Genomic DNA, 72,089 nt, shown 5'->3' on the forward strand with positions numbered 1-72,089 from the left:
CACGCTCATGGCACACTGCATCAAGACCTCGCCCCTAGTACCACGGTTCTTCTGGGTACTTCTCTTGTCAAGCTCACCGCCTCTAACGGACAAGCTTATGTCTTTCGTGCGTTAATTGATTCAGGAAGCATGCTAAATTTTATTAGCGAGAAAGCCTCCCAACTGTTGGGTACACAGCGCCGTCCGGCCACTATTAATGTCGCCGGCCTTTCTCAAACCTCTGCTCACACACGCGGATTTTTAACTCTGGGCGTGGAAACTCTTGCTGGCCACCCAGTTGCCGCCCCGCACTCGTTCCACATATTGCCACAAATCACTGTAGACCTCCCACGAGTGCAAATATCTCAGGAGGTCATGAATAAGGTTAAAAATATTATACTGGCTGATCCAACCTTCCACCTCCCTGGTGGCATTGACGTGCTTATTGGTGGAGCGCTATTTCCACATATTCTTACTCACGAGACCTACTCTCTTGGTCTCAATTTACCTCACGCCCTGGGCACCTGTTTTGGTTTCGGCTGATGGGGACGGCTCCCTGCACACCACTGACGCAGTCTGTCTCTACTATGGCTGTCTCTCTTCTCTCGACTGCTGAGGTGGACCTCCACGCCTCTCTGCAGCGTTTCTGGACACAAGAGGAACTGCCTGCTCCCAGTAAAAGGTCTGCAGAGGAAACTCAGTGCGATGAATATTTTTCTACCACGCACTCCAGGGACCGTGAGGGTCGATATATGGTCCGCCTCCCTTTCAAGAACACCAGTACTCATCTGGAAAGTTCCAAAGTTCATGCTGAAAGTAGACTCTATTCACTCGAGCGCAAGCTCCACGCTCCCACTAATGTGGAGTATTATAATTTATATTCTGATTTTATACATGAATATCTCTCTCTAGGCCATATGCAGGGCTGCCCTACTCCTGACTTAAGCACTCCCCACTACTTTCTGCCACACCACGGTGTTTTTAAGGCACAAAGTAGCACCACCAAACTACGCGTCGTTTTTGACGCCAGTGCCAAAACCAGTTCCGGACTCTCTCTCAACGACACTCTGTTGACTGGACCTAAACTGCAAAATAATATTTGTGACATTCTTCTGCGCTTCCGCCTTCAGAACGTAGTGTTCTCATGTGACATCAGACAGATGTACCGCCAAATTAAGGTGCATCCTGACGATCAACATTTCCAACTGATCTTATGGCGTGATCACCCCACCGACTTGATGTCCACGTTCAAGCTCACGACAGTTACCTACGGCCTGAACTGTTCACCCTACTTGGCCATCAAAACGCTACATCGATTGGCAGATGACGAAGGTCACCGCTACCCCCATGCTGCTGAGATTCTCAAGCACCAGAGCTACGTCGACGACCTGATCTGCGGAGCTGAGACTGAAGAACTCGCCGCTGAACTTCAAGATCAACTCATCAAACTCCTTCGGCTCGGTGGCTTTGAGCTCCGGAAGTGGGTCTCGAACTCTCCGAGACTTCTGCAACACCTTCCTGAAGATCATCGGGAAATCCCAGTTTTTCTGCAAACCTCTCAGGAGCCTCATTTCTCTATTTTGGGGCCTAAAATGGACCCCTCTGACTGACACTTTTACGTTTAATTTTAATTTTTCTTGTGAAAACCCCACTAAGCGTAAAGTGTTAAGTCTCATTTCTCAAGTCTATGACCCCTGTGGTTTTTTGGCGCCTTGTATAATGCTCGCAAAAAATATCATGCAACTCGTATGGATTTCTGGCATAGATTGGGATGATCCGCTTCCTCCAGAAATATACCAAAAATGGCACGCCTTTTTATTTGAACTTAAGCACGTTGCCACTATTACAATTCCTCGTGCTATCCCCTACTCTGCTGCTACTCACTGGGACTTGCACGGTTTCTCTGACACCTCAGAACTAGGCTATGCTGCTGTAGTCTACATCCGCTCTACCTCCAATGACACGGTGCACGTAAGCCAAGTTATGGCTAAAACTCGCGTCGCTCCTCTCAAAAGAGTGACGCTGCCCCGACTGGAGCTATGCGCAGCTCATCTCCTGGCCCAACTTGTGAAATATTGTGTTACTCAATTAGCTCCAACCCGCAAGTTTGGTTCTATTGTTTGCTGGTGCGACTCTACTGTGACCCTCGCGTGGATCAAAACACCTTCTTATCGCCTCAAAACCTATGTGGCTAATCGTGTGGCGCAAACTCAAGAGCTTGTGTCTGTGGAGTGCTGGCGCTACATACCCAGTGCTTCCAATCCTGCTGACTGCGCCTCACGTGGGATCCTTCCCTCTCAATTGGTGGATCATCCCCTTTGGTGGCATGGACCCGACTGGTTACGTCTCCCCTCCTCGGCCTGGCCAGATACTGATTCCAGCCTGGACTCGGTCTCTCTGGAGGAGCTAGGGGAGCTGAAGCATTCCACTCCTGTCATTGCCTTGGCCACAGCACCGCCTACGTGGGACCTCCTCATCCAGTACTCTTCCTGGAGGAAATTGTTGCACGTGATGGCCTACGTCTTGCGTTTTATCCACAACTGTCGTTCACCAAACCGCCACTTCGGACCTCTCTCCAAGACAGAACGGGACTCCGCCCAGCTGCGAATTTTCAAGACCGTGCAAGAGGAAGCTTTCACTGAAGATCTGGCTCTACTGCGGGACCGAAAGACGTGTTCTACCAGACTTCAACGCCTCGCCCCATTCCAGGGTCCGGATGGACTTCACCGCGTCGGCGGCAGACTGCGCTACGCTGACCTCCCGCCGAACATGTCTCACCCGTGCATCCTGCCCAAGAAGCACCCTGTCGTAGACCTCCTCATTGACCATGTCCATGTCAAATATCTCCAGACTCTTCAGCAGCGCCTCAAGTGGAGCACTCCTTCCCGCAACCTCCAACCTGGAGACCTCGTCCTGGTGCATCAGGATACTCCCGCTCTCTCTTGGCCCCTTGCACGGGTCACTGATGTCACTCCAGGACAAGATGGTACAGTTCGAGTGGTACATCTAAAGACCTCAAGTGGAACTCTCACTCGTCCAGCAGTGAAGGTGTTTCTCTTACCTCACCTCTACAATTAATTAACTGTCTCTCTACCACCGCCTATGTTGCTCTTTCTCTCATTGAATCCCAAGGTGATTCAAGGCGGCCGGTATGTTAAGTATTTATTGCATTAAATAACTTGTTTTTTATTGCCTAATATGAAAAGGCTACTTTTATTGAATAATAATTATGTATATATTTTTTGTGCAACTTATACTCTATATTTGCCTTTATTTATTAAACTGTATATACTGCATTAATTCTATATCTCGTTCTGCGGCCTAGTGCCTACAATACCATTCCTTACTGGATTAAAATATTCACGTACAGTGACAGACCAATGAACCATTGTTTCACGAATCAGCTGTTTACTGTACACTCACCAACCAATCACAACGGTTGACTTATCAATTGCCTACCTTGCAAGCGACGGCACGCTTGCTCGTTATACTCTCGGTCCCGCCTGGGGCACTTATGTACTCTCTAGCCACTGCTGACCATACTTACTCTCTCCCCCATGTGTTACTCTCTCACTTAAAATATTAGTTTATTTCTATTTGTTGTACATTTACATTTACATTAAAGTCAGTGCTCTGGATTGGCAATCTCTACCAGAACGTCTCTGCTCCCGGACACCCGCGTCTACCGTGCTCTACAGGACTGGCCACAGTGTTATGAACTATTCGTTTGCGGTCGTATTGTGCGTGAGTGAATCCGTGAAGGACATCTTCCGTCTTCACGCCTGCCTACAAGACTGCTGCAGCCTATTTCCACACTTACTGATCACAACCTGGCCCTCAACAACAGCAGACTACGGTTAGGTACCTCTCATGAAAACAAAGGTAACTGTTTAATTTCTAAACTTTATTTGAATATGCACTGTTCATAAACTCATTATGTGTAACCTGGTGAACTCTTGTTAAAATCAGTGTGTTCGGCGTCTTCACTGCCTAGTGTGAAGTGGTCCTTCTTAATCGAGCCTCTAAAATATTATTTCACGGTTCTCATAACCAAAATTCATTCTTTTCACTTAGCTTAACGCACTTAAATACGTGTTTCATTTATTTATTGAATCAGCGTCAATCGCCCATTTACAGAGCCATTAAGTGGTGACATAAAATCTCTTAAACAAATTTTCAACGTTTATATAACTATCATTTATGTTGCAGACAGTAAGTTTTATATCTAACCTGAAAAATATAATCTGAAAAAAATTTTCCCAATACTTTAACCCTTTTAATACAGTCCCATTTGAGCTATACCAAGGTTTGTAAGATATGTGATTATATAATGGATATCGTCTCTGGGTTTCTGAAATGTAATAAACGTCATAATATATTGGAATTAAAGTGAGGCTATATTTTTATGTGAAGTTATAAATTATAATATTCCAGTAACACACCATCTGATGTATCTATGTTTTATCTATAAAACTACTTTATACATAACATTTTCATTAAATGACAATTTAAAATAGTTAATAGAACTAAATAAAGGGAGTAGTAAATGTATTATTAAATTGAAATATGCTTTTTGGTGTCTAATGGTGACTGTTATTTTGATGAACTACGTATAAACCTTTATCAATCACTTAAATCACTCAACAATTAAAACTAGTAATTATATATTTGGATATAATACAGTAGAAAATGTAATATTTTAATTCTCTTGGGATGTGAAAGCAACAACTTACCATGTTAAATTTTAGAGGAATGTATTATCATTTTATATAGAACAAAAACAAAAAGGTTATTTATTATATTTCATACTAATATTAATAATTTCCCTCATATAAATTAATATGTGCATACTGTAGGCATGGAGGCTACAATGTTTGTTTGAAAGACTGGGAATCCTCTAATTCAGATATCTTATTTTATTGTATTTTTTATTACGGCAAAGAAATTATTTCACTCAAATTACTAAATACTTGATCCAATTCATAACAAAAGAAAACTAAGAGAAAATGCAAGAGAAAAATGAATTCAAACTTTGAGAGAATGGGTGTTTCTATTTTCTCCAAATAACGCCTCACATTCTCATTTTAAAGTTCGATTGCCTGACCATATCACCGACACCATTTTGTAACTTTATAATTAAGTCAAAATAGTTAATACGGGAATATTTAATGTCCTGTACTATATATATAGTGCAACAGTACATTAAGCACTTTCTTATACTATTAGAGAATTATATTACCATCAAAATATGTCACTTTGGATATCTCTATTCCCACTGGAAACGTTCTGGTTGCATACAACGGCTAAAGAAAATTAGTTTAAACATATTATTAAGGAAAATAAACTGAAACTTCTGAAATTTCCATTAAGCAAACACTAACAATTATGAAAATTATCCAATATTAAAATGTAATTCATTTAAATGAGATCTTTACAAGAAGAATGTACTAAAACAAGACTAAGTAAAATATTCAGCATGGTAGCTTTAGGTTACTATAATGTAAAAGCCGCCTTGTGGAACTCTTATCATCACTATTATCAAAGTTATTGCAAAACAATCCTCATATTTATGTGTATTCCATTATATTTATTAGTGGAAAATTGTAGGAATTTTCAATGTGTATTTCTTATGCCTTTCCAGAACATATACTAAAGTTAAATAGCAATTTTTTAGTTTGTTATTACAATGTAGTAGTGCCCCACATAGCGTGTCCTGCAACAGGCTTCACTGAAGTGGCTTACACAATTTCAAATTTATAACACATTTCCCTTCAAGATTTCCTGCAGGTAACTAAATATATAGGCAAATATAAAAAAAAAGAAATTGGAAAACAAATTACGCTTACAAAAATTTTACGATTGGAAATACACCATCATCAATTCTTTGTTTGAAGGTTATTTTTGACGATGGAAGATTGTGAATGAAACTGGATTTTTCCGGACAATTTGCCTTCGTTCAGTGAAACAATAAATCAGTAACACTACGTTTCGAGATCTACAATCTCATCTATTCTTCAGGTAATAAATAACCTAATACATAATTACAAACAAAAAATACATACAAATCATACCAAAGCGTTGTGGCACGCCTAAGACAAGAATCACAACTACCATGTTCTTTGTCAACTTCACTAACTCTAAAAACATAAACTTAATAAAAAAACTATACATAAAACTAATCATTATATGAAATGATTCAGATTCATATTCAGATCAGAAACGTAGTGTTACTGATTTATTGTTTCACTGAACTATGGCAAATGTCCTGAAAAACCCTGTTTCCTTCATAATCCTTCCATCGTCAAAAATCACCTTCAAACAAAGAATTGATTCTCGATACGGACCCGGAACCAGTAAACAAATCAAAGACCTTGAGAACTTAAGTTAACTAAACACATTAATCATTTAACTTTTTTTGCATAAATGTAATGTTGAAAACCTTATGCCTATAGGGTTAACTCTAAAAACTCCTTTTCATAGTTGGAAAGCCAGTACAATTTTGTCTTCTGCTTCGTAATCTTTATTTAAAGACAGAATATTGCATATTATCATCGTGAGAGATGACTACTCCAAAATAGTATTTAGTGTAAAAAAACTTAATTAAAAACCCTGATCGGTACAGAATTCAACAACATTCTCGAAAGCATCCAAAATAGATGTAAAAAAGTTTCTGAAACAGACATGAAAAAGAAAATCTCCAAACTTGTACAAATTAGGCCCAAACAATGTGATTTGGCTAAAGATGGCAAGGTGGACACGGATGGAAATAATACAAATGTAATCAACCTCTTTAAAAAAAACCTCAATGAAGCGGAAATATCAGTTTTATCCAAGGGTTTAAACTTTTCTTTGCCACAAAGATCGGTAAAGGCACTGGATTTCGTAACTGAAATTGAGTCGGCTGTTTCACAGTTATCTGAGAAACAGGGTGACCGGTTTCGTTGTGTGGCCAGTCTTTTACTCAGGAAAATTCCTCCCACAGAACTTAATTTCACAATAGAGGAGAAAAAGGCCATGTAGATCCTTGGGAAAGACGACACTGTCAAAATCTTACCAGCCGATAAAGGCAACGCTACTGTTGTACTTGACTCAGTAACATATAAAGAAAAGATTGTGGATACTTTAAATACTGGCAAATATACAATTTTAAATAAAGGCCCGACTGATGCATTTGAACGCAAAGTAGCAAACACCCTATGAAGGATTTTTTTTTTCAGATAAATTTAGATCTAAATTAACTCCTCACCATTCGAAAATCCCCCATATGGCCTTCCCAAAATCCACAAACCTACCATCCCTCTCCGGCCCATCATTAGTTCTCGTGATTCACCTTGCAGGGAGTTGTCTAAAGTCCTCTCGGACATCTTAACGCCATTGGTGAAAAAACTTACACTATCAAAAATTCTAGGGATTTTGTAAAGAAATCAAAATTCCTAAACTTGACTGAAACTGACAAACTAGTAAGTTTTGACGTTGAAAGTCTATTTGCAAATGTACCATTTCCAGAAACACTTGGAATTATTAAATCATGTCTCAAAGAAGACCAAACATTAAAGGATAGAACTAAACTTCCCGTACCAGTAATTATAGAACTGTTAGAACTATGCACTCAATGTAATTAATTTGAGTTAGAGGGTAAAATGTACCGTCAAGATGAGGGGATGGCAATGGGTTGAAAACTGTCTCCTATTTTCGCCAATATCTTTATGGAGGAATTTGAGCGAAAAGCTTTGGCTTCAGCTTAGTTCAAACCAAAGATTTGGTGGAGGTATGTGAATAATACCTTTATTATTTTTTTCTCATGGAGATATTGAATTAAATAAGTTTTTGAATCATATTAACAGAATTCCTCCTTCCATCCGCCTCACAATGGGATTGGAAGTCCAAAACAAGCTTTTCCTTTTTGGATGTGTGTGTATTAAGAGATAGGGATGTTCTTAAGACAACTGTTTTTCGAAAGAAAACACACACAGGAAACTATTTAAATTATCAATCCAACCATCAAAAATCTGTCAAAGAAGGAGTAGCCTACTCGTTGTTTGATAGAGCAAAGAGCTTGTGCTCAGATAAAGATGGATTAAAAGAGGAATTTAAGAAAGTTGAATCGGATCTCAGAAGTAATGGATGACCTCAATTAGTAATAAATAAGTGCAAACGAACCAGAAGAATCATTCCTGAGTCAGAAAAACAGAATTGTGATAAATTTGCGTTTATGTCAATCCCTTATGTGCCGGGATTATCGGAGAAAATTAGAAGAGTAAATAGAAAGTACAACATGAGAACCGCGTTTAAAACACACAATACTCTTAGACAAAGTCTCGTAAAAAAAAATAAAAAAAATGGCACACAGGATTCCAAAAACTGTGTTTACAGTATAAAATGTAGTTGCAATAGGGAATACATAGGCGAGACAAAGACACCACTAAACGTAAGGATAAAACAGCACAAAGAAAACACAAGAAAGGGTTTCACAGGAAAGTAAAAAATTGCACACCATTGTTGGTCCGAAGACCATCCTATGAATTGGGATGAAGCCAACATAATACCGCATTTCGGAAACCACATTTCTTCAAAAGGAAATTAATTGAGGCAACATACATTAAACTGGCAGACCAACTAATCAGTCAACCATCAGTCGAGACTAGCCCGCTTTGGTTGCCAATTCTAAAAAATTAACTAAAAAGAAAACCAAAAGTATAAAACGGATCAGATACTCGTATTTGTAATAAACCAATGCGGAGTCTCAATATGGTTTGAAGAAGTTCATCTAGCTTGAACCAATAATAAAAAAGGGGCCCATTCCTGTCCCCCTTCTTTTTTCCGCCATCTTGTTTTTGTCTGCCGTGACGATTGCCATTGGCTAGTGCCCTCTGGTCAGTCGTCGGTTGTTGGTAAACGAATGCAGACGTTCTGTGACCTGTATTCTCTAGCTCAGTTTTAATGATTAGTGTTGTGTATAGTTTTTTAATAAGTGCATGTTTTATAATTACTGATGTTGACAAACAACATGGTGGTTGTGGTTCCTGACTTAGACGTGCCACAACGCTTTGGTATGATTTGTTTATATTAACCTAGAGTGTAATTATGTATTAGGTTAGTTATTACCTGAAGAAGAGATCATATTGCAGATCTCGAAACGTAGTGTTACTGATTTATTGTTTCACTGAACGATGGAAAATGTCTGGAAAAATCCTGTTTCCTTCACCATCATCAACACAGTTTCTATTGAAAAATAAGTGTTAGAACAAAATTGAAAATATTCACGTGAAATATTTTTAGGAATATATTGCCACATGATATATTACATTTGTTTAATTAATTTTTATTTTATAACCGTGTTCAAATATTAAGTCTTCAGGTTACCTGGAGAGAGTACTGCAACGTACACTGAAATAAAATCTTGTCACGGTCTTAGAAAACTGTCGTTCCATTGTATATTTTTTAAATTTTTACTCTAGAAATAAAATACAAATATTTTTGAATCTTATATGATTATATTCAGTCTGTTTAAAAATGTATTTAATTTGCTACTTTCTCGTCGCTTGCATGGCTAACTGTGAGAAAAATCCGACGGAATGACATGTAAAATTATCGAACTCAGTGTTTTTTTTTTATAGAAATGAATGGTTATGCAAACTTTTAAGTTTATAGATAGTTTTTATAAATATTTTTTTCATAATATCACGGAGAAATTAAATTTTACCAGCCTTGCTTAAGCTCAGTCAACAAATCCCACGTTCTCAATCACACAAAGCTACCACAAAACATACCAGAGCCAACTTAATTGAACTGTATCACATGAAAACTTAAACGATACACGTGACCAATCTGTAGGAAAACACTCAAGTGTAATCAGCTGTTTTCATTGAAGTTATATAAACAGATAACTGTAACACTCTGCGTCGAGCCGAGTCTCGTATGAATATTGCGCATTATTAGTTTTAATTTATAAGGTTAAATAATTATTAATTAAATTCTTAATATATTTATAGGTGTATTTAGTTATTTTAGTGTCTTATTTTATTACAATTTGAATATTTCATAGTCTGTTTCGCATTATTGTAATTATAAGTATTTGGCACAAGCATACAAAACAACTCATAAAAAAGTTCTTATTTTTTACAAGCTAAGTGCAATAAAATGAACCATACAAGAAATACACACAAACCATTTTACCTGCGAAGAAATAAGCCAATTTTTTTTATTTTTAAAAATTTTTTCAATAACATTACACCTAATCGCGACTACCAATAACATAATAAGTAATCACTGGTCGTTTACGTACATTATAGGGAACGAACGATGGGAAATGTCCTGAAATATCTTGTTCCCTTCACAATACTTCTATCGTCTAACAATACCTTCAAATCATTAATAGCTTTCGTAATCATTAAAAAAGTAAAAATTACAAATGGGATTCAGAAATATTTTCTGCATACTCGTATAGCTATATATTTGTTTGACTGTTCAAATGGATTCCACTTTACTAAGACTGAAGTTGACTTTCAATAGTCAATTAAATATTTACATATATACATCTACAGTTTCTTGAATCTCTGCTAAACTTTGGCCAAGTTATTGAGAAATACAAAAAGTACTGCTTATGAATATTTTACTCTGAGTAACAACGATTCCAAGTAAATCCGTCCATGTCCCAAACCACGCAATAAATCTTTGACGGCTGATAAGCAGCTTTTGCGTCGTGTTACTGTTATAAACATTAACAAAACTGCAGCATAAAGCTATAAATTCTTTAAAAAATTACAAGGTCATAATAATACTTCCTGCTGACAAGGGAGATGTGACTGTAATAATGAATATAAAGGATTATATTGCTGAAGACCTAAGGTCTACTACATATAAAATTCTAAATAGAGACCTTAATGAAGAATTGTGTTCAGAAATATCTAATTACATAGAGAAAAAGGCCTTACAAGAAAACTTAAGTGATCATTCCATCAATTCACTAATAAATAAATCTCCGAAAACACCAACATTCTACATATTGCCCAAAATCCACAAGAATATTTCAAATCCACCAGGAAGACCAATTTGTAGCTTCAATATCTTCTCAAACTGAGAGAATTTCTTCTTTTGTTGATGACATATTTAAAAGAATTTGTGACTAATCTTCCTTTTTTCGTGAAAAATACTAATGGTTTTTGCACCTTGTGAAAAATGTATCTCAACCTCTACCTGAAAATACTAAATTAGTAACAATCAATGTTCAATCATTGTACACAAACATTGAACACCAACAAGGAATTGATTCTGTCAGATACTACTTAAACAAACGTCCCAAAAATACACTTCCTCCGTCAGATTTTCTTTTAACATTAATAAATTCCTTTATAACTATGAATTGCTTTAGGTTTCAAAATAAGTTTTATCTACAGCAAAAAGGGACAGCCATGGGAACAAGAATGGCTCCTTCTTATGCTAATCTTGTGATGGGCAAGCTTTTTTAATTTTTTGCCTTATTCTGCCCGTCCTCATGGGCCACTGGCCTGTGCGAGGATCTTATCAAACAGAATAAGGGGGAGAGTCGATACAGTACAAGGTCGATGGTACTGATAAAAGTGCAACGGTCACAGACAGAATCCGAACCTGCGCTATCTCTAACTCAAACTCAAAGTCCAGCGTCTTAGACTACTCGGCCATCGGCACTCCCATGAGCTTGAGCTTGAACATGATTTTCTAGAAACACAAACATACAAACCCATATTTTGGAAACGTTAAATTGACGATATCAGGATCCTGACTGACGGACTGTATCCTGAAGACGGCTTAAGCCGAAATATAGAAACTTTTTAATTTAAACATTGAAGATTTTTTTATTGAAGATTTATATATGTACATATTTTTTTCACGATCGTAGCAACTAACAAAAACTATACTAGGAAATTTTAAACTTAATAATGGAAAAACTGTATCCGTCTTGACGGAGGTCGGCTTTTCATATGAGCGTGTATTTTTATCGTGGAAACACCTACCACGTTGTTCACAAAGAAACCATTCTTTGCAGGAGTAATTTTCTCTAACAAAGTACTTAATGTTGCATTCACAAAACATAAATGTTATATACGTTATAGTAAAACATTTAAATTGTATCTAATTCAAAAGTGTTGTGTATTGTTTAAGGAACTTTACAATACCATATTTAGAAAACAAATTTAATGAAAATCATACGTGTTTCCCAAACAATAAAACTGCACAGTGGGAGAATATTTCAATAAAATTTGTCGTAAATAAAAAGTAATATTTTTTTAATTTTTGAAGTTAACTTTATTAATTTTTATATTTGCGTGCTGAAAGCTGGTAAGCAGTATACCTATTAATTAATTCCTTACGACTACTCATTAGCAAGATGAAAACGAAGAATCAGATGTTTCAAAATACTCATTCCTAACTCAAGATCTAAAAATTTATACTATTAACTGAGATTTTGATAATTGTGCTGAACTCTTTCAAAAGTGGTATGCTATTCATAAACAGTCAGCAGGTAAAATATTTACTAGCACAACTAAAAATTAAGATATTGCTATAAAAACAAGAATCCGCAAAAAGATAGTTATTAAAAGGTATATGAAGGCTACAGCTCTTATCATGCCTAAGATGTCCTGTGGTCAGGTAGATAGACACACACATCATACAGAAATGTAATTTTAAATCCTCGTACAGACAAAACAATAAATTTTACTAACCTACTTAGTAATAGGCTTAAATGAAACTCAGCAAAACTCCATGACTAGACAAAACTACCACAGAATTAATTCTTTCCAATGCAGAAATTAAGGTTATCCAGAATATAAAGTCTGCAGATGATCTGTAAATAAATAAAATCCAGTTAAAATAACTAAAATAAAGTAGCTAATTATTTGGAACAGATTCCGGAAATATATTCTACACCAAGTAATTCAGTGTTGTTAAACTTTGTCATTAGGAAGATTATAGTGTGGTTAAGGGGCTTTCACTAGCCTCATTGAATCTTAATATCATTGTGTGTCAAACTTGAACCAGAGTGAGATTATCATTGCTTACTCTATTCGATATTATATTCAAAACACTGTATAAGATTTTGTTCTGTATGTCAACAAACGAAAGTGGAAAAGGCGATTCCACTGATAGAGCGTTGTTTTCGTAACAAAGGAGTCTGCATGTGAAAGGTGAAAAAGCAAGCGATGTATAACAAAAACAAAACACAAAAGGCATTTGAGGTAGACCATCTCGTACTCTTTACACCGCTTTCTTATAGTTATCTGGGCAACACAAAAAATAAATTATATAGATTGCAGTAATTTCAACACTTTTTATATGATGATAAAAAAATTATATGTTGATAAACGTGTTATTATATATTTGGAATTGCATCAAAAACGTTAATATGCATTGTTTGAACACTTTAAGACAATTTATTAAAAACCTTCTCAATTAATATACGAACTAATCTAAAACAATCGTGAATTATGAAAAGTTATCAATAGTTTTAATGAAGAAGAATAGCGCTATTCCTAATTTTTTTTTATGTAAACATTTTCATATAATTGTAATAACTAAATGTTTTCAGTTTATTATATTCCTTATTTTATTTTATTGAATAATGATGAAATTTTTTAATTAGGAAATAAATTTGTTTAAAATACTAAAAACGTAAATTTATATTATTATTCATACTGTTTATAAATATTATAATTTAGATATTAATGGTTGAATAAAAACCAAACTAAAAAGTGGTTTGGTACGGTATGAACGTGTTTTAATTGTATACACTTTATATGGTTTTAATGTGAATTGTAACTAAAGTAAATAAAAAAGTTACACTTACTGATTAAATAAAATACATTGGTAATTGAAATAGCTAAAGGCATGTATTATGCTCTTATTATTATTCAATCAGTCAAAGTGTAATTTCCTGCAAATTTCACTTTTTCCAATCTATGCCTAATGAAAATTATGATCAAATTTAAATCAAACATCAACAAATTAATTATTAAAAGGGATCTTTTTATATCAAGTAAATGAGATGAATTTAGGCACAGTGGTGAAAAACTAGATTGTTGTAAAACCGTATTTTTGTGCAGGAATAAACTCATTATTTCATTAACTGTATCGCACTAAAACCTTTAACTATAGGCTATTTGTAACGTTTTTCAGATACAAATTTAAAGTTATATTGACTTGAGGTTATATTTACTCTTTTATGGGCTGTTACAGCCTGTACGGTATTCAACCTATATTCAAGTATTTATATTTTTATAGTACCAGATTTATATTTATAGTGCCTATCGCCAAATAATGAAAGACGCGGCAGATTAAATGTTTTATCTCAAAAGTTGTAGTTCCACGAACACACTGAAACCACGGAAATTAAATCTTATACTGATACTGAGATACTCCACAGAGCTCTATTGAATGGTTGTATTAGGTTCATGGATTTGGAAGAGCATACAATGTTGTATAAAAGAGGCTTTCTTTCCTGGAGTATTTCAGTTAATAAACCTTCTACCATAACAATATGTAAATCCTATTACATCACATAATATTAGATTTTGTGTCTTTTTAAACAATTTATACATTACTGCATTAAACCATTATCTTTTCAGATAAGGAAGTGAAATATAAGGAAGTAAATATAGTTTGTACTGATTTCTTCACATGACATCACTAGGCTGTTACGGGTTAGCACATACTATACGTATTGACGTGTCCAAGACTAGGGTGTGCTACTTGTTAAGAAGTTTATATACTAGCTAGGTTAAATTTTAAATTACAATCCTGCTTCTATTGTTATAAATACTTGTAGGTGTTACCAAATTCGATCAATCGAGGGGCTGGGAAAATTACTTCTTTTTTTTCGTCCACTCGTTATATAAAAGAACGCCTTGCCTATTCTCTCCAAGTAATTCGTTATTATCATAAGATAAATAAGATTAAATTACAATCTGGCTCCTGTTATTATAAATACTTGATGAGTTGCTGTTACTGAGTTCTTCACATATTGAGGGGCTGGAAAATTTCATTTATGTTTTGTTCTCTGTAAACACCATACCTAAAACACAAAATAAACTAGACTTGAAATTTTACACGAAGCTTCATTTCTATATAATGAGCGTCGAGTTCGATAATGGTACATGCCACTCCATGAGAGTACATAACGACTATGATATATAGACAAGATGTAGCCAATTTAATGTAGCCAATAATATGATTTGTAGCTTTATACTTAAAATTTTGCTTGCTATCTCAGTGAAGTTTGTTTCGTGGGACGTGGTATGGCGTATTCTTGCCTTCAATATTTGAACTAAATACTGTTTGTGTCGGCAATTATTATTTATTTATTATAATACAAATTTATTTTTTTCAATTTCGTGTGGTAACATTAAAATGAATTAATATAGTTTATATAGTTTAATAGAGTTTTAGTGCTTCGACATAATATTACAGTTATCACGTATGATCTGCTTCAGTAATTTAATAAAATTACAGAACCAAAGTCATTATTTTAAATTAATCGAGATTAATTGGAATATGTGATTAATTGTTTTTATTTATAATTTTACATCTGTATACACATATTTTATGATATATGTTCAATTTTTATTTAATTATTGTTGTTTTTTGATCCTTGACATAGGAAGCCACCTCAATCTTACTATTTTATCATGTATTTATAATGAATATAAATAACTAACAGGTTAGTTTAAAATGAAATTAGATTATAGTTCAGAATTTTGCACTGACTTGTGGACTGTGTGCAGCAGATGTTACAATTTGAACACCTACCCACCTAGATGTATTTAAATGTCACAACTACGGGTATCATTATGAAGAGTAAACAAAGAGATCAAGCGGAAAGTGAGCAACGTCTCAAATTTGATAACTAAGAATATAGTCTTTAATTAATATATGTTACTATATATTAATTGGGATTCCGTAATAGAAACAATGATCGCTTGTCATAATATTCAAATTATTATTGGAAAATAATTATGTTTTCTTTACCATACGTATGAGTAAGTTCAGAATTGACATTTTTTCTAAATCATGAAAGTATATATAAGAGAAGGAAGCTTTAGAAGAAAAAGACGCTAATAAGATACAGTGTTGATAGTAACAATGTGCTCGAGGACAATATCATAGCCGTCCTTGTCACAACTTCTGTTTATTCTTAATTTAAACTTTAAACTAGGTTGTGTTTTAACTTCCGTATATTATAATTATATAGTTCGCTTAAGAATTTTTTCTTGAAAATTCATTTAAAAATTCAGTTTTAAACACATATTTTATTTCATTTTTCACAAACTCTACTTTACTCTAAAAATTACCGGTATGTTTTTCAACATAAACAGAAGTCTAAATTATTTCACATTAAATGAGTCTGTATTATTCATATTATAAAACAAATTTATATATTTTTGAAAAGGAACCCACCTATTTTTTTCATGGTTATTTTATAATAAATCAAACAATTTTATTTAACACATTTTATCAAACAAAGTACATGTAAAGTAAGAATTCATGAATAAGGTTATGTTATATAAAATATACACATTTAAGTTATTACTTAGACACTCATAATACAAAGCAGTCAGTAAACAACAGTGGAAGACTTTTAAATTTTATGTTAATGGAAAAATTATTGTCTAACATATGCTGCTGAACATATCATTTTAAAATATTCGTAATTAGTATATTAAAATGGAACATAGATTATTTTTAACGAGGTATTTTTAATCCTGCCAATAAGCCTCATCCCTTATTCAGCTGTCACAACTTCTATCGTGTAGCAAGAACTTGTTTTAGTTAATGTCAAAGTGTTCAATTTTATTAACGTTTTTTTATCTAAGGCCGGAGCAAATTTAACTAAGAAACACGTTTTTTTCTATATGATATCATTTGTATTTTTTGGTATTTTGAACATGAAACCGTACTTTTAGATTATTATTATATTTTTCCATTTATAGTTTAAAGCGTTTCTGTAATATTTTGTAAAAGGTTTGCAAAGACTCAGGTGTGAAATAGGATTTCTTTGCAACAGTGGAGATGGTTTTGGTGAATTTAAAGGAATGCAGAAACCTTGAAAAAGCTTGTTAAAACATTTTTTTACACTACGATAATTTTCGAAAATGTTCAGATTAATATCTGTTCATTATTTAAATCATTGTATCGTCAAAAGTTCATAGAAAAGGTCATAATGATAAAATTACATGAGGAATGACAAATATTCAACCAAGTAGTCCTAGTTGGTTTGATATTTTATATATATATATATATATATATATATATATATATATATATATATATATATATAATTGTTATTAATATTATTCAGTAAATACATATTTGCTACTTGTTTTTGTAAGCAGTCTATGGGAAATAATAAACCCACAGTGATTATAAAATAAATTCTAATAACTTCGACTAAAAATAACATAAAGATGACAGTTGTAAATAGACAGATTATAAATTATAGATATGGCCCTCTTTATTAAAATTGTCTTTCTGAATATCCTGTCCGTCTATATGCTCGATTTATTTCTTAGAAAATTGTTGAAACTGGAAACCTGGAACTAGGTTTCTCTCGGTTTGAAGAATATATCTATAGATTTTGGAGGCTAAAGGTCAAAATACAGTCTATCCGTCTGTCTTTCTCTGTGCGATGACTCTTTCGTTACTTTGTATCTGCTTCTTTGATACTCCGTAGCATGCGTATAATTCTGTTATCCTGACATATAATATTCTACAAATATATACGTATTATAAACCCTAAACCTTTTTATCAACACCTGAAGTTATTTTCATATTATATGTAATACAAGCAATATGGTAATACTTGTTAGTAAAGTTGCGTGTCGAAAAATGTACTCATTTAGGAGAGACCTAATCCATGAAAAAATATTATAAAAAATTACTTCCCAATATTTATATTTTATTTAAATATTACGTCAATAATCCCGCATTGATACTCATATCGATAGTAAAGGCAGGAAAGGCTGCTCTTGTGGGTTGTTTTCGTGAACAAAGCGTTACGAAGCACTAAATCACTCTAACTGACTGCAAGAGATAAGGTCTATTTATCGATCTTCACCATATAAACACATTTGTAACATATATAAATTCCTTGGAAATAGTTTACTTTGTAATCACTGTGTAAATCTTGAAGTAGAACTTATCCGTCTGTGCTTTTGCTAACTTATGTAACTCTTATAATTTTATAGATAAAAGTCTTCGTTCAATACTTCTTTAATGTGGAGGTCCCTTTCTGGCTTCACTATTTAACTAAAATGCAAACTGTTATAATTTAACTTTTGCTAATCTGAGCTTCTTTTATCAGCTATTGTTACAATATTTATGGATTTTTGGAATTTAATGTTGTACAAAAGTGTTAGTATATACAGGTATTTTTACAAGAATTCCAAAGCACCAGTGCTTTAAATAGCATTGCAGTAAATGCCATTGAAATCTATTCAAAGAGTTTTTAAAACCAAAGTCGTACAATTATTATATGTGGTGTTTAAAAATTATGCGGAAATGCTTAGAAAATATTTTTTCGTATCAAGAAAAACTAAAAAATGTAACATAAACGTGATTAAGGAATATTTAGTTTACCATTTATCTGGGTGTGTTTGGGTTTTCAATGTTATTTCAGAAAATATGTAAGTAAAAAATAAACATCTAATTTGGCAATATAACTGGTCTTGAAGTCTAAAATCAGGAGAAATATAATATTATATTATTATATCAAGGTTCAAATGGCGGTTTGTTGAAGTTTTGCTAGTTAATGGCCTAGCACTCTAAAAATAATGATATTATGACATTTCTTATAAATAGTAATAGTCCTAAATCTAATTTCAAACCTTTTAACAAACATCGGTCTGCAAATATATACAAGCTTTTAACGGTTGTAGTGCGCAGTTTATGACAGCGTAAACATGTAACCAATAACAATTTTGTCGTGCAGTACAACAGTTACATCCTTATATCCAGTGGTTAATTTCAGTGGGAACGCAAGGGAACGGCGTTCCCTTACCTCCCAAGAGTGCCGGAACGCAAGGGAACGCTTTTACAAGTTTTAGTTAAAAAAAATTGTAGGTAGGATCAATATTATGCTATGCTTTGTTTGCGAGTGACTCGTAAGCAGATAGTAAGCGCCCGTACAAGCAGTTGTGAGCTGTGCTGTGATGAGTCTTGCACGGAATCAGGCAGGAGGAAGGTGACGGGCGAGTCATCCTAGTTCGCGCATGCGCGGCTGCGCCTCTCAATAACAAAGCAATACCCACCCCACCCCCTTCCTTTCCTCCTCCATTCCTTCACCGCGCCACCGCCCCAGTGATCACAAGTGTGTTGACTTGTTGACTTGACCTTGGTGTGTTTCGCGTTTAAGTTACAAGTTGCATCGCATCTCATCACGCTTAAGTTCGTTTTTGAGGTGCAGGTCGTTGATTGTGTTCGTGTTTATGCTTATTAGTGCTGGTGCAGCTAAATAGTTTCCTAATTGACTATGACTACCAGAAAAATTGTTGATTTCTTTAAACCTAACCCTAAGAAACAAAAAGGTTATGCGAATAATGAGAACTGCAGTTCGGAAGCATTGACTACAACTTCAATTGTTAATCAAGATAAAAAAGAAGACGCAATCGGGATCAATGAGGATAATTGCGATTACCATTCCCCTTCGACTTCCTCGTCGGTCAAAATAGTATCCAGGTTGGTGGGTTTGGGATCTGATGCAGACGAAGCTAAGGTTAGTAATGAAAATAATGATTTTGTTAATAGGGGTAAACAGCCAGTTTGTTGGTCTGAAGAACAAATTGTTGAATTTAAAGCTAAAAATCCATGGTTAATTGGGAACAGAGAACTAGGTTGCAACGTTTGCCGTAGTGTGAGTACTCTAGGTGCAGAGAAAACGAAGGGCCTAAAGATTAGCGAAGAGTGGGTTTTAGGAACTGTTACCGCTTATGGAAACAATAAAAAAAGACCAGCAATCCTCTCTTAGGAAAAAGATATTTTTACACCGTGGGTCTCGAGCTCATTCTTTAGCTGAAAACATACTCATTGAAGCTAAGAAAGATACAATGAAAAAAGCTGTTGCTTCTATGCATAAAGAGCAGCAGATTGTAACTGAGCGCATTTTCCGCACGGCTTATAAGCAAGCTAAACTAAATAGGCCATTTTTTGAGTTTGAAACTGAAATTGATCTTCAAATAATGAATGGATTAGATATGGGGCGAATCCTACATTCAAATGTTGCTTGCTCCAATATAATTCATCATATTTCTGATGAAACGAAATCAGACTTGATAAATGGCCTAATCAAGTCAGACTCTAAATTTTCCCTGCTTTTGGATGAAGCCACTTCAGTTTCAAACAAAAATGCTTTGGTGGTTTATATCAGAACTGTTCTAAAGGGAATGCAAAACCCTATGACAGTGTTCTTAACACTTTTTGAGCTAAATAGCACAACATCAGCTGGTATATTACAAGAACTTTTAAATCAGTGACAAGCATTAGGTCTAAGCTTTGAATTCATGAAAGACCATATGATTGCTCTAACTTGTGATGGTGCTTCAGTGCTACTAGGCAAGAAATCTGGCCTTGCTATACAGCTTACTGAAACGTTCCCCAACTTGTTCATTTGGCATTGTTTGAACCATCGTTTAGAGCTTGCCGTGCACGATTCCATAGAAGAAGTAGCTGGAATCAATCATTTTAAGATATTCATGGATAAAATTAGAAACATGTTTAGTTGTTCACCGAAAACAGCAGGGAGTTGGCAGAAGTTGCTAAAGGACTAGAGGAGCAAATGTTGAAAATCGGCCGTGTTTTAGATACTCGTTGGGTAGCCTCCAGCTTAATGGCGGTGAAAGCAGTTTGGACAGATTTTAAAGCTTTGTACAATCATTTCATTGAAGCATCTGAAGACAAACAAAGGGACTCGAAGCAACGTTCAACTTACAAAGGGCTTTGTAGTACATTATCTTCTACAACTTTTGTACACAACCTGGCATTGATGTTCGATGCTCTAGAAGAGTTATCGGATTTGTCCTTACAGCTTCAAAAATCAAGCCTCAACCTTATCCAAGCCCACAGTGATGTAACACTGTTAATCAAAGTGTTTGAAAACCGAGTTGAAAACATGGGTAGACGTTCAGTGGAAGCTAAAATTGCTATTGACGATTTGATGTTTCAAGATGTTAAACTTTGTGTAAGATCCAAGATACCCAGTATTCCAGAAAAACAGTTCTATCGGAGCCTCGCTAACAACTTGACTTCAAGGTTGCTATCATCATCTTCAAATGCGTCTGAACACTACACCAAAATCATGAATGACATCAAAGTGATCCACCCCATGTATTGGCCAAAAGACTTATCCATCACCTACGGAGAATGTGAGATCCAGCGAATCTGCGATAGATTTAAGATTAGCAGCTCTCAGGATATAATTAGAGACTTCAGACACTTCAAGCATGGACTGAAGCCTATGTTAAGTGGAGAGAAACCTACTATTCTAGAGCAACCGTCGTCGTTTAAGAAACTGATTTCCATCATAAATAGTATTGCAGTGTCTAGTGCTGAATGTGAACGTGGGTTTTCTGCAATGAATCTAATTATGTCTCCTCTTAGATCTTCACTCTACATTAGCACTGTTTGCGATTTATTGCGGATCAGGCTCCTAGGACCTCCTGTGGCTAGATACAATCCCGAGCGACACGTCAAAACCTGGCTGGCGAAGGGACACCATTCTGCACTTGACACGAAGTCAAAACAACGAGGGCAGAAAACTTACCATGAAGACAGCATTGCATTGTGGGAACTTTTTTCCTAAATCTGTTTTTTAAATATCTTTTAGAATTTCAGAACATTAAGTTTTCATTAAAATAACTAGCCTATGCCGAACTTATAGTTGTGTTCTGAACTCAAGTTTCTGAGTTCTTTTTTGTACTTACAGTTAGTTTTGTGTATTGTTGTTTTGTTTCTTTTGTAGTTTTCACTTTAAAATATTAACAAACAACTAAAACTAAGTTTACCAACAGTCTTGGCATTGCCTTACAATATTATACTACAAATCCGTACATATTTGTTATAATAACTAATAAGCAAATAAAATAATCAACCTTAACTTTTTAAAACTACATTAAATTTTAAAAAATGAAACCGTGTTACTCCACTCTGTGTGTCATTTATTTTGTGTGTAATTAAACGCTTCCTTTTCCTTTCCAAGAAGTTGGTTTATTTTGAATGTATTAATATAGTTTTGTACCCATAAGGTATGCAATTTTTTTGTAAAATATGCAAACTTGTAAAAAAGCTGTTATATTAACAAACATCCATTTACACATTAATATGTATTATTATTACTACTGTAATGTGTATAAATAAAACTGCGAATAAGGCTCAATTTGTTTTTATTTTACCATTCATTAAAAAATTAATATTGGCGAGCTTCATTGATTCAAACAAAATGGTCAATGAAATCAAACCAAATATTTCTGGGAAATTTAAAGTAGGCAACAAGGTGTTAATGGAGTAGAGTAGAGTAGAGAGTAAACTCAATAATTTAAATTCATGTTTTTATTTTCTTACATCCTAATCAAGCACCTTAAAGAAAATAAACAGCATTAAAATATCACTTGGTATTTTATAAAAATGAATGTATTATTATGTCTGGGTGGCCTAAAAACAAAGGTGTACAGTTATAATTTTCAAAAGTTTTCCTGGGTGAGGGCCCCCCTCCTTCCTGGGGTGTATTCCATACCCACCGGTCTGAGCTTCCCGCTTTAAGAGTTCCCACACCTAAAAGTTTAGAAATTAAGCACTGCTTATATCTATATTATCTATCAACCAATTCTTATGATAATACGTGTTAAAAGGTTTGTAGCTAAATTTAGCAACTTTCAGTAAAGAGCTAAAACTAACAAATCCCAAGGGGGTCTTCTTAACATGTATTTTTACCAAGAATGACTCCTTCCCCTTTATATAAAGCATTGAAATGGCAAAGAAATATATTGATTAGGCTCCTCTTTTCTAACAAATTACGTTTCATAAACCGAACATTTTTCTTTTTAGTTGTGTTACTGTTTTAGACGCATTTTATATAAGAAAATTATTTGTTAGTATGAATTGATTACAATTTGTTAGTAATCACCATTATTTAAAAAATGCCCAGGCTTGTTTTATTATTTACACCTTATCTAAATGTTAGAAATATTTGGTGCCTAATTTATGAGTAGTAACTTATACTGACTATTCATGGACTGAGCCTTGAAGTCGCTATCAGTCAAATTGCTGTATTTCTTGAGCATAAAACTAATGTTCAGTTTTCTTTACATAATTTGAATGATTTGAATGATTACAAAGTTACTACGATACTTTTAATTACTCGTATTAATATTTATGTTTTAGAGACTAAAACCAAATCCTAGAAAAAAAATACAAGCAATGCGAATTTAGTAGTTTTTTGCTCCGGCTATTAAATAATTATAGGTTATGTACTAAAATTTAATTAATAAAAACAAACTCTGAAAAATTGTGTTTTATCTCTATCTTCATGAAAAATACAAATGAAAGTTTAAAAGTAATTTGTTGTATTAATGATGGGTCATGAAAAGTTATAACCTTGTTTGTATGATAGAGCAAACAGATTACCTTTTTCCGTATATCGTAGTTATACGATAGACTCAAAAGGTCAAACGAAAATCTATATCCATCTCTTACCTAAACATTGTTGCCCACCACTGACGGTTTCTCATTACAATCTCAAGTCCTTTGTGTTAGTCATGCAGAGAGTTATATTAGTTTCGTAGGGCCTGAGCGATAATGACTGCATTAATTGGGGAACGGCTATTTATATAGGCAGTGATTGATGGAGCATCTGCAGTGCTCGGCTAAGAGGCTTAAATTTTGTATTTTCACTTGATTTTCTAGTTTGTAATATCAACATCAGCGTTTTTATCGTAGGATTACATTCCAAACACTCTATAGCTTTGTGTTTTCACGAACTATTAAAATCTTTTCCACATAAAAACAGTGAGATAAATGGGATTTAACGCTAATATAATTGTAAACTACTGTACATGATTCCTAATAATAGATTTAAAATTCCAGTGAAGTATATTTTGACCCGAACATAATGGCATGGTGCAATTAGTTTATATATATATATATATATATATATATATATATATATATATATATATTTATTTATTTATTTATTTATTTATTTCAAAATTTACACCTGAAATTTAGTTCCCGTGCTTAAAAATTTAATGCAGCCGTGCAAGTTATAAGGTGCAAGACGTTAACAAATTAATAAATATTCCAATCACTTAGAAATTATTTATAAGTAGGATCACTCGATAACACAAATTTTACTTTTGTCTTATGAACGATGGAAAATGTCTGGAAAAATCCTGTTTCCTTCACCATCATCAACACAGTTTCTATTGAAAAATAAGTGTTAGAACAAAATTGAAAATATTCACGTGAAATATTTTTAGGAATATATTGCCACATGATATATTACATTTGTTTAATTAATTTTTATTTTATAACCGTGTTCAAATATTAAGTCTTCAGGTTACCTGGAGAGAGTACTGCAACGTACACTGAAATAAAATCTTGTCACGGTCTTAGAAAACTGTCGTTCCATTGTATATTTTTTAAATTTTACTCTAGAAATAAAATACAAATATTTTTGAATCTTATATGATTATATTCAGTCTGTTTAAAAATGTATTTAATTTGCTACTTTCTCGTCGCTTGCATGGCTAACTGTGAGAAAAATCCGACGGAATGACATGTAAAATTATCGAACTCAGTGTTTTTTTTTTATAGAAATGAATGGTTATGCAAACTTTTAAGTTTATAGATAGTTTTTATAAATATTTTTTTCATAATATCACGGAGAAATTAAATTTTACCAGCCTTGCTTAAGCTCAGTCAACAAATCCCACGTTCTCAATCACACAAAGCTACCACAAAACATACCAGAGCCAACTTAATTGAACTGTATCACATGAAAACTTAAACGATACACGTGACCAATCTGTAGGAAAACACTCAAGTGTAATCAGCTGTTTTCATTGAAGTTATATAAACAGATAACTGTAACACTCTGCGTCGAGCCGAGTCTCGTATGAATATTGCGCATTATTAGTTTTAATTTATAAGGTTAAATAATTATTAATTAAATTCTTAATATATTTATAGGTGTATTTAGTTATTTTAGTGTCTTATTTTATTACAATTTGAATATTTCATAGTCTGTTTCGCATTATTGTAATTATAAGTATTTGGCACAAGCATACAAAACAACTCATAAAAAAGTTCTTATTTTTTACAAGCTAAGTGCAATAAAATGAACCATACAAGAAATACACACAAACCATTTTACCTGCGAAGAAATAAGCCAATTTTTTTTATTTTTAAAAATTTTTTCAATAACATTACACCCAATCGCGACTACCAATAACATAATAAGTAATCACTGGTCGTTTACGTACATTATAGTGAACGAACGATGGGAAATGTCCTGAAATATCTTGTTCCCTTCACAATACTTCTATCGTCTAACAATACCTTCAAATCATTAATAGCTTTCGTAATCATTAAAAAAGTAAAAATTACAAATGGGATTCAGAAATATTTTCTGCATACTCGTATAGCTATATATTTGTTTGACTGTTCAAATGGATTCCACTTTACTAAGACTGAAGTTGACTTTCAATAGTCAATTAAATATTTACATATATACATCTACAGTTTCTTGAATCTCTGCTAAACTTTGGCCAAGTTATTGAGAAATACAAAAAGTACTGCTTATGAATATTTTACTCTGAGTAACAACGATTCCAAGTAAATCCGTCCATGTCCCAAACCACGCAATAAATCTTTGACGGCTGATAAGCAGCTTTTGCGTCGTGTTACTGTTATAAACATTAACAAAACTGCAGCATAAAGCTATAAATTCTTTAAAAAATAACAAGGACATAATAATACTTCCTGCTGACAAGGGAGATGTGACTGTAATAATGAATATAAAGGATTATATTGCTGAAGACCTAAGGTCTACTACATATAAAATTCTAAATAGAGACCTTAATGAAGAATTGTGTTCAGAAATATCTAATTACATAGAGAAAAAGGCCTTACAAGAAAACTTAAGTGATCATTCCATCAATTCACTAATAAATAAATCTCCGAAAACACCAACATTCTACATATTGCCCAAAATCCACAAGAATATTTCAAATCCACCAGGAAGACCAATTTGTAGCTTCAATATCTTCTCAAACTGAGAGAATTTCTTCTTTTGTTGATGACATATTTAAAAGAATTTGTGACTAATCTTCCTTCTTTCGTGAAAAATACTAATGGTTTTTGCACCTTGTGAAAAATGTATCTCAACCTCTACCTGAAAATACTAAATTAGTAACAATCAATGTTCAATCATTGTACACAAACATTGAACACCAACAAGGAATTGATTCTGTCAGATACTACTTAAACAAACGTCCCAAAAATACACTTCCTCCGTCAGATTTTCTTTTAACATTAATAAATTCCTTTATAACTATGAATTGCTTTAGGTTTCAAAATAAGTTTTATCTACAGCAAAAAGGGACAGCCATGGGAACAAGAATGGCTCCTTCTTATGCTAATCTTGTGATGGGCAAGCTTTTTTAATTTTTTGCCTTATTCTGCCCGTCCTCATGGGCCACTGGCCTGTGCGAGGATCTTATCAAACAGAATAAGGGGGAGAGTCGATACAGTACAAGGTCGATGGTACTGATAAAAGTGCAACGGTCACAGACAGAATCCGAACCTGCGCTATCTCTAACTCAAACTCAAAGTCCAGCGTCTTAGACTACTCGGCCATCGGCACTCCCATGAGCTTGAGCTTGAACATGATTTTCTAGAAACACAAACATACAAACCCATATTTTGGAAACGTTAAATTGACGATATCAGGATCCTGACTGACGGACTGTATCCTGAAGACGGCTTAAGCCGAAATATAGAAACTTTTTTAATTTAAACATTGAAGATTTTTTATTGAAGATTTATATATGTACATATTTTTTTCACGATCGTAGCAACTAACAAAAACTATACTAGGAAATTTTAAACTTAATAATGGAAAAACTGTATCCGTCTTGACGGAGGTCGGCTTTTCATATGAGCGTGTATTTTTATCGTGGAAACACCTACCACGTTGTTCACAAAGAAACCATTCTTTGCAGGAGTAATTTTCTCTAACAAAGTACTTAATGTTGCATTCACAAAACATAAATGTTATATACGTTATAGTAAAACATTTAAATTGTATCTAATTCAAAAGTGTTGTGTATTGTTTAAGGAACTTTACAATACCATATTTAGAAAACAAATTTAATGAAAATCATACGTGTTTCCCAAACAATAAAACTGCACAGTGGGAGAATATTTCAATAAAATTTGTCGTAAATAAAAAGTAATATTTTTTTAATTTTTGAAGTTAACTTTATTAATTTTTATATTTGCGTGCTGAAAGCTGGTAAGCAGTATACCTATTAATTAATTCCTTACGACTACTCATTAGCAAGATGAAAACGAAGAATCAGATGTTTCAAAATACTCATTCCTAACTCAAGATCTAAAAATTTATACTATTAACTGAGATTTTGATAATTGTGCTGAACTCTTTCAAAAGTGGTATGCTATTCATAAACAGTCAGCAGGTAAAATATTTACTAGCACAACTAAAAATTAAGATATTGCTATAAAAACAAGAATCCGCAAAAAGATAGTTATTAAAAGGTATATGAAGGCTACAGCTCTTATCATGCCTAAGATGTCCTGTGGTCAGGTAGATAGACACACACATCATACAGAAATGTAATTTTAAATCCTCGTACAGACAAAACAATAAATTTTACTAACCTACTTAGTAATAGGCTTAAATGAAACTCAGCAAAACTCCATGACTAGACAAAACTACCACAGAATTAATTCTTTCCAATGCAGAAATTAAGGTTATCCAGAATATAAAGTCTGCAGATGATCTGTAAATAAATAAAATCCAGTTAAAATAACTAAAATAAAGTAGCTAATTATTTGGAACAGATTCCGGAAATATATTCTACACCAAGTAATTCAGTGTTGTTAAACTTTGTCATTAGGAAGATTATAGTGTGGTTAAGGGGCTTTCACTAGCCTCATTGAATCTTAATATCATTGTGTGTCAAACTTGAACCAGAGTGAGATTATCATTGCTTACTCTATTCGATATTATATTCAAAACACTGTATAAGATTTTGTTCTGTATGTCAACAAACGAAAGTGGAAAAGGCGATTCCACTGATAGAGCGTTGTTTTCGTAACAAAGGAGTCTGCATGTGAAAGGTGAAAAAGCAAGCGATGTATAACAAAAACAAAACACAAAAGGCATTTGAGGTAGACCATCTCGTACTCTTTACACCGCTTTCTTATAGTTATCTGGGCAACACAAAAAATAAATTATATAGATTGCAGTAATTTCAACACTTTTTATATGATGATAAAAAAATTATATGTTGATAAACGTGTTATTATATATTTGGAATTGCATCAAAAACGTTAATATGCATTGTTTGAACACTTTAAGACAATTTATTAAAAACCTTCTCAATTAATATACGAACTAATCTAAAACAATCGTGAATTATGAAAAGTTATCAATAGTTTTAATGAAGAAGAATAGCGCTATTCCTAATTTTTTTTTATGTAAACATTTTCATATAATTGTAATAACTAAATGTTTTCAGTTTATTATATTCCTTATTTTATTTTATTGAATAATGATGAAATTTTTTAATTAGGAAATAAATTTGTTTAAAATACTAAAAACGTAAATTTATATTATTATTCATACTGTTTATAAATATTATAATTTAGATATTAATGGTTGAATAAAAACCAAACTAAAAAGTGGTTTGGTACGGTATGAACGTGTTTTAATTGTATACACTTTATATGGTTTTAATGTGAATTGTAACTAAAGTAAATAAAAAAAGTTACACTTACTGATTAAATAAAATACATTGGTAATTGAAATAGCTAAAGGCATGTATTATGCTCTTATTATTATTCAATCAGTCAAAGTGTAATTTCCTGCAAATTTCACTTTTTCCAATCTATGCCTAATGAAAATTATGATCAAATTTAAATCAAACATCAACAAATTAATTATTAAAAGGGATCTTTTTATATCAAGTAAATGAGATGAATTTAGGCACAGTGGTGAAAAACTAGATTGTTGTAAAACCGTATTTTTGTGCAGGAATAAACTCATTATTTCATTAACTGTATCGCACTAAAACCTTTAACTATAGGCTATTTGTAACGTTTTTCAGATACAAATTTAAAGTTATATTGACTTGAGGTTATATTTACTCTTTTATGGGCTGTTACAGCCTGTACGGTATTCAACCTATATTCAAGTATTTATATTTTTATAGTACCAGATTTATATTTATAGTGCCTATCGCCAAATAATGAAAGACGCGGCAGATTAAATGTTTTATCTCAAAAGTTGTAGTTCCACGAACACACTGAAACCACGGAAATTAAATCTTATACTGATACTGAGATACTCCACAGAGCTCTATTGAATGGTTGTATTAGGTTCATGGATTTGGAAGAGCATACAATGTTGTATAAAAGAGGCTTTCTTTCCTGGAGTATTTCAGTTAATAAACCTTCTACCATAACAATATGTAAATCCTATTACATCACATAATATTAGATTTTGTGTCTTTTTAAACAATTTATACATTACTGCATTAAACCATTATCTTTTCAGATAAGGAAGTGAAATATAAGGAAGTAAATATAGTTTGTACTGATTTCTTCACATGACATCACTAGGCTGTTACGGGTTAGCACATACTATACGTATTGACGTGTCCAAGACTAGGGTGTGCTACTTGTTAAGAAGTTTATATACTAGCTAGGTTAAATTTTAAATTACAATCCTGCTTCTATTGTTATAAATACTTGTAGGTGTTACCAAATTCGATCAATCGAGGGGCTGGGAAAATTACTTCTTTTTTTTTCGTCCACTCGTTATATAAAAGAACGCCTTGCCTATTCTCTCCAAGTAATTCGTTATTATCATAAGATAAATAAGATTAAATTACAATCTGGCTCCTGTTATTATAAATACTTGATGAGTTGCTGTTACTGAGTTCTTCACATATTGAGGGGCTGGAAAATTTCATTTATGTTTTGTTCTCTGTAAACACCATACCTAAAACACAAAATAAACTAGACTTGAAATTTTACACGAAGCTTCATTTCTATATAATGAGCGTCGAGTTCGATAATGGTACATGCCACTCCATGAGAGTACATAACGACTATGATATATAGACAAGATGTAGCCAATTTAATGTAGCCAATAATATGATTTGTAGCTTTATACTTAAAATTTTGCTTGCTATCTCAGTGAAGTTTGTTTCGTGGGACGTGGTATGGCGTATTCTTGCCTTCAATATTTGAACTAAATACTGTTTGTGTCGGCAATTATTATTTATTTATTATAATACAAATTTATTTTTTTCAATTTCGTGTGGTAACATTAAAATGAATTAATATAGTTTATATAGTTTAATAGAGTTTTAGTGCTTCGACATAATATTACAGTTATCACGTATGATCTGCTTCAGTAATTTAATAAAATTACAGAACCAAAGTCATTATTTTAAATTAATCGAGATTAATTGGAATATGTGATTAATTGTTTTTATTTATAATTTTACATCTGTATACACATATTTTATGATATATGTTCAATTTTTATTTAATTATTGTTGTTTTTTGATCCTTGACATAGGAAGCCACCTCAATCTTACTATTTTATCATGTATTTATAATGAATATAAATAACTAACAGGTTAGTTTAAAATGAAATTAGATTATAGTTCAGAATTTTGCACTGACTTGTGGACTGTGTGCAGCAGATGTTACAATTTGAACACCTACCCACCTAGATGTATTTAAATGTCACAACTACGGGTATCATTATGAAGAGTAAACAAAGAGATCAAGCGGAAAGTGAGCAACGTCTCAAATTTGATAACTAAGAATATAGTCTTTAATTAATATATGTTACTATATATTAATTGGGATTCCGTAATAGAAACAATGATCGCTTGTCATAATATTCAAATTATTATTGGAAAATAATTATGTTTTCTTTACCATACGTATGAGTAAGTTCAGAATTGACATTTTTTCTAAATCATGAAAGTATATATAAGAGAAGGAAGCTTTAGAAGAAAAAGACGCTAATAAGATACAGTGTTGATAGTAACAATGTGCTCGAGGACAATATCATAGCCGTCCTTGTCACAACTTCTGTTTATTCTTAATTTAAACTTTAAACTAGGTTGTGTTTTAACTTCCGTATATTATAATTATATAGTTCGCTTAAGAATTTTTTCTTGAAAATTCATTTAAAAATTCAGTTTTAAACACATATTTTATTTCATTTTTCACAAACTCTACTTTACTCTAAAAATTACCGGTATGTTTTTCAACATAAACAGAAGTCTAAATTATTTCACATTAAATGAGTCTGTATTATTCATATTATAAAACAAATTTATATATTTTTGAAAAGGAACCCACCTATTTTTTTCATGGTTATTTTATAATAAATCAAACAATTTTATTTAACACATTTTATCAAACAAAGTACATGTAAAGTAAGAATTCATGAATAAGGTTATGTTATATAAAATATACACATTTAAGTTATTACTTAGACACTCATAATACAAAGCAGTCAGTAAACAACAGTGGAAGACTTTTAAATTTTATGTTAATGGAAAAATTATTGTCTAACATATGCTGCTGAACATATCATTTTAAAATATTCGTAATTAGTATATTAAAATGGAACATAGATTATTTTTAACGAGGTATTTTTAATCCTGCCAATAAGCCTCATCCCTTATTCAGCTGTCACAACTTCTATCGTGTAGCAAGAACTTGTTTTAGTTAATGTCAAAGTGTTCAATTTTATTAACGTTTTTTTATCTAAGGCCGGAGCAAATTTAACTAAGAAACACGTTTTTTTCTATATGATATCATTTGTATTTTTTGGTATTTTGAACATGAAACCGTACTTTTAGATTATTATTATATTTTTCCATTTATAGTTTAAAGCGTTTCTGTAATATTTTGTAAAAGGTTTGCAAAGACTCAGGTGTGAAATAGGATTTCTTTGCAACAGTGGAGATGGTTTTGGTGAATTTAAAGGAATGCAGAAACCTTGAAAAAGCTTGTTAAAACATTTTTTTACACTACGATAATTTTCGAAAATGTTCAGATTAATATCTGTTCATTATTTAAATCATTGTATCGTCAAAAGTTCATAGAAAAGGTCATAATGATAAAATTACATGAGGAATGACAAATATTCAACCAAGTAGTCCTAGTTGGTTTGATATTTTATATATATATATATATAATATATATATATATATATATATATATATATATAATTGTTATTAATATTATTCAGTAAATACATATTTGCTACTTGTTTTTGTAAGCAGTCTATGGGAAATAATAAACCCACAGTGATTATAAAATAAATTCTAATAACTTCGACTAAAAATAACATAAAGATGACAGTTGTAAATAGACAGATTATAAATTATAGATATGGCCCTCTTTATTAAAATTGTCTTTCTGAATATCCTGTCCGTCTATATGCTCGATTTATTTCTTAGAAAATTGTTGAAACTGGAAACCTGGAACTAGGTTTCTCTCGGTTTGAAGAATATATCTATAGATTTTGGAGGCTAAAGGTCAAAATACAGTCTATCCGTCTGTCTTTCTCTGTGCGATGACTCTTTCGTTACTTTGTATCTGCTTCTTTGATACTCCGTAGCATGCGTATAATTCTGTTATCCTGACATATAATATTCTACAAATATATACGTATTATAAACCCTAAACCTTTTTATCAACACCTGAAGTTATTTTCATATTATATGTAATACAAGCAATATGGTAATACTTGTTAGTAAAGTTGCGTGTCGAAAAATGTACTCATTTAGGAGAGACCTAATCCATGAAAAAATATTATAAAAAATTACTTCCCAATATTTATATTTTATTTAAATATTACGTCAATAATCCCGCATTGATACTCATATCGATAGTAAAGGCAGGAAAGGCTGCTCTTGTGGGTTGTTTTCGTGAACAAAGCGTTACGAAGCACTAAATCACTCTAACTGACTGCAAGAGATAAGGTCTATTTATCGATCTTCACCATCTAAACACATTTGTAACATATATAAATTCCTTGGAAATAGTTTACTTTGTAATCACTGTGTAAATCTTGAAGTAGAACTTATCCGTCTGTGCTTTTGCTAACTTATGTAACTCTTATAATTTTATAGATAAAAGTCTTCGTTCAATACTTCTTTAATGTGGAGGTCCCTTTCTGGCTTCACTATTTAACTAAAATGCAAACTGTTATAATTTAACTTTTGCTAATCTGAGCTTCTTTTATCAGCTATTGTTACAATATTTATGGATTTTTGGAATTTAATGTTGTACAAAAGTGTTAGTATATACAGGTATTTTTACAAGAATTCCAAAGCACCAGTGCTTTAAATAGCATTGCAGTAAATGCCATCGAAATCTATTCAAAGAGTTTTTAAAACCAAAGTCGTACAATTATTATATGTGGTGTTTAAAAATTATGCGGAAATGCTTAGAAAATATTTTTTCGTATCAAGAAAAACTAAAAAATGTAACATAAACGTGATTAAGGAATATTTAGTTTACCATTTATCTGGGTGTGTTTGGGTTTTCAATGTTATTTCAGAAAATATGTAAGTAAAAAATAAACATCTAATTTGGCAATATAACTGGTCTTGAAGTCTAAAATCAGGAGAAATATAATATTATATTATTATATCAAGGTTCAAATGGCGGTTTGTTGAAGTTTTGCTAGTTAATGGCCTAGCACTCTAAAAATAATGATATTATGACATTTCTTATAAATAGTAATAGTCCTAAATCTAATTTCAAACCTTTTAACAAACATCGGTCTGCAAATATATACAAGCTTTTAACGGTTGTAGTGCGCAGTTTATGACAGCGTAAACATGTAACCAATAACAATTTTGTCGTGCAGTACAACAGTTACATCCTTATATCCAGTGGTTAATTTCAGTGGGAACGCAAGGGAACGGCGTTCCCTTACCTCCCAAGAGTGCCGGAACGCAAGGGAACGCTTTTACAAGTTTTAGTTAAAAAAAATTGTAGGTAGGATCAATATTATGCTATGCTTTGTTTGCGAGTGACTCGTAAGCAGATAGTAAGCGCCCGTACAAGCAGTTGTGAGCTGTGCTGTGATGAGTCTTGCACGGAATCAGGCAGGAGGAAGGTGACGGGCGAGTCATCCTAGTTCGCGCATGCGCGGCTGCGCCTCTCAATAACAAAGCAATACCCACCCCACCCCCTTCCTTTCCTCCTCCATTCCTTCACCGCGCCACCGCCCCAGTGATCACAAGTGTGTTGACTTGTTGACTTGACCTTGGTGTGTTTCGCGTTTAAGTTACAAGTTGCATCGCATCTCATCACGCTTAAGTTCGTTTTTGAGGTGCAGGTCGTTGATTGTGTTCGTGTTTATGCTTATTAGTGCTGGTGCAGCTAAATAGTTTCCTAATTGACTATGACTACCAGAAAAATTGTTGATTTCTTTAAACCTAACCCTAAGAAACAAAAAGGTTATGCGAATAATGAGAACTGCAGTTCGGAAGCATTGACTACAACTTCAATTGTTAATCAAGATAAAAAAGAAGACGCAATCGGGATCAATGAGGATAATTGCGATTACCATTCCCCTTCGACTTCCTCGTCGGTCAAAATAGTATCCAGGTTGGTGGGTTTGGGATCTGATGCAGACGAAGCTAAGGTTAGTAATGAAAATAATGATTTTGTTAATAGGGGTAAACAGCCAGTTTGTTGGTCTGAAGAACAAATTGTTGAATTTAAAGCTAAAAATCCATGGTTAATTGGGAACAGAGAACTAGGTTGCAACGTTTGCCGTAGTGTGAGTACTCTAGGTGCAGAGAAAACGAAGGGCCTAAAGATTAGCGAAGAGTGGGTTTTAGGAACTGTTACCGCTTATGGAAACAATAAAAAAAGACCAGCAATCCTCTCTTAGGAAAAAGATATTTTTACACCGTGGGTCTCGAGCTCATTCTTTAGCTGAAAACATACTCATTGAAGCTAAGAAAGATACAATGAAAAAAGCTGTTGCTTCTATGCATAAAGAGCAGCAGATTGTAACTGAGCGCATTTTCCGCACGGCTTATAAGCAAGCTAAACTAAATAGGCCATTTTTTGAGTTTGAAACTGAAATTGATCTTCAAATAATGAATGGATTAGATATGGGGCGAATCCTACATTCAAATGTTGCTTGCTCCAATATAATTCATCATATTTCTGATGAAACGAAATCAGACTTGATAAATGGCCTAATCAAGTCAGACTCTAAATTTTCCCTGCTTTTGGATGAAGCCACTTCAGTTTCAAACAAAAATGCTTTGGTGGTTTATATCAGAACTGTTCTAAAGGGAATGCAAAACCCTATGACAGTGTTCTTAACACTTTTTGAGCTAAATAGCACAACATCAGCTGGTATATTACAAGAACTTTTAAATCAGTGACAAGCATTAGGTCTAAGCTTTGAATTCATGAAAGACCATATGATTGCTCTAACTTGTGATGGTGCTTCAGTGCTACTAGGCAAGAAATCTGGCCTTGCTATACAGCTTACTGAAACGTTCCCCAACTTGTTCATTTGGCATTGTTTGAACCATCGTTTAGAGCTTGCCGTGCACGATTCCATAGAAGAAGTAGCTGGAATCAATCATTTTAAGATATTCATGGATAAAATTAGAAACATGTTTAGTTGTTCACCGAAAACAGCAGGGAGTTGGCAGAAGTTGCTAAAGGACTAGAGGAGCAAATGTTGAAAATCGGCCGTGTTTTAGATACTCGTTGGGTAGCCTCCAGCTTAATGGCGGTGAAAGCAGTTTGGACAGATTTTAAAGCTTTGTACAATCATTTCATTGAAGCATCTGAAGACAAACAAAGGGACTCGAAGCAACGTTCAACTTACAAAGGGCTTTGTAGTACATTATCTTCTACAACTTTTGTACACAACCTGGCATTGATGTTCGATGCTCTAGAAGAGTTATCGGATTTGTCCTTACAGCTTCAAAAATCAAGCCTCAACCTTATCCAAGCCCACAGTGATGTAACACTGTTAATCAAAGTGTTTGAAAACCGAGTTGAAAACATGGGTAGACGTTCAGTGGAAGCTAAAATTGCTATTGACGATTTGATGTTTCAAGATGTTAAACTTTGTGTAAGATCCAAGATACCCAGTATTCCAGAAAAACAGTTCTATCGGAGCCTCGCTAACAACTTGACTTCAAGGTTGCTATCATCATCTTCAAATGCGTCTGAACACTACACCAAAATCATGAATGACATCAAAGTGATCCACCCCATGTATTGGCCAAAAGACTTATCCATCACCTACGGAGAATGTGAGATCCAGCGAATCTGCGATAGATTTAAGATTAGCAGCTCTCAGGATATAATTAGAGACTTCAGACACTTCAAGCATGGACTGAAGCCTATGTTAAGTGGAGAGAAACCTACTATTCTAGAGCAACCGTCGTCGTTTAAGAAACTGATTTCCATCATAAATAGTATTGCAGTGTCTAGTGCTGAATGTGAACGTGGGTTTTCTGCAATGAATCTAATTATGTCTCCTCTTAGATCTTCACTCTACATTAGCACTGTTTGCGATTTATTGCGGATCAGGCTCCTAGGACCTCCTGTGGCTAGATACAATCCCGAGCGACACGTCAAAACCTGGCTGGCGAAGGGACACCATTCTGCACTTGACACGAAGTCAAAACAACGAGGGCAGAAAACTTACCATGAAGACAGCATTGCATTGTGGGAACTTTTTTCCTAAATCTGTTTTTTAAATATCTTTTAGAATTTCAGAACATTAAGTTTTCATTAAAATAACTAGCCTATGCCGAACTTATAGTTGTGTTCTGAACTCAAGTTTCTGAGTTCTTTTTTGTACTTACAGTTAGTTTTGTGTATTGTTGTTTTGTTTCTTTTGTAGTTTTCACTTTAAAATATTAACAAACAACTAAAACTAAGTTTACCAACAGTCTTGGCATTGCCTTACAATATTATACTACAAATCCGTACATATTTGTTATAATAACTAATAAGCAAATAAAATAATCAACCTTAACTTTTTAAAACTACATTAAATTTTAAAAAATGAAACCGTGTTACTCCACTCTGTGTGTCATTTATTTTGTGTGTAATTAAACGCTTCCTTTTCCTTTCCAAGAAGTTGGTTTATTTTGAATGTATTAATATAGTTTTGTACCCATAGGGTATGCAATTTTTTTGTAAAATATGCAAACTTGTAAAAAAGCTGTTATATTAACAAACATCCATTTACACATTAATATGTATTATTATTACTACTGTAATGTGTATAAATAAAACTGCGAATAAGGCTCAATTTGTTTTTATTTTACCATTCATTAAAAAATTAATATTGGCGAGCTTCATTGATTCAAACAAAATGGTCAATGAAATCAAACCAAATATTTCTGGGAAATTTAAAGTAGGCAACAAGGTGTTAATGGAGTAGAGTAGAGTAGAGAGTAAACTCAATAATTTAAATTCATGTTTTTATTTTCTTACATCCTAATCAAGCACCTTAAAGAAAATAAACAGCATTAAAATATCACTTGGTATTTTATAAAAATGAATGTATTATTATGTCTGGGTGGCCTAAAAACAAAGGTGTACAGTTATAATTTTCAAAAGTTTTTCCTGGGTGAGGGCCCCCCTCCTTCCTGGGGTGTATTCCATACCCACCGGTCTGAGCTTCCCGCTTTAAGAGTTCCCACACCTAAAAGTTTAGAAATTAAGCACTGCTTATATCTATATTATCTATCAACCAATTCTTATGATAATACGTGTTAAAAGGTTTGTAGCTAAATTTAGCAACTTTCAGTAAAGAGCTAAAACTAACAAATCCCAAGGGGGTCTTCTTAACATGTATTTTTACCAAGAATGACTCCTTCCCCTTTATATAAAGCATTGAAATGGCAAAGAAATATATTGATTAGGCTCCTCTTTTCTAACAAATTACGTTTCATAAACCGAACATTTTTCTTTTTAGTTGTGTTACTGTTTTAGACGCATTTTATATAAGAAAATTATTTGTTAGTATGAATTGATTACAATTTGTTAGTAATCACCATTATTTAAAAAATGCCCAGGCTTGTTTTATTATTTACACCTTATCTAAATGTTAGAAATATTTGGTGCCTAATTTATGAGTAGTAACTTATACTGACTATTCATGGACTGAGCCTTGAAGTCGCTATCAGTCAAATTGCTGTATTTCTTGAGCATAAAACTAATGTTCAGTTTTCTTTACATAATTTGAATGATTTGAATGATTACAAAGTTACTACGATACTTTTAATTACTCGTATTAATATTTATGTTTTAGAGACTAAAACCAAATCCTAGAAAAAAAATACAAGCAATGCGAATTTAGTAGTTTTTTGCTCCGGCTATTAAATAATTATAGGTTATGTACTAAAATTTAATTAATAAAAACAAACTCTGAAAAATTGTGTTTTATCTCTATCTTCATGAAAAATACAAATGAAAGTTTAAAAGTAATTTGTTGTATTAATGATGGGTCATGAAAAGTTATAACCTTGTTTGTATGATAGAGCAAACAGATTACCTTTTTCCGTATATCGTAGTTATACGATAGACTCAAAAGGTCAAACGAAAATCTATATCCATCTCTTACCTAAACATTGTTGCCCACCACTGACGGTTTCTCATTACAATCTCAAGTCCTTTGTGTTAGTCATGCAGAGAGTTATATTAGTTTCGTAGGGCCTGAGCGATAATGACTGCATTAATTGGGGAACGGCTATTTATATAGGCAGTGATTGATGGAGCATCTGCAGTGCTCGGCTAAGAGGCTTAAATTTTGTATTTTCACTTGATTTTCTAGTTTGTAATATCAACATCAGCGTTTTTATCGTAGGATTACATTCCAAACACTCTATAGCTTTGTGTTTTCACGAACTATTAAAATCTTTTCCACATAAAAACAGTGAGATAAATGGGATTTAACGCTAATATAATTGTAAACTACTGTACATGATTCCTAATAATAGATTTAAAATTCCAGTGAAGTATATTTTGACCCGAACATAATGGCATGGTGCAATTAGTTTATATATATATATATATATATATATATATATATATATATATATTTATTTATTTATTTATTTATTTATTTCAAAATTTACACCTGAAATTTAGTTCCCGTGCTTAAAAATTTAATGCAGCCGTGCAAGTTATAAGGTGCAAGACGTTAACAAATTAATAAATATTCCAATCACTTAGAAATTATTTATAAGTAGGATCACTCGATAACACAAATTTTACTTTTGTCTTATAAAGGAAATCTTAATGGACTTTTATATTAAACATTACTAAATTTAATTGTTCTGGAATATAATACGAACAAGGACAATGACTAAAACGTTGCTTGTATGGACTAAAATACCAATCTACTATAAAATGTAGTAAAGCAGTTACTTACAATTAGATATAATCTGTATGCAACTGTGCCATAACGAATTCAATTTCACTTCAACACACATGGAAGTATTTCTCCATAGGACCCTCCTAATGGATTTTCTGGTAACCTAGCAGTTACCGTTTACAGTGTTAGAAACATAACAATTCTATAAAACTGTAATTAGAGTTTAACCCATTTAGACACCTGTTTTCACTTGTATAACACAAATAACGTAATGATGCTGTTACATTGTAATTTTATGTGTTTATTTATGACAAGAAGATAAAGAAATTGTCCCTAGTTCGTAAACAACCTTCCGTCTCGCTTATGGAGTGAAAGGAGGGGTAAGACTGATGGTAGAGGCTACCTCCTGTCTGGATTCAAAGTGATAAAGAGATGGCTCTAACTGTTTTAACAACTTTAAATAACCTTCATGACTGGCTAACACTGTCCCACCCTCTTTCAGTAAAGTGAGCGAGGAAGCCATATTCCCTCATGTATTAGGGTTTTAATATTAGAGGAACTCCACCCATTTCAACAGTCAACCTCATCAGAAAAAAAACCTATCGACTAGGTTACCGCGTTATCCAGGCATGCGATTAGTGATCTGGACAATCACTCTGGGATATCCATTGGGTTGCACATATTAAGGCGACACATCGATTTCAATATACTTAGTATAAGTTATATTGGTCGATATACACCTGCGAGAAACAAACTCTATTTAGATTATACGATTGTATTATTTTGAAGGTAAAGAATGTTCACTAAGAGGAAGGTGAACTGGAGCTAAACTCCACATTCACATACAATCACCAACTTTAGAGATCATGTCAGAAACATCGTTGTGCACACAACCGTGCACTTGATGAGACAATGAGAATACCTTTTCACTTATATTACACTATATTTGTATATTTTGTATTCTTGGTATCTCTGATGCCAAAACTATGTAAATAGGTCGATTTGAGCTTCTTCGTTCTCTTCAGACGAAGATGACTCCGAATTCCAGGAGTTGTCTGTGACAACGTTACTTTCTAGACGCTGCACTTAGGAAGGTAAACTCAACATTCACATTGAATCAAACCTTTACGTTTTAGCAATGGTATGTATTACATTCCATTCAGAAACCCAATAATAGGTGGTCTCTTAGATAATTTCAGAAAAAGAAGTCTAATTTATCAGATACTAAATGATATAATTTTCTTCATATATATGATGTTCGTTTATTACCGTTTCGATTGACGACTGCTTTTCGTTTTCGTGTGATATAGACGTAAAACATATTACAATATAATAAGATAATTATGATACCATTGTTGCTATGTAGTATCTATAAGCAAGAAAAATCCAGACATGCTGATAACTTATTATAATTACTGAAGAACAAGGTGTTTATCGTATATCTTTTCGTTACATTAAACTTATTTTACTAAACCACTCATTTATAAACCTCTTCTATTATATTGCAAATTCATTATTAGTCTATCAAATAAGTCTACTAACAACAATACTAGAAAAGTATTAATTAATGAAATTAATAACAGTAAATGAAAGAAAGGGGGGTAGACATGTTTATTGACGCTAACTTTTAAAATTTATATCGACCAGAAGATCTGGTTGAGTATTCCTGTATAAGCAGTTTGATATAGCTTTTTCTCAGGCCAATAGAATAATCGCAGTAGGAATCATCTGAGGATATAGTATGCGTCCTCTTGAATTTATGTGACAAACGACCTCGATAGGAGTGATGTCTGGACAAGCGTGGGCAAATGTTCCATTTAACTGTGAGCTCAGACGGAGATCTTCCTCATCACTCCCATCGATTAACAAAATACTTATGAAAAAATTGGATGGAGAAAACAAGATAATTTTGTACTTTTAGTTTCTACCCCTATTCAGTTTTAAATACGAATAACATTAATAATAAACCTTACCTAGGGACTCTTCCATGTTCAAACTATATTTCAATATATTCTTTACATACAACAGAACTAAAAGAGTTTACATACATATTAATTTCTTGAACAATGTATACAAATCAAATTTTTCATTACACTAAACCATCAAATATTTATTGAATTTCATTACATCATACTCTTTAGTTTGCACATGCTGCTGATTAGTCTTGGATGCTGAAATGTTAAAATATACATAGTTCGAAAGAAAATAATTATTAAAGTACCTACAGTAAGTATGTAATGAAAATACTTGACGTTAAATAAAGAATACGCAAGGAAAAATATGCCCTCGGTCGAGGATTTTATATTATGTCTGTCTGACTACCTATCCGCGCGATATCGTGAAAAAAACAGACGTAGACTTGGAATTTTGAATGAAGTTGAAAAAATCCTCATTGACTCCCGGTGTTTAACGCTGTCAACAATAATTGTTAATTATTTTGAAAGTGGTCATATACACATTTATCTACAGAATTTACTCATCAATAGGTGAAGGCAAGTACGTTAAACACTCAGCTAATGGAACTTTATATCGGCTAAAGTTAAATACATGCATCCGTTTTAAATTCACTGTTAATTTAACATTGTAACAATTATACAGGCCTAGTAATATTTAATTGTACATATTCTATAAGCAATTGGAAATATCGTTCACTTGCGTCTGTGAAATCGTGCAAATAAATAAAAACTGCATTACCCAGTTACAAAAATATGTTGCTTTTGAGGTAGCAGAAATCACCTCTTAAGTTTATGGGCACTATCATATAAGCATACAAATACTCGTATAGGCATATCAGAGTGTACTTTTTGTGATTCAATGTTTATTGAAATTGAATTCGGCTATTAACATCTGTACAAATCTAATTAATGTATATAATGTATATAATTTGTGGGCATATCATTTTATTACAAACGTTTCATGGATGTTTAAAGGCCCCAACCTGAGCCTTAGTTTAGTATATTTTATATTCACCAGGTGTAAAAGTAATCCAATGGGTTTAGATACATGACCATTAAAATATTTCCTTTGCGATTAGCTTTTACCGTATATTACAGTATTTATTAGGACGTTGTAATAGAACGTCATGAACGCTTATCTCAGCCTTAAAGTCAAAATCACATGAGCTCTGTCCACAAACACTGATGGTTACTTAGCCGACGGTTTAGTGTCAATATTGCCTTAATTTATTATACCGTAATTGATAAAGTAATTTTGTTCTTACCTTTCTGTTTTTGATGATTAAACCCATAAGTTACCCATAGTTTTGTGAAGCATTTTTTGTTTGATCAATTAGTGTACTAACGCAAATCTAATTAGTTTTGGGCCGGTTTTAGTGAGTTCGTGGTTGTCAAGTTTCGTGGTCAATATTCGTGGCAGCATCATTTCGTAGTCGTCAACATTCACAGTAATCATTCCAATTTTGAACAGCCAAGATTTAAGGTAGTCCAGTTAAAGAGAATATTTGTATCAGGTAAGTTATTTGGAAACTTTATTTTATCACAGAGGAAGTGTTCAGATCCTAGGACTATGTTTTCTAAAGGCTATGTAGATGAGTACAAAAGTATTTCCGCAATATATGTCCAAGGCAATCATTACATAACAGACATGATTATTATCAGCTCTCAAGGTCAAGAATCATTTATTATTTTCACACTCAATTTCCTACCGTATAAAAATTTTTTTACTTCACATGAAACTTATTAAACTGTGGTACGATTTTTATCTTGTATGTATGACCTCGAAATACTGCACAAAACTATTGCATTAATTTTAAATATAATTAAAACTTGTTTGGATATTTCAGTTAGTCTTCGTGTTTTACAGTAATGACCACGATTGTGTATAGTGATATGATGTGGTGTTGTGAATTGTTGTGTTACCTACTATGATCATCATTTTCCTAAATTTAGTGTGTATGCTCAGTTTCAACAATACAATAATTTATTGTATTGATGAAATATAATATTTTTCCATAGGTTCTGATTTTCGAATTTACTGTAAGTCTTAGAATAAGAAAATATGTAACAAACTTTTTTGTCAAAATTGGTTACTTTCGGTAGGGAATTGAGTTAATATACATTTTATATTTAATTCAAAGAAAATTAATTTTGAAAAGTCTCAAAGTTTTGCAACAGTTTATAGCAGTTAGAGTTTCTATACCAGCTTAATACCACACACCACTATGACAGCCACTTCCCGTCATTATAGCCTACAACGTTTGCCGAGAGATAAAGGTCTTACACCCTCTTCAACGTTATTGTTACTTGTTATAATATGTCAAGGGCTGCCACAAGATTGTTGGCACAACATATGGGTATACGATCAATTTCACCTAGATAAATTGTTTCGGTAAATTACGTACAGTTTAGAGTTCGAATAATAAAACTATGAAGCGTTCAATACATTTCAAACAACAAAATACATATTATTCATAATTGTTTTAAAATTTTAATTTTTATCACATTTGCCCTTAGATACTAAAGAAAGTTTAATGTGCAGTAGGTCAAACATTAAAAGAGTTGCTATTTTGTCTTCTAGCTTTCCATATCGAAATGAGTATCTCTTCTATCTTACCAGAACAGGCAGCTGTATTAATTTTAAATATTAAATTTTTACTACGTTAATAATGTTGGTTTAGTTATGATGGCCCTTAAAAAACTATACTGAAATATAATATGTAACCATTTTAATTTATTCCAGCTGTGTACAAATTTGAGTTCAATAAAACGATTCTCAGAGATTAAATGAAATATCACTCACAAATTAAATTATAATTCCAAGTGATAATTTGCTTATTTTTTTAGATTATGAACTGCAATGGTTTTTCTTACCTATACTATAATAGTTGTACCTTCAAATAAACTTCCGCTCAGTTTTTGAGCTGTTATTGTAATATTATTGTCAACCAATCATTATCGTTCCGTTTGGTTTTTTGAAGAAAAAAATATTAATAAAATACAATATTAATTACAACAGATGATTTAAACAACACGGTCTGGAAAAGAATAACTCTTAAACTATTTACTAAACAAACTTGACAACCTAATAAAAAGTTAATACTCTCTATGCTATTTATAATGTTATACCAAACGCCAAAATTGGTTCAGTAGCTTAAAAGTGTAAAAGAATAATAACATAATAATGACTAAAGTTACATAGGTAAAAAAAACACTTTAATTTTTAAATTTTTATAGTTTATTCTTATTTAATAAAAATATATACATGTATCTCTTAGCTATTTAAATTAAATTAAGAGAACTCTAGTTTCAGGTAGGGAATTCCACTAAGTAAAATTATGACTATATAGAATATTAAACTTCATTCCAATGTGCACTAATACAAAAACTAGTTTTTTTATCCCAATTCACTTATTTTTCTTAAACAAAATTTTACCTAAAACATCACTGGGCATAAAATATAATAAATCAAATTTTTTACCTTTTAGTATGTTATTAATATTTCTTTATTGAAATCGTTGGACGGGATGTTTGAATAGTTTTGAACTAAGAACAATTTATTACACTAGGATAGTATGTCAAATCTTTGTGTTAACTGATTTGTATGCTACTCTCGTGGCTAAGTATCCAGATAACTCGTAAAATGATGAAGTTAGTATTATCTTCCCACTATGTTGAGCAATTTTACCTGACATTTAGTTATGTTAGAGAACACTGTTTAATTATGACTAAATGTCAGCTTTCAAAGAACTAAATTAGCAAAAAAATTCAAAGATTAAGCACTTTAGGTTAAAAAAACAATACATTAATGAATAACTACTCATGCAAAATCCTAACCTGAAGCAAACTAGTAATTTACATGTTAACTACAATCAATCTATTAATATGAGGAAATTTATTTTTTGTGAAGCAATTGTGATACTAAAAATGTTATTAATCAATCATTTGCCTCAACTTGAACCATGCTAACAGTAGGAGAAATATCCCTGATTTTTTAAAATAAAGTGTGTACGCTCGTACACATGTAATCCGAATGATAAATAATCCCCGCGGATCAAATATAAGTACTCGCACTATCTACGAGCCGTGCAGAATTTTGCAATATTTATTAGATTTTCCCAACAGAACCTATCAACTCATAGATTAATTAAAGTCACTTGCTTATAAGAATGGTTATAATGCCCTTAACCTTAATTGCTTAATATGTAGATAAGAAAAGAATGTTGAATTCCTAAAGTTGATAATGCCTATTTCGGTAAATATATCGGTTGAATATATACCGACAATAATTTATACGAATAGCTCGAAAATGTCAAATGAATTTAAATTTAAAGTTTACTATTATATACTCAAAAGAAGTAAGTGTTCGTTTTGAATATGCCCAAATAAAAATATCATAATAATTATCTTCTTAAGTTAAATTAACAATTTAAATTTGTATATATAAATTATTTTGTGAATATACATTGGTTAGGTTGTATGTGTCCATGTTTACAATTAGTGAGGAAGGTAATTTAAATATATATGAGGGTTTACACTATTAAGTCACATAATGTAATCTTCAGTTTTAACACAAGTTGGAATATAAGAAGAAGGAAGAATATATCTTCTTAATCGAGAATCACCGTAAATAATACATTACTTATAATGCAATAATGGAGAGTTTTGTATACTTCTCAAGAAGAAGTCATTAATAATTCCTTAGACTCTGATGGAAGTTGTTTCCTCGACCACAAAGTAGACGGGACAGTTAGCCCTCCTCACTCTAAACTTTGTTATAAATTATACTTTGTTGTGTCGCATGCGACGAAAACTTTGTCTAAGAAGTTATAATAGCGATTTATAACCAAGAATAATTTTTAAAAACTTTTGTGGCTGAGCTTTAGCGAAGCCTCTTACTCGAAGGTTGGAAAAAGTTTATTTCTACCTGTCTGTCAGTACGATATCCAGAAAACAAACTGATTTATACACCTGAAATTTTACATGAATCTTCAATTCTATACTATAGGAACGATGACGGTGCATGTGAATTCATGGGATCTGGATGGGCGTTAGAGAATATTGGAATTGCTATGATGGAACGTGCAAATGGCAAACAGGTAATATTAACACATACATTCGTCAAACATTTCAAACAGTAGTCATGACGCCTCTGTCTATATAACATCTATGTTATATATAGACATTATATATAATATAATACTAGAAATGTAGACATTATGTATATATATATATATATATATATATATATATATATATATATAATATATCCAGTAGTTTAAATTTTTAGTAAGTCATCTTCTGGCGTTATCAAGTATTTAAAGAGGGGATTATCCATTTGGTATGTATATAGTTTAAAACTTATTACATACCACATAATTGCGACTGGAAAGAAAAGAACGAGTGACACTAGTTAATTCCTGTTCCCGGTGTATCGACATATCAGCTGATCAGTCAGTTGACGAGGCGCTGTTACGGTAGAGTATTTTGTTGAACAAATAATAAAAAATTTAATTGTAGTTTCTTATTTAACATAAGTTTTCCTAATAGATTCATTTTACGATGCTTATAAATTTACCATTCTTCAAGCATGTTTAGTATTCTGCCTTTACGACAATGAACTACACATTTCAAATTGTCACTTATTCCATTTACTGTGTGGTTGTATACAAATGATGAGAGAACGATTAAATCTTCTTTTTAACTCGTAATTTAGTTTTAGGGCAAACTGTGATGACACCTAACGTAAAATACTGCGCTTAATACTTATTTATGACAGAAGATAACTTGAAGATAAACTGAAACTGTAGCATTTTCATTATTACTGTTTGAATTGTTTTACAGAATTTTGAATCAAACTAAATTTCCACAAGAATTAATTGCATGATCCTTGGTTTTTTGTAAACTTATTTTTTTGTGTAATTGTCTGTCTGCTTATCTGTCTACAGGAGAATGAAATGAGCTATAGATTTAAAATTTGGAATGCAACCACAGTGAACCTTGTTACGACACGTGGTGTGGTAAACTTATCGAACAAACAAAACCAATGTAAAGATAATTTTTAACTTGGATACCTTCACTAAAATTACTTTATTTTGGTATTTTTTGAAGACCTTAATTAGAGAGTAAAGCAGTCATAATTTTGACAACCGAGTTAACTAACAGTAACGTCACTTGGATGAAGCTGAGCGATTATGATCCTATTCCTGAACACAACTTGTCCGCTCGATCATTGGTGTTGATGTTGGCAAGTCACAATTAATCCGTTACCCCCAGGTTTAGTTTAGAGAAACTTTCAAACCCATATATTTGTCCCGTAAAATAATGATTTCTTTAACTTTAACTTGTAAATTTAATGAAACTAAATAAACTTAAAACATTTAACGTGTTTAATGATTAGCATGGAGATATTGCATTAACATTAATTTCATACACGTTTTTAATAATGGTAAATTTTTATAAACAAAGGACACCTAATATATACTTAAACTTTAGGAGGATGTAAGTAATAAAAAAAATATTCCTATTTTGTATATATGTTACTGTACAAATCTACATAGGAAAAATGCTACCAAAACACAATTGAAAAGCATCATAGTATTCAAGATAATACATTAATTGTCTCTCACTTTGATGCTTCTTAGATGCATTAACACATTTTAACCATGGTTGGAAGTAATAGATTTTTGATCGTTGAGTTGGGATAAATTTTTTTGTTCTCCATCCCATCACTATGTGCACATTACAGCTGAGCTCTGACCTTTACGTACTTACAGCATGCAATCTTAAACTGGCTCTCAAACATTTGCATACACTTATAGAACTGATTCCCTCTTGGAGTGTTGCGATGGAGTATAAGGCAATGTTAATATCACAATTTTCAGCTTTGCATTTCATTAATAGATTTTGGGCTTTACTGTATATATCTTTCAGCTAAGACGTTAGAACGACAAAAAAGTGGAAAAGAAACTCTGTGTCTGAATGTTTATTTAACCTGCTGTACTGTACACATTATCACATAAATGTATATAAAATATGTAATAAATAAGATACATTATAATATTTTATTTTAAACCTATTATATAAAAAATCTTTAATGCTTTAAAGATGCGTATTAACTAGTAATATTCGTGTTGTTAAATGATGATTTCAATGAATTTTACGTAATTACAATCTTTTGTTTCCAGGTTCCATACAGATTTTGTACATGGATAGTAATAATTATACAATGTTTACCGAGTAAACTAATGTAATTATCCATTATAATAGAAACAATGTCGGCTTTAATCTTTGTTTGGTATTATTAATAGGGGTTTTCATATTCTGTGCTGTCATTAACATGAGTTAGATGGGCTCAAGGTTCTTTTCAGTGCAATTTTATAGTTTCAACTCCTTTCATACCTTTCCACTTTAACGTTTACCAAAATTAGCTCGGCTGAAGCCCAATTTCTGTTTTAGGGGAAATATCTCTCTACGGATTTTGAGAAAAGCTACATTCTGTATGTTTCATACTTTATGACAATTGGCTCTTGGTCTCTGCAATGTAAGGGAATTACACTTCTTGCCCGCAGAGTCGTCTCACACCTATATATGTTAATTTAGCTGTGTCCTCTTTTTTGCCGCATAAGTAGACTACATATTAAAATCTTCATTGTAAGATCCAATTTATACATATGATCCGGAAATGGAATCGACACGTGGTTATGGAAAATACTTTACGTAGTAGTTTCCCATGTTTTGAAAAAGAGATATTGCACTTATGACACTAGGATATTATCTCAGAGTTGTCTAAATCGATGGCCAGGAGAGCGTTAAAAGAGTTGATTTACTGGTCAGGTGTTTGGTCGTAGATCTTTTTCTTACAGAATTATGCATGTCGTACGAATTAGGTTGCCCTGAGTTCCATTTTTGACCAGTTCGGCTGCTATCTCGATTTCCATATTACCTGATGACTTATTATCCAACTAAGCTGTGAGCTTTATATATTTACACAATGAGATCGTAAACTGGTCCTCAAACATTTACATACACTTATAGAACAAATTTGTTCTATGTAAATGCCTGCTCTAAGCATTGATTGGCTATTTAAGAAGATGAAACGTATTCGTACTCTTTCTGTATAGTGGCACAAGTTGATGAATAGTTTTCAAAATATAACGTTATGTATGAAATAGGTTAGGAACCAAAATACTACAGGCCAAATTAAGGGCTTGTTCACATGATCGCGACGTGTCGCGCGACACGCCGCGCGACAGAAAAATGGCTCCGTACACATTCGGCGGCCGAATGAGCGGCAGAACGGGCGGCCGACAACTAGTGCACTGCCGGTATGGAAGTGGAAGATGCAACATGTCTCTATATTTTGTACCGTCGGTACAACATTCGCAAACAACGACAAAGGCAGTGGTGGGTGCATCCAATTTTATTTTTTGATGCTTTGTAAGTTACTTGTTTTTAAAATTCTTCATTTCTATACCTCTGGCTTTTCTAAACACATTATGCTTGGTATAGTTAATCCAAAGGCTATATAATGAAACATTTATCAAATTACTGTACTGCTCTAAATATAAAACTAGCACTTATCCAAAATGGCTCCGTACACATTCGGCGGCCGAATGAGCGGCAGAACGGGCGGCCGACAACTAGTGCACTGCCGGTGTGGAAGTGGAGAGGCAACATGTCTCTATATTTTGTACTGCTGTATTGCTCTAAATATAAAACTAGCACTTACCCAACTGCTTTTTCTCTTCAACTGTGCTTTCAGTTTTAGAAAATATATCTACAACTTCCTCCCACGCAGATCTCTTTAAAACCCTGTTCTTGTAATCTGGACTTTCAAGATCCCACAATGCTCTTCTCTTTTCAATTTCATCAATAAAACGTTCGGTGTCAAATGGGTCTTGCTCCATCTCCATATTCACTCACCAATATCACTCACTGGCCTCGGCGTGTGTACGCTCCAATACAAAACAAGCAACTGGAGCAGCGCTAAAGTCGCGCGGTTGACGCGTATACTGCGAGTCGCGCGACACAACTAGCGGCAGGTTCAGCGGCGCGGCGCCATGTGTATGCTGCCATAGTTATATGTTGTCTTTTAGTCGCGCGACGCGTCGCGCGGCACAAGTCGCGCGACACGTCGCGCTCATGTGAACAAGCCCTAACCAAATATATGTGGTTTTAAATGAAATGGTGCAGACATGTATTTATCATTAATACAAAAAAAGGAAGCCGTTTACGTACAACGTTAAGGAATAAAAAAAGTTTGAAATTGCTAAATTATTTAAACTTTTCGTTATTAAAAACCAACAAGCATAAAGATTAGTAATCTATTAAACTTGCACCATAAACCTGTATATGTGATGTCACATATGTATACTTTTATAAAATTATAGCGAGTTGAACAGTATAACTGTAATAATTTGGTATGGTAATTAAATAATTAAACACTAAACGACGTAATAAATTAAACCAGCATTAAATAAACCAAACATTTTTAAATTATTATTTTTACGTAAAACTTGCATATTTTTGCAAGTTGCATTGAAAGTCAAAGACAAATTAACCGTTAAAAATAAGAACATATTTACGTACACTAACGTTGCTCTCCGCCCCCTGGTATTAACACTGTTGAAGGTAAAAAATACAATCACAAACCATATAAAACACGTACGTAAAAGCAGTTGAAAATACATTTCGAAAGTTGTATCAAAGTTGCCAAAGAATAGAAGATGAATTCAGTCGGTTATATCAAACAGGTTGCCATGTGTGATAACATAGACATACCTTTACTCAATGTTATGTTTCATTTATTTCCATGTGGATAAAATTTGTTACTGTTTATGATTAACTCTAACACTTAGCCCAACATTATAGCACAAATACAACCAACATTAAATACATTTATACTTTATTAAAACGGCCTTGGATAATATGGTTTCATTATTAAAATGATAAAATATGGTTATTTATGGTTTTAAAATTAATTTTCTCATGAATTTTGATTGTAACATTAGTAGTTATACTAGTAAGTAAGATATTTGCTCAATCATCTATATTACAAAAAGTCATTGAAACATATAATATATTAAATGCTATTAAGATTGCTACCTACCAATATTGAATATCCAGGATGGATTTTAAGATACTTTTGTATTACGCAAAGTGCAATGATAATTATTACTGCTGTTCTCAATTTTCCTGCCATATCCCAGCTCTAGGTATCGCTTAAATTCCATTTCCTATATTCATATGTGAAGTAAATACAGTTCTCATCTTCACAGTCAAATATCTCTCCCTTGTTCTTTTATAGATAGTTCTCAATACTTATAGGATTAAATTTGATTCTAACATGTCCTCTTCCATCCAGATAACTTTAACCCACGTATTTTATGATCTAACACACTCCAATTATAAATCTCTCCTTCTGTCACTGCTTTCGTCCTTATGAAACCTGAGTATATGTTGTTTCCAACAATCAATTTCAATCCGAGCCGGTTTCCTGACGTACTAAGGACAAAAAGTATAACATTATCGAATCAAAACAGATTAAATATCTAACGTAGAATAGGTAGGTTTCATGCAAACAAAGAATTGATCATTGCACCTCGATTGTTCATTATTGCTTGGGTTATCTCAAAATTCGGGTAGGAATATATTGTCGAATCTATCAATCCATGGTACATGTTGAATAGAAAACTAGGGTTTTATATAGATATATAATGAATATATGTATCAGTTAAAGGTATTGTTAAGTAAATTTCGAAAAAGTATATGTAAGATGTTCTATTTTAGTAACAAAAACGATTTGTCCATCGTTACCATATGCCACGATACTATGATAAATACAATGATACCATAGTAACATGTTTGTTGGCGGAGCTGTATGCATATTTGTTGGGAAGGATATCCCTCGTAGGGCTGGAGAGATTTAATAACGTATATAATCCGTATCGCTCTGTTTATCTACACGACATCTCTAAAACGAAGACTCTGAAATGTGAAGTGTTTGAAGGTGGTGCATCTCACAAAATGGAATTTTACTGAGCGTTGGCGAATATTTTTACATTGCTCTTATGGTAATAACGACAGAAATGAGGAAATAGTTGAATACATTTCTTCATGAAGACACTGCGTACAATCACAGTCAGTTTTTAACAAGTTAGAATTTTATTCATAGAGTAAAAAGAAAATATAATAGAACGGAGTCTATGTTAAAAGTCAGAGAGAATATTTGAAATCAGTGTACTATTACGAAGTAGTACCGACGCTATCTTTATCGGAATTTTTATTTGGACACTGCTATCAAACTAAACTTACAGAATATACGAATATTTCATGTTTCCATATATCACGAGAAGGTTTTTATAAGTACACATTGAACTTTGCATGACACTTTATTTCTACATATACAAGAATGATTTCTACGATACTGCGTGCTGAAAAATTTGACCATTTGAATGCTGAATGATCAATTCTATGAATTGATTTGTATCACTGATTAAGGTAAAAAAATTCCTATTTTGTCTGACGGGGTAACGTAAAAATGTATTTTCTGTAGGACAGCATGTGTATCTGTTGTTCTGTCCGCAGGACTCTTAAAGAATGAAATATTTTCAATATAGATACGAAAATTTGTTTGCGTAAGCGAAGTCTGTTATACGAAATGTGGTGTGGTGTCGTCTTATCTTTTATTAATATAGAAGAAGCTTCTTTCATGTTGGTTATATTTACACTTTAATAATGAAATAAAATTTAAATCTAGTAAAAAAACATTAAATGCTCGTATTGAAACAAATCAAACCTCATTAAAATATTTTACCAAATATACGAAACACGTGGGGTTGCATGTAATTAAGGTTGTTGTAATACATTCTCGATTTGCAAAGTTTCCTTATAGGTTTAATTGTGGCAATTAAAAATTAGAAGCACCACTTCTAGACGTAAAAATAAAATAATATCTAGCCACGTTGCTGCAAAATTAATAATAATCTACTACGAGTAATAATGAACTTAAATTATATCTTGGGAGTTGGCCTAGTGCTGTCAGTGTTCTTTGGAATTTTGTCTACGAACTTAGCAATTTACTAAAAATCTAAAATTTACTTGCCGTTACGGCGATGTCGACTCACACACACGGCGTCAGCTTCTTTGCTCGAAATTACAGCTGTAGTCAAAAAAAGTGAGTATTGGTAGAAAGTCTAAAACATGAATACTAAAAGTATTTGAAGTTGTAATCATAATTAAAGAATACACTTAAACTCACCTAAAACAAAATCACAACGGTATTAGCCATTTATCGAGACAACTTATAATCACGACAACGTGGTGTCGTCAGGACATCACCACAACTATTATCTATATTAATCTTCCAAATAAAACCTCATTAAAGGTAAGTTACTTTTGTATTTACAATTCCACTTCATATTAAGTTCAAATTAGATCTCTTGCATGAAAAGGCTTATTTATAATACAACAATATTAACTTTACTTACTGACAAGGCGCGCCAAGCGTTGCCAGGCAGCAAAAGGTTCAGCTACAAAGTTCGAGAAAGAAAAGATTATTACGCGAGCCAATTAGGTTATTAATCCACCAAAAATTTAGTTTCACGATCATCAGATTAAGCTTTTGAGAACAAGTAACTTGTAACAGGGTTGCGAAAATAAAATGAAACTATATAATGGTATAATATTGCTCCCAAAGAAGCCAAATTTATGTTATAACTCTTGCAAAACTGTTTGACGTAACCAACAGCGTTCATGTACCCCGAAATAATAATGGTATAAAATTCTAAATATATGCACTAAAACATCAAGGATCTTTTAGTGATAAAGGATAATAGAAATATAAGGAAATTTATCAATAACAGCATTTAAGGATACCTACTAACACAGAGAACCGGATGTACCCACAAAAACGGAAAATCCGACATGAAATTATTTTAATCGTAAATATTATAAATATATAAGTTTCAATGCCCGTGCTTTTTTCATTGACAAAATATGAACATATTGATACAGTGAATTTTCTGAAAAGTTACTGTAAGTACTCTAAATATCTTTCAGCTAAATTTATATACATATTTTCCAAATTATTATAAGAATTTTCCGCCAGTGTTAACCATAAGAACAAACTATATGAGCACCCATTCACTTTTCACTTATATAATTAAATAAGTTATTGAGTAACATAGGATGATCGCTCCTTAAAATCAGAGCTCTAACTCGTTGATATATCAAAGTAAAAATATATTGACGTTAAGTTGGATACAAATATTAAAATATATTCCAATAATTTCCATTCATCAATTAAAATGCACTATCAGTGTTTCTTATATAAAGTAGATATCTAAGGCACTCCTTCAATTCCGCGGACAACTGATTTTTACTAAATACAGTATACTATAAATAAAAAAGACGTTTTAAAGACAAGTTGTATAAACAAGCTGCGAGCACAAGCACATACATCCCAATGTATGTGTATATTTCCGCCCAAAGAATAATATGAAAGCTGAGATTGCAAAAAACGTACACTAAATTAATCCGTTTACATACAATTGTTGTTTAATAGACACATTCGATGGTTAAAGATTTCGAAGGATAGTGAATTAAAACCAAAATATTATTACGGATATAACTCGGCAAATATTTTATTGACATTTTTTCAGGTGACCTCTACAAATGTGGGCTGTCTAACGATTGGTTTTGTTATGAAACTCACCTAAACACAAAGGATCCAATTTTTATCAAATTAAAGGCATATTGAATATAGTAACGGTTACTAAGTAATGGTTGGTCGTCAAAAACTATAAACACAAAGAAACATGCGTGATCGTTTTAATGTTTAATTCTTTATCAAATTACACATTCACAAACGTCTCTAATATGGGATTACTTAGGTCTAAACCAAACTTACTTAATATGTGCTGTAATCATAAAAAACAAATAAAACATCTCGAACTTGTTCAATTTAGTATCTTGCACGCTGTGTTACTTCATTTTATAGGCTCTAAGATCATTCCTTTTATTAAAAAACATATGACATGTGGGGCCATATTCCATTCAATGAATGGCTCTAGAACAAAGATCAATAAGCAGGTAAAACCTAACACCGGACATTGTTTGGTTTACCTGGTAGTATAACATACTAAAGTCTTGGGGTTGTGGTAAAGTGAGGACTGATGTTCAAAAGTCCCCTTTTGGGTTTTCTCCTGTATCTCATTAGGGGTTGGCCTGGAAACTTTCAATGCAATCTGACCGTATCCGGTTATGCGACATATTATTAGTATAATGCTTCCTTCTATTTATACTATTAAACTGTATATTTACTAAACAGGTACCTTTAGCAATCAGTAAAAAAATAACTTAACTATAAACATTTTATTATAAACTAATTTATTCTCATCAATATGACATGCTAATACGAATAAATTACCTGCCAATAACTACCACTGATTATTTCTGTACTTGATGAATACTGTTGGGTGTTTGTGCGCGGAGAATTCAATCATGAATTAATTAACACACATAAACACTTACACTCACAGCTGCAACAACAATCCACAGCGTGCTGGCATGGTTTCATCGTTTAGTTATCATATATGTTTATTCGCAAATAATTATATGTAAAATTATTCTCATACGAAGTTGAACTTTATTTCACATAACAATCAATGGTTTCCTCACTCATGTATGGTACCGTATTATACAAATGTTCGACAATAAGTAACTGGTTGACAATGGAACAGTGTAAATAAAATTTAATACTTGAAATACATTTTTTCAGGTATTTGAGTATTGTTGGAATGTTACCTAATTCTTTAAATTATTTACAGTAAATTATTTGTTCTCCTTTCTTTAAGATATTTTGATTAAAATGTTTCAAATGCCTAACATTGTGAAATTTAATATGCAAACTTGAACAGTTTTTATAAGAATAGACTCACATCACACAGAGTTAGTTCGCTTAAAAGTTGTTAATTAAATATGCAATTAAAAAAAGAGAGACAGGTATATGTAAAGTAAAAAGAGACATACTATTTGTTACGTTTAGTTTTTAAGATCATTTATGTCCATAAAACACTACTAGAAATTTTGTAGAGGGAGTTTTGAAACACGCTTTCTCATTACTACTTTACAGGCAAGATCTAACAAAACAATTTCGTCTGTTAGACAGCATGTTTTTATATAAGCCCCAGGATGAACATGAATATTCCGGACTAATAGCTAAAAAAAAACTGTAACAGAAAAAAAGGTTATTTCGAGAATACCCTTTTACTTTCATTGTCACTAACTTGTAGTATTTTCCGTTCATGCAAGAATTTATACATACATATGAAAATAGAGACGCGTTAGGTAACGGTGTCAGCGGCACTGTCCGACTGCTTTTGTGTTCATGATGCTCTTTGTGGTCTAACAGTCTGTCTCTCCGTGTAATGGTAACCTATTTATTGTCATTACTGTGTTTTAAAGACTACTTTAACTTAACTTTGTGGTGATGTGAGATATTTAACAAAACTGTATGCAAATGGAGGAATTTGTTTGAATAAAATGGAACACACTCACATTTTATCAACTATATGTTTATACAGTTAAATCGTCAAAATATTAATATATTCAAATATTACAGAATATTAGATTTAACATTATGTTAAAGCCGCCTTCAAGGCATTTGTCTAATATTCACTTAAATAATTATTGTCATTTAGCAAGGACATTTTATTTAGAAGAGCCTTAGTTATTTGGCCTGGTAGATGGCGCAGTATATTCATGAGTGCAAAAACAACCCTATATAACGCTTTTTAACTGAGCATGTTGAATTTAACTCCGTACTCAAGCTTACCACAGGGATATGATACATGTGTCCGCCACTACCACCGTGCACATTACTTTGACTTATTACGGTGAATTCATGCACCTAACTTTTTTATTTTTATAAATTATATTAGGTGAAATATTCTGTTTATACCCTCAACCAGGTTATATTACTGATGCTAATTAAGGGTGCACCAGGGAAGACTCTAAAAGGTTGTCCAAATGTACGGAAGGTCAGTGATACAAATCATTATACAGTGCAAATTTCTCTGCAATCATACCATGCTGTTTTCTCGCATTTTCATTTGTATTTTTACAGCACATTCCATACAAAGGTAAACCTTGAGGGCCGAATAATTGTACTAAAGCGTTCAAAACGATTATTAAATACATTTTTTTAATTGATCTAATTATCCATATTTTCTTACTAATGAGTAAAAGCCTTATTACATAAATACTACATCAAAATTACATGCATTTCATTAATTGCAACGATTTTGGTAATACATAAACTATTTTTCACCGATATTCAGGAACCCCGAAGTATAAGTCAGCATTTTTCGTAATTGAAACGGAATTTTCGCATTAAGCACATCCGTTGTAAAAGTTACGGAACATTCCATGGGTCTATATAATATTTATTAATTTTACCGGATGAATGTTTGGAGAGACAAATCCGGCCTCGGAGAAGTAAATGAATCATTTATACCCTTTAAAGTAATATAACAAGTAGGCATTATTGGATAAGGTTAGATTAAAAGGGTTCATGAGATAGTTTCAATTCATTAACGTTGTTACAGCCTTACTTCTGTCTTCATCCAGGGTTGGCAATCCAGCTCGTTCAGGGTCTCCAGGGCATTGAGGCTAAGGTATGGAAGAACGGGCCAATTACGACACCTGCTACTTCATAAGTCGAAACAGGCGGGTCGGGCGACCAGTACAGACACACAGGACCACCCGATGAGTTCTACCAATGGGAGAAGTGGTAGTTACATCGTATAACAGGTCCCTTGGGGTACTAAATTAATTCATACGCATTTCAAATATTATACGCGGAAATAAATTCATTTCTCCAGGTCACAGATATTTGAGAGCGTCTAACAGCTACGCTCTTCATTAGCCTATCGGAAGAAAAACATTATTCGTCAATTTTCTTATTCCCATTTCATCAGGAGATGATAAACTCTATAAATTCTTACACTCGTTATTCTAGCCTAGTTACGTTAATATATCCTAAACTTCTTGTAAGAGGGATTTTGACTTCCGGTAGGATTGTCTATGTGATATAATAATAACAGTTTATTAGTTTTAGAGAAAAACATTTGTATAGTGACTAGTAGCAAAGTCCTCCTAGTTCAATACTGTTATTTGCAGTCCAATGAAAAGTTATTATTGCTATCGTAATACACAGTGTTGTACGAATAAAAACTTTTGATAATGAGAACTGTACTGTTAACTAGCATTGATCTTATCAGCTTATCGCATTATTTTAAGCAACATCCAGGGAAGTGGCCAAGACACCAATGGGCGTAGTGAATGTTCACGCACTATTGACCTCTGGTTTAGTTTGTAAGGCTTTTCTATTTCTACTAATTTTTGAACAACATTGCTTCTCGTTACACATGCTTTAGAAGATCTAAAAACAGGAATAATTTTGTAATTCCAGCGCTAATATATATAGCCCTCTTTTGTGGAGTGCTACAGTTAAAAATGTTTGTTTCGGATAATCACAGTTAGAGCATAGTCTTCGCCAGGCCAACTTTTGTTGATAAAATTCACATTGTCATCTTGCTTACGAAGTCACATCCCATCATAAAAACAATTTCAAAACCTGAAATTCTGTTTTTCTCTTGTTGTTTTCTTTACATTGCAAGGTATCTGTTTATAATGCGAATACTTCAAACTCTGAAGAGAAATTTTCTAATAATACTCACACTTATCTTTATTTTAACCGTTAGTGGTAAATTGAAACATACTCAACATTAAACCCATATTCCTAATATTATTGCTATAGTGGCCATTAAAAAGGGCGATTAAGGTCTTATCTAAAGCTTCAGTATGTAAGGTGGTATTATCATAAACAATCTAGTTCCTTCCTTAACTAAGCCATGAAAGCACTCTATAAAAGTATACATAATGTTATGATGTTCCGGTTTTGGATACCATTCCATTAAAATCAGTATTAAACATTATTTCAAATTTATATTTATTGTGTTTAGCTAACTATAATCTGTAAGAAAATGTTATTGAATTTATTATTATCTATTTTTAATTGTTTAGATGATGTTTAAACAATAAATAAACTTGGCGATTTTAATAACAATTCAGGAAGACATCTATTATGAAATATATTAAACATCATATTCAGGGTGTAAGTTAAGTCCAGATATACCTTGATATATTCAAAACTGATTGAGAGACGAATTTCAATCTTCACCTTACTTTTAAAACAATGTTTGGATTTTTTTGGAGGAAAAATAACTTTACTCCTGCCTCCGTTTTCAAAGAGGGGTAGAAGGAGATAACTTCAAATTTTTAAACTTGACATTCCTATATTGTTGACATTTCATTTTATAGGTATATTAAAAAAAAATTACATGATAAAACATGAACATCTCTACGACGTTTCTAGAAAAAGCTATTGGCGAATAAGGCAACTTTTTATATCTTAGTAATTCATATGCCATGTAATATGTAGAGCACATTTTTGTTAGTTTGTAACTATAGATTAAAAAGAGAAATATTAATTTTTAAGAAATATTTTACAAAAATTTTAAATTTTTTTAATATACTAAATTATACTCACATTTACAACTACTACTAGTAAGAAACACGCAATGTGATTTATTAGCTTGGTATAATTTAAAACATTTTATAATGAAATGCACTACTAGATAAATAAATAAAACTAATTTTAAAAGATTTAAATAGGCAATCCTCACCTATAACTGTGTTATTTTACAAGTAAATTTATAAATTCAAGATAGAGATTTGTATTAAAAATCAAAGATGTAAGATGGTAACTGAACTGATCTCAAATAAGCCACAGTCTCGGTATGCCCCAGAGATAATGTCACTAAACCGTTTTACAAATTATAGTCCTCGTATTTCCCAACTAGAGACACATTTAGGGGACAGCTTACAAATTGGTTTTCTCGAGGAAATTCTAGCAATCCCTTACATCTTACCTTAATTGCATTGTTCACCTTACATTATCGAAACCGAATCAGCTATTAGCAGTTACTCTTTCTTCTTAGAACACGAGACGATTGGTCTTTTCTTAGGTTTAGGAGAAATGATAGTAATTGAATTTAAGAAAGAAGACAAATTATAAAAATTATTTCAATGCACATATGTATTCTTCTGTATGTTTTGCCATGCACTTTGAACTCAGTTATAACTGGTAAACATGCTTACTATAGTTGCAATACTATGACACTCTTTTGATTTTTTCCACGATAAAAATAAATAACTATTTATGAAATATGGGTGGGTAGAGGTTTCACTGTACGTGCTGTTGAAATAATTAGTAATCAAGTATATGACATCTACAATATCATCTACATACCAAGTTGATGTTAGAACTGAATTGTTATGAAACTAATGCCTATGTCTAATTTAGATGGCATGTTAACTATTTATTATAAAAAACAACTAAAACCGCTGTACAAGTCATATTAACGAATATTTTATCTTGTAATATATATGCCATACATATAATTATAGTTTTCACTTCTAACTGTAAATATAAACTTCTAACAACAACTTCTGATCATATAAATATGGCAAATACCATTTAAATTCCTCGAAAATTACCGTAAAGTATTTCAATCCCTTCAACGTAATTTTTTCAAACTATGTACTTACGTGTCACATACTTACATGTAATCTAAACAATATTTACAAACACTTAAATATATTAAACTCGTACATTGTTACAGAAAATTCTATTTACGTAAATAACAACACCATCTTTAAATAATTTTTATAGTGGAATTGTTCCATAAAAACCTACAAACCTGTTACAATCTACAAAAACCAGTGAAATACAAAATATGCTAAGCCTCTTAGCTGAACACTGCTGATCCTCTATCGATCACTGCCTGCATAAATAACCGTTCTCTAGTTTATGTGGTGCTTATCAATCAAGTTATAAACAAATAATGTCCGTCTCCACATGACAACACAAAGGCATAGAAATAATACTGATAAATCAACAGTGTGGATAATAATGTTTAGGAAAGTTTGTCCTATCTTGACGTCTCGAATCTCTGGTGAAACATAAAATTAGATCTTATATCATATCCTAGATTCTATAATGTTTTAATAATGAAATTATGTTTGCTCGAATATACTAAAAATCGTAGAAAATGTGCTTAAGAAGTGTCAACATAACAAATCGATTTGAATCATTCAGTCGAGATTTTCCGTGAAGATAGTGGTTACTCAGAATCGAATAGGGGTATTGTTACTCGGATCAACACTATATAAAATTCGTTTAAAATTTATAACTAACGAGAGAAAAAAGTGTCATTTGGTTTTGCCTGGTTTATAATTCCCTTTCTGAGGTACCAGCCCTCAAAATATACGTGAGTATTAAAGTTTTGCAGTTAATTCATAAGTTTAAATTACTAAATATTCAACTTATGGATAAGAAACTGACATAGCATTCTATACCACTTGATTGCCACCTGCAGGAGTTTATATCTTCATGAAACGTATTATAACGTATTAATGAAAACTGATATAGTGATGAACCGGCCACATACGGCTACAAAGAAACACATAGTGTCGTTGGAATATAGTTTTAACATCCTAATAATAAAAGAATGACATAACAGTTTAAAATTCAACTGTAATTTATAACATATTGAATCTATAAAATTTGTTTGACTTTCATTCTAAATAAAGTAATCTTTGTACTTTCATTTATATCAAACATGCATAGGGTTTTAAACGTGGTTACAACCTCCTGAACAACTATCGTTTTCAATCATTTCTAAGAGCAACAAAAATATATACACAAACTTTTATGTGTGTGTATTTATTTTTTGTAGCACAGAAACAAGACAAACACTAATATGGTGTGTAAAATATAATTTATTTGAACGAGATATCCTTCTTCACGTCCTAGCGTGATGTAAAAGCCAGTGTCAATTCCGTTTACATTTTGAACCTCTCAGCTATGCACATTGAAATAATATGTACAGAAATACATATTTTACATTATTATTATTATTACATATGTATACCTCCGATTGAAAATGGTCACAGATTATCATTGTAGTACAGTATGAATGCTTCCTCTAGAATACTACGGACTTAGTTTTACTCCCCACAGACCATAAACACTTCAAGCGTTACTGAAATTGTTAGTTCTATTCTTTCAAATATCATGATATATGCTGACAATTGTTTTCATTGGCACTCATAATCAGTTTACTATAAAATTTCAGAGTCTTCTATTGCTCAATATGGTTAAACTGCAGTTAATCTGAAATGGAGCAGGTGTTTGGTAATTGTTTATTAATTATTTTAGGAATATTTATTATGCCATTTAGAAAGGATATCCATTTGAAGTAGTAGTTATCCCTTATGGAATCATGTGCAAAGCCGCTGATAGGTGATTTTTCCATAAAATATTGTAATGGATGTGTTCTATATTAAAAATGTAGTTTATCTTATCAGGTGCGAGAGTTTCAACTAATGAGACAAGATAGGCAACAAGCACTCAGCAAATGTAGTTACGGTGTTCTAACTTAGTTAATATGTAGAGTGAGTGGGTAATATTACAATGTTATATTTTGCTAACCAAGTTCTGAAGCTTCAAATATAAATGTACTAACACGACACAGTATCTTCCTGAATAGGCATATGACATAGTAATATATTTCCAGTACAGGCGAATATTTCCCCATAAAGATATATTTACAAATTTGATGTACTGCATAATCAAAAAAATAATAAACTAAAATACTCATCTTTATGATTACACATAACCAACAATGAAGTTCATTTATTAATTACATTCATTAAATTTAGCTATTAGTTTGCTTTAGGAAGAAAAATTTAATGTTTGCATATTAATAATTTATTGTTTTGGCTGTTATTGTAGTTTTCTAATAATAAAATATTGATATAAAAGTTTAAAATTCAACTGTCATTTATAACATATTGAATCTATAAAATTTGTTTGACTTTCATTCCAATAACATTTTTATTGCCATATTAATTTTATTGTAAAACTAAGTTAACACTTTCAGAAATATATCGCATGGGGTAATTTATATTATAAATTTTATTAAAATTTATATTATAATTTTAGACTCACTTTTTAGTGTAGGGACTTATGTACAAAATAAACACTTAGCCTGTGACAGATTCCAATCTTTAGAATCACGTAATCTCTAGAACATTCCAGTCATTCGAAGCTGTCAGAGTATATAAATTAAAGCAATCCATGGACTTTTGAGCTTCCGGTTTCTGGAAGATTCATAAGATCAAAAGATTCCCACCTCCGATAGCTCACTATATCTGCAAGAATCCAACTTCTAGAATTCATTGGCCTGCTGTTATTACACGCCTCTAAAAGTGTCCAACATCTAGAGATATTCAGCAAACTATATCTTCCGGGCACTGAAAGTTTCTGGCCTCTTGAAGTTCCCAGTTTTTGAGGCTTGTAAGAACTCGTCACCTCTGAAAACTTTCACCTTCAAAAATCGTTTTGGGTTTAAAATGTACTTCTTAAAACTATTAAATATTAACCTTTAAATACTTAAATTTTTACTTGTTCTGTTTGAGAGGTTTTGGGAATTCAAGGCCATGGAGAATAATTTGAATTTATAGAATCTTTTTGCATAATAGAGAAAAGGTCCTTGGTTTCATCTCTTTGGAAACTTGCAGGTACTAATATCCTATAGAACACTCTAATTTACGAAATATTTACACTCTAATATTTAATATTTTTTCGTCTCTTGAAGCAATCTAAATTTATCCTCCAGAAATACTTTAATCCTATACATTTAAATATACAAAAATTATATGTATTTATATAATATGTATATATATATATATATATATATATATATATATATATATATATATATATATATCAGACGTCCTTGATGAAAATGATAAGATATATACATCTCAAAAAGTATTTTCCATTTTATATCTTTGGCGAAGTATTTTGAATCTAATCCGTTAATAAAAATCGTCATAGTATCATTTGCATTAGTCAACTTTTATAATAGTAGAACTACGCCCTTCTATGCAAAAGGGATTTCTCTTAAAATAACCTTGCTAACTATTTATTCCACGATGAGTTTGAAATGATTGATTTTAATCTCTATAATGTATAAAGAATCGATGTTATTTGCATGAAAAGGTGTAGGAAGTGCCTACTGTAATTCATAGTCTGCTTGCAGTTTTTGTGTTATACTCAATCTTAAATTTCCAACAATCAAGCCGACTAATTTTAAATATATGATTATGTATTTTAACAAGTTCCAATGAATCCTACACAACAATGTTAAAGTATTGTATTATTTATTTGTGTTATTTTGTCCAGTTTCAGACAAACAATATAGAGCATATGCTTCACAGCTAATGTCAAGTTACGTGTACGAATACATCTTAACTAAGTGGAAACAGTGGATCCCCATTTAGTGAGTGGCTTTTGGCCGTTTACCGTTCTTGTCGTACGTGTTCAAACAACAACTATAGTCCTATCCTATTTTTATTTGTACAATTAGTATCATTATTTATCCTGTTAAACCGATATTGTGCTACTAATATACATCAAAATAACTTGCCTTATTTCAAATGAAAGTATTACCAGTTAAAATAACTATTAAGAGTTATATCTAAGTTGTCTGCACTGTATTTTTGGAAAAAAATTAATGTCTCTAAGTTACTACTATTGTATCCTTCATTCGTATTGATCTATATCAAAATCACCGAAGGCTTTCTAAGTGTAAATTACGAGATCAATGGCCTAGTTCAACAACCTTGAACCAAGTGTAATGGAAGCATCAGGACCAAAACAGTTTCTTACGTATTAATGCCAGGAAAAAAGAGAAAATAGATTCATATTATGTTTTGACCAAAATTGGTATCAAAATATTATGAAATAGTTTTATACCTAAAACTAATCACTGATAATTGAAGACGAAAATATGGAGCAAATAGTCTAAAAGGGTTCTAGTGTGTGAATGTGGTTATTAAATCTTTCATATTGTCAAAGGCAGGAATCTTTCAGAATTCACACGAACATCAACGGGCTATAATCTTCCTGTTGACAGGGGCATTAAATACATAACCTGGGGCTTCCAGGAGTCATGAGCTCCTACAGAATGTGAGTTCTTTTACTCCTTGATTTTTAAACGGCCAGGAGTTTCTAAAGGCAGTTACTTTTGAGATAAAGGTAGCTGACCCATTCCAGAGACTGGGGGTTTCTATGGATATATAGATTTATTAATATCCTGGATCTCCAAAGTCAAGATTAAATTTGGGTGTCCCATAGACTGTAAATCATATAGGGTAAATTCAAGAGATTTTTCAGGTTTTAAGCTCCGTGAGGCAAGAGAATACACCCTGAAATACACCACTTAGTTGCTAGGTTTCAAATGTCCTATACTCCCGTCAAACTTCCTTATTGTCATTATGTCCAAAAATGGTAAATGCCTGTTGGTAAATACACTCTAAAACACGTGAAGGTCTATGATTATGCCATAACAAGAAGTGATACCTTTCATTGTTTCTTTCCTAATCAAACAATGGTCATCGGATGGGTAAGCTTTAGTTATTCACGAACTAGGTTAACCCCTTCAACTCATATATACAGGTTTGTATTGACACTTTCAGTCTTACATATGTTGACTGAATTCTCTACAATGAGGCTGAAATATTTCAAGACTTGTCGGACCAATGCCGGATGCAGTGTAAACATAAAGAATGACCCGTAGCAGACTTAAAAAAGACGAATGAGAGAAAAGCTTATGGATGTACATCATCATTGAACTGAATCTTCTTTTTGTTTCGTGAAATATTTATATTTTACAAGAACATACCCGCAGCTTCACCCGCAATTTCTGTGCTACATTCCGTGTATTTTGTTCCCACGATTTAAGTAAAATTTGAACTATTTAAAATGAATTTACTGGCACTCCAAAGTCGAAGTTCATATTATTCTATTGAAAGCACGTCTTGTGATGTAATATGAATGGGACCTATTATATATTTTAAGTAGAATTACTCATATACCGTGCTTCAGGTACCCATTTTAAATTGTTCATGAGTAAGGGGGTCAGTAGGAAGTCTAGATTATTCTTATTTCAGGTTATGAATTTCTAGTTATAATTAATTATATTTCCAAAGCAAAATTGGAGTTTCCTATTTTTATCCGAGAAAACATCTAAATAGACCTCTATATATAATTTTGTAATCGGTTTGGATTCAAAACAAAATAGTTTTTTGTTATTAAACATTAAAAACAAAACTAAAATCCATCTTCATAATACTAAAAAATTCCAATACTTTCATTAAGACAGTTGCCACCCATATGAAAAAATAATACATGATACCGTACAGTTTTTGCTTCCCAATCCATGTTCGCTATCTCTTAATATTTCCTTCGTCCTGTGTACGAATTATATCAGTATTTACATTAGTAATCAATATCGTATACACCATCAGTGAGAAATGAATGCGATGTCACCTCGATAATGTTCTTAAATAAAAATTGCATGAGGTGTTGTTTCTTCTATTATTTTTTGAACCAGAAGAAATAAATTGATTTGCCTAGGATATTAAAATAAGAAGTGTTGTTACTTTTGTTATTTTTTCACTCTATAAATGTAGAAAAATTGAAACTATTGGTTAAAATAATTAAACATACTATGTTCATGCTATCATAGTACAATATACCACATAAGTACTTAATACACATAACAGTTGAATACATGTAACTGACTCTTTGAAGTCACATTACACAACTTTATAGAGACCAAGAAGAGGATTTGTGCTGTTTTAAAGACCAATGGCGCGTAACCCGGAAAGATGTACTGAATAAGAATAGTCGTATGTTCATCCTAGGGAGTCTAGGAATGTCCATGCAAATTTCTGTGCAATCGATTTAATCATTTATACGTTAAGACAAAGGTACTTTTCACCATCAATCCCGGGTTGTTGCTGAGAATGTTCAATGCCTGCTTGGTTGAAGGAGTGTTTCCATCTCCCTGGAAAACCGCTAGGCTGGTGCTTATTAGCAAGGGAAAAGGTGATCCTGAGCTGCCGTCGTACTACAGACCTCTCTGCATGCTGGACACGGCTGGAAAACTTTTTGAAAAGTTGATTCATTCCCGCCTAATTTCTGCCGTCGTAGCTGTCGGCGACCTTTGCCCTCGTCAGTACTGCTTCAGAAAGGGGCGATCAACAATCGACGCGATCACAGAAGTACAGAAAGCAGTTGAGAGAGCCGAGAGCCACAACCATTTCTCCCGCCGAGTAGTGCTTCTTGTTACGCTTGATGTCAAGAATGCCTTCAACTTGGCGAGAGGGGTCGATATGTTGGATGCACTGCGTGAAACCTTCCGCATTCCAACGTATATTTTGCGGCTCATTGAGGACTACCTCCGTTCTAGGCGTCCGATATACGACACTCGAGACGGAGCGCGGACGGTGGAAGTCACCTCTGGTGCCGCGCAGGGTTCAATACTCGGCCCGGATCTCTGGAATATCGCTTGTGACAGCCTCCTGAGATCCGAGATTCCAGAGGAAACCGTCTTAGTTGGGTACGACGATGACGTTGCGCCTCTTATCGCCGCACGAAACGTTGAGCTGGCCCAGCTAAAATTGAACCAGGTCATGCGAGTGGTCAACGCCTGGATGCCTGATCACGGTCTTTCGCTTGCTCTGAGCAAGACGGAGATCGTGATTCTCACAAAGAAGAGAATTAACACCGTCGTCCCGCTGCGAGTGGGAAGGGAAGTGGTCCAGTCAACGCGTGCCGCCAAGTACCTCGGAGTCATGGTGGACAACAAGTTAAGCTGGAGAGACCAGATTTTCCGTTCGGCGGACAAGGCTGCTAAGGTGGTCTGTCTTAGTAAGCTGATGGCCAATGTCGGAAGTCCTCGGTCCAGCAAAAGACGGTTATTGATGTCCGCAGTCCAGTCCGTGCTCCTTTATGGGGCAGAGGTGTGGGCAGATGCTCTTACCAAGGACTTTTATAGGTTGCGACTCGCTCGGGTTCAGCGTCAAGCTGCGCTCCGGGTATGTTCCGCCTATCGGACAGTATCCGAGCCTGCCGTCCTGGTGGTTGCCGGAGTCATCCCTGTCAAGCTCTTGGCAGGGGAGAGGAAGGCGATTTATCAGAGATAAGGCGAGATCGGCAAGGACGAAGCAAGATCCGAAGAGCGTGCCCGAACCTTCCAGCAGTGGCAACACAGCTGGGAGCAAGAAACCCGAGGACGATGGACTGCGCGACTCATCGAGCAGGTTCAACCATGGGTCGAAAGGCGGCATGGAGAGGCGGACTACTACCTCACGCAGTTCCTGACAGGTCACGGCTATTTCAAGTCTTACCTGAGCCGGATGGGCCAGACCGGTTCACCGGAGTGCATCTACTGCCGGGGTTGCATCTACTGTGCATCTACTGAAGGTGTGTTCCCGACGACGCGGAACACACCTTCTTCCGCTGTCCATGTTGGGAAAGGCCCCGCCTGGAGGCCACAAGAAAACTCGGTGTTTTTTCGGTGGATACGGTCTGCGAAAATATTATGGAGGATTAGGGGAATTGGGATTGTTTGTCACAGTTCGTCCAGGACATCCTCCTGGAAAAGAAACCCGATCTGGACCGCGAAGTGGCCCAGATCCATTGACTGAGCGGCTGGATAAGGAGCGAGCCCCACGGGCTTAAGCCAAATTTAGGCCTAGCCTAAAGTAATGTAATAAACAATTCCAGGTTAGAATCCTAAGGATTAGAGGAGGTTTTTTAGTGAGTAAACCCGTTTTTTAGGGGAGTCTCACACGACAGGCTGGCCACCTGCGTGCGTAATAGCATTATTTTCCTGCCTGTCAGGAAAAAAGGACAAAGGTACATTCACATTTATAATATTATTACAATAGCTCGATGCATTGTCATGATATACTGCGGAGGGAGCGATAGGCCAACAGAAGAAGAATTTTGCCAGATTTCTAAATGGTAGACTTCGCAGTGACTCTATAAATGTTTATGAAGAGGCATAGATGTGCGTTAATATTGGTCTACATCCAATGTCATAATACAGATAAATATTTTCTCGAAATAAGATTCATCTTACAGGAACAGATAGATAGAAAGAAACATTACTAGCCATTGCACTGAGTAATAAGCTTCATACTCAGCCAAACGGAACAATAACTAGAAATCTCATTGCTCATGGGATTGCATCATGTAAACTAATCCATGTTCCACGGATAAAATTACCAATGTATTAATCAAATTGGATTACTATAACTTTTTGTCCTTTACAGCTCTATGCATTCCTATCTTTCTAGATTTTGTAATTAACATATTCTGAGAACTTTCCACGTGTCATTGGAAGCTAGATCCAGTGAAAAAGTTGACCTGCCCACAATCCTGTCATATAATCTACCTCTGCCCGCACTTAAATCTCTCGCTACTACTTACTCCCATATATATATATATATATATATATATATATATATATATATATATGTATGTATGTATGTATGAGTATGTGAATGTGCTACCATTACAAAACAGAGCCCCACTTTTAAAGATTCAATTATATTGTATTTGGCCGTATCTATCACATATGCGTTTAAATAACCAACCTAACATATGATCGGAAGACCAAATACCTGTCAAATGACTTCTATTTACATTCATTAAAATTGTAATGAAAAGTGGCAATAGTCTTATTTAATTTCAATAAACTTTGAATCGCATAAAATTACTTGCTCCGCCGGGACTCAAACCATATATATATATATATATATATATATATATATATATATATATATATATATATATATATATATATATATATATATATATATATATCTTAATAATCTTGTTTGTAAAGTTTATATTTTTTGGGAATAAATCTCATTATCTCATATATATATATACATACATTTGCCTACAAAGCTTTAACTGTTTAGCATGATTAACGTGGTTAGAAAAAGTTAGTCCGCTAACAACCACAAGTGGCAAACACTAACCAGCTATGTACAACAATTACTGTATATTCTCATTATCGTTTGTTAACAGTTTTCATGTGCTATATAAAGAAAATTACAGTTGCTCTATGTTCAAAATCAGCTTTGATCAAATTTTTTTTTTTTATTTGGTCACTTAGGATATACGCAGTGTCCAATTTGGACACTGTGGCCAGCGGCTACTAAAACGACTAGATAAACGGGAAATTTTAAAAAAGAGTAAATAATTAAAATATAGATCTAGTAGTGAATATGGAACACCCTATGTGTTTTTATTTTAACAAAGCATAATTTTACAAAACATAACATTACACTTGGAAATATTCTTCTTTAGTAAATAGGCCAACAAAATCTTTTTAGTATACGTTATAAATTTTTAAGAAATGAAGTGTAGGTCAAGTAATTGTAAACTTAATCCAAATTGCAAGACGATTGAACCTGTTGTGGTTACCCATTAATACGGCCATTATTCCTATTATAGTTCAAATTATGCATCGTAAATAATGAAACTGAACAATAATGTAAATGCTGACTTGATTTTTATCATATCTATATCAAAATTAAGGCATATATAAATTTTCCTGTATTCATTCATAAAAATGTTAAAGTTTAAAGTTGATATATTTAATTCCTGCTTATTGTAACATTTTAATTTTTTATTGTAATCAGATACATGTTATCGTAATTCATAAGCATATAACTTAAATTATATAGGTTATCTTTCTAAAATCGAACACAGTGATATTTTATGCTTATAGTTTAATAGTTCTGTAAAATAAATTACTCGTACAACTTGACTATTTTCTATTTACATCTATTTTATCTTCGAATATATCCTAGCTATACATTTATTCATATATGTTTATTGGTCATTTGCAAGAAATTTTGGTTTTCTTCATAATCTAATCTTTATTCAAAATTTAACTTTCTTTTTAGCGCTTCAAGGCACAACTTTATATTCCCATGCAGCTAAGGAACGCTAGCCCAGCGGACTAATGCCATATATTTTCCAAATTTGAATAGGTATCGTATATAGGGCAAGATTAAAACGTTTATTTTCCTCTAGAGTTTCAGAAATCAAAACGTGTTAATGCATTTTTAAGTGTATAGCACTAACCCATATATGAAAATAAGATAATCTACATAAAATCAATACTTTATTAGGCTCTATAATATCATTGCACAGAACACTTAAATAAGTATGGAATTAAATTAATAAGGATTTTACAGAATGCTAGGTTAATACTATATGAGCAAGTCTCTCTTCACCTCTCCATCATATATGAATGAAAATATAAAGAGAAAGATCACTATCTTAACACAAGTTATAATCTTTAACATCACAGGCCTGCCAAATAAAAGGGTGTGTATCATGAGAGCACTTGTGTATTGCAAAGGACATACTAAATAATGTAACAGACATAAAGTGAATTTTT

This window comes from Homalodisca vitripennis, chromosome 5 (genome assembly GCF_021130785.1).
Source record: "Homalodisca vitripennis isolate AUS2020 chromosome 5, UT_GWSS_2.1, whole genome shotgun sequence".
Lineage (NCBI taxonomy): Eukaryota > Metazoa > Arthropoda > Insecta > Hemiptera > Cicadellidae > Homalodisca > Homalodisca vitripennis.